Below are 72089 nucleotides of genomic sequence, written 5' to 3'. Positions count from 1 at the left end.
ATAATATATACGAATCGTAAAGATTACGATGCAAAAGAGCCTCAAGAAGATACAGCGTCAGAAGAAAACTAAGTAAGCGGATGCTTTAACCCCGCCCCCCCAGATACCCAATGGCCTTGTTCTACTACAATAAAAGAAAAAGCAGCCAGTTCTTCATTTCAGCATACACACCATGGATCTCCAGACCATCTACGAGGAAGCCACTACGTCATGGGGCCCGACACTAAAGACTCTATGCCACGAAGCCCTACACTCTACGCACCCCTGGCAAGACCCGTGACACCCCGACATTTACCCAGCCTGAGGATGTGTTTGATGGGGTGGCCAGTACTATTTTTGTGGATACAATCAAGGCCTCTGTAGCTACACTTTTAAACGTGGTGATTGGCGAAATATATACGAGAAAAATGCATCGGCTGTGAGATCAATCATCCCAGCCAGCGTCGTCATCCTTGCCTCTACGACCCTCCTAGATACTACTTTTTCAATCATTTTGAGGAGCTGGTGAAAAGACTGTGGTCCTTGCCGTTTTATTATACCAGCGCTGGTCATCGCCCTGGAGTCTATTGGGTATTGCGCCGTCTATCCCTAGAGTTACGGGGTAACCGAGCCTTCCTACATGAACTGAAGGAGGCCATCTTCATCCATTGAGAAACTCAAAGAAATCCGACCACACCCTGGTGGACGACAACAAATACAGGGAAGCTGTGGTGGCTGATGTATGGCTTTTCTGGCTCAATAAATCCAAGAGACCGAGTGACATTTTGTTTATTTAGAGCTATGGGTAACTATGTGTCTACGATGTGTTTGAGCGAATAAATACATTTTTTCTTTTGAGAGACCTCTACAAATGTTATGCATCAGATTATTGAAATAAAGTGAACAATGTAAAGTTCTACACAACCCACAATACAGGTGGTTATTGTAGAGCGTGTGTTAAAAATGGAGCAAATCATGAAACACTGTCCGACATACGGGCGAGAGTTTACAATGGTCACATATGTATCAAGGCTTGTTGAGGATCTGAAGAACTAGAAATAACTTTGGCTAAGATTTTACATTATTTGTTTGAACCACCCTTTAATGTGAATGTGTATCATATTTGTTGTTTATATACTTATATATCAGACGTGTGTGTTTTAAAATTCAGCGAAACCAAACCTGTAAATCTAAACAATATATACAGGGTGTTGCATGCTGTGATTGTTGAGAAAACGGGGACTTGTATCTTGCAAACAAATCCTGAATTGTCTGTATACGTAATAATTGTTGCATTCTTAAATAAAAATTCACAACTGAAATGTTGTCGTTATATGAAAGTGGCTCATTACAGTTATTGTACCTCAGAGAGGCAAGAAGGATGGCTAGGCAGCTGTTGAAAAACATATATTATAATCCCTCTAACCCCGGGTCTTATGGGGGTAAAGAGCGTTTACAGAGAGCTATAGTCGAAGAAACAGGTAGTCTGTTAAGCGATGCTAAAGTGAATGAATGGTTATCAGAGCAAGATGCCTACACTCTACATAAACCGTAAGAAACATTTTCCAAGAAATAGAGTTTTTTTCTACGCCATCCATTATCCCCATTTTCAGGCGGATCTATGTGAACATGCAGTCTCTTGCCGATTAAAATGATGGAAATCGCTACATGCTACCGGTTATAGATATTTCTCTAAATTAGCCTATGTAAGGGTGTTAAAAAATAAGAGCGGGGCAGAGGTGACCAGGCCTTTGAATCGATCTTGAAGGCAGGAGGCGCACCCAAGAAAGTGCAGGACGGATGCTCGAAAAGAATTTTTAATAAAACATTTCAGAAGCTAATGAATAAGTATAATATAGTACATTTTGCTACAGGCTCTGATTTGAAAGCTTCGGTTGTGGAACGCTTTTAATAGGACCTTTGAAAGAGCGGATGTGGCGCTATTTACAGCTCACAACACCAACCGATATACAGACATAGTTCAGGATTTAGTAAACGGGTACAACCACAGCTACCATAAGACTATACGTATGAAGCCCTCGGAGGTCTCTGCGGAAAACTCTTTTCAAGTCTTAAAAATATGTATGGTTTGTTTCCCACTTCGCCGTAAGAAAAAATGACTTTTAAATTCCTAGTGGGTGACTTGGTGCGTATATCAAAGTTGAGGGGTGTTTTCGACAAAAAATACGAACAAGGCTTAGCTCGGAGTTGTTTACCGTTACCGAATGTCTGCCACGCATTCCGCCGGTCTACAAATTAAAAGATTATGACGGGGATCTTATAGAGGGATCTTTTATGAGAAGGATTTACAGAAGGTCCAGTTGGGTAAAGACAAAGTCTTTCACGTGGAGGAGATTCTAGATCAGAAGAGAGAAAAGGGTTAAAAAATGGTTACTGGTCCGCTGGAAAAAACTGGCCTCAAAAGTTCAACAGTTGGGTATTGGAGCAGGATGTGGTGGAGGCAACGGGGCTTAATTTAAACCCCTAGTCATGATAACTAGCGCATCATTCGCGTGTACACAGTTGGGCATCATGGAACACAGCGGCTTCTACCTGACTCTCCCCAGTAATGCGTCGGCACAGATATATCGTAATAATCAGAGTTCGAAGTATACAACCAATTTTCCAAAGCCTATAGAGTTATCAGAGGCTTGGGAAGTAGGTCTCAGCGAGATTACATACCCCCATAGTTGGTATAATATCAAAGCTAAGGACCGTGATTTTTATTGCAAAAGGTTCTCGGAACCTGCGATACTTATTAAGCTTAAAAAAGGTTTCTATAGAACCGTCGACAGGATCGTCTCAGAGTTGAATGAACACCTAACCCTGAACAAGATGGAAATATTCCTATTCTACAATCCAATCCATAAAAGGATACAAATCTCAGGGCCTGCTAACGGAGGTATAAAGACCAGCGGTAATTTATCCTACATGTTGGGGATGGGTCCCAATAAATGGACGTATGTGAACGATAAATTATTCCCATTCCCTGCGGATATACATGCAGGCTTTTACAACATATTTGTCTATACCGACATCATAACCTATCAAAGGGTCGGAGACAGCTGTGTGCCCCTCCTGCGAACAGTTCATATAGACGGCAAGGATGGGGACATCGTCACTGTCAATTATGACAAGCCGCACTACGTACATGTCAGCAAGAACTATATTGAAAACATTCTGGTTGAGCTTAAAACGGATCAGAACGAAAACATTGAATTTACTTATGGTAAAACGATTGTAAAACTCCACTTTAGACCCACCAAAACCTCTCTACATATATAATAGCTGTATTATATTTATAAACATAATACAAATAAAAGTGTTATGGAGCACCATCAGCTCGACCCTAACCGTTATGTTTCATACTATGTGGATCAAGTGGGTAATGGACTACCAGGATATCATGGAGCGCCGACAATGTATGGTTCGGGGATAGGAGGTATATTCCGTAACCTCTTCAGGATGGTTTTACCGTTTATGAAGAGAGGCTTCAGCATAGCCAAACCACATTTAAAATCAGCGGCTAAAAATATAGTAAGTGAGGTTGTAGCCAATGCTATGACCCGAAGGGCGTCACCAGAGGTGGAGCATCAAGAAGGCTCGGGGCTTATGATATTGTCTCGAAGGCCAAAAAAGAGACCCCCTGGTTTAAGGCGTAGGCCGGCACCTAAAAAGCGGCGGTTAACTGTTAAAAGAACCTCAGTAAGTCAAAGACGGGGTAAAGTGAGGAGGTCTGTACCAAAACAGGCTAAAAGAATACTAGGAAGTATTTTCTAAAAGAATAAGTGACATGGCTCTTTTACATCGAATGTCCTCTGAAGCTATAAAGACAGAACTTGATCTTTTCACGGCACCGTTAACGCAGCATTCAATAGATAGATCCAGTTATGTGGAGATAGCCCCTCTCTCTGCTATTACCGATAACGGGCCTATCGAATTTTTCATACCAGGCCATGGTGACAACTATCTGGACCTCAACAACACCTTGGTGCATTTACGTCTAAAAGTGACCAAAAGAGATGGGTCTAATATTGCAGACGATGCCAAAGTGAGTCTCATTAATTACCCCTTGGCCACCATTTTCTCCCAAGTTGATGTGACTTTGGGTGAACGCCTAATCAGTCAAAGCAGCGCTACATACCCTTATAGAGCCATCATGGAGTGTTTACTAAACTACTCCGAAGACACTCTCAAAACCCAATTTAGCGCCGGGCTGTTTAGCAAGGATACTGCAGGAGCCTCTATGGAATCGACAGACCCTTCCACCGGTGCAAACAAAGGACTAGCGGCACGAGCTCGCTACTGCGCCGAATCTCGAGAGTTTCATTTGCTAGGCCCTATACACTCTGACATTTTCTTTCAAGAACGGTTACTCTTAAATTCGGTTGATTTAAGATTAAAATTAACCAGGGCCAAGGATGATTTTTGCCTGATGTCTCCCCAAGACGGGGATTTTAGTTTGAAAGTGTTGGGGGCAACCCTTTTTATTAAAAAAGTATCTGTATCTCCGGCCGTGCGCCTGGGTCACTCACATGCTTTGATGAAAGGAAATGCCCTTTACCCTCTCCAAAGAATTACCATGAAAACCTTTAGCATACCTGTGGGCAGTAGAATCTGCAGTCAAGAAAACCTATTTCTAGGCCCTTTACCTAGATATGTGGTTATAGGTCTGGTTGATCACGCCTCTAATACGGGCAGTTTAGATAAAAACCCCTTTAATTTTCAGCACTTCAATGCAGAGTATGTAGCGCTCTGTCAGGACGGACGTCAGGTTCCGGCGAAGGCTTTCCAACCACAATTTAATAACAACATATCTGTGCGAGAATTTTACAATCTATTCCTGGCTACAGGGCGACATCTAAAAGATCTCTCTTTACCTATTGACAGAAATGATTTTGCAGAGGGTTACACATTGTATGCTTTCAATTTATCACCTGATGATGACACCTCAGGAAATCTGTCTGTGGTGTCCCAAGGTAACCTCAGGCTGGAAATGCGTTTCCGTACACCTTTAGCCTGTACAGTTAGCATGATTGTTTACGCATGCTCTGATTCAATCTTGGAAGTGAATGCCCGAAGACAGGTCTTAGTGGATTATTATTAAGGACCTTTGAACAAAGACATGAATACCCAAGAGTTGGACGGGCTCATGAGCCGCTTGATTGGAAAACAATTTTGTGGAGTGTTGGCTTGTGATGAATTACCTATTGAGATATGGCCTGAGAGGCCTGCAATGTTTATTGTCAATACCCATCCTAAACACATGCCTGGTGAACATTGGCTAGCTATGACATTAGAACAGGAAGGTGGACGAAAAATCTCAACTTTTTTTGATTCCTATGGCTTTCCCCCCGGTTTTTCACATTTCCCTAAATCTATTAAAGATTTTTTGACCCTAAACGGTACAAAGATCTACTACAACATCAAACAAGTGCAAGATAACCTTTCCACTACATGCGGTCACCACTGTGTATTTTACCTGTGCCAAAGAGCCCGGGGAGTTTCTTTTGAAGATGTTATGTCTCTTTATAAGGATGATTTAAGAAGTAATGATAACCTTGTATCTTGTTTTGTTAGAAAATATCAAAAGTGTTCAAATGTGTGTCCTTTAAGAACGCGTAATCAAGGCGTATGCTCACGTCATATGTTTCAAGAATGCCACAAATGTTAACTTGCTTATTTTTCAAATAAAAAATTTATTGAATTTAATCATAGTCATTCAAAAGTCATTTTCAAAAGTCTAACCACGCCGAGAGATCGGGTTTAGGAAAAGGTCCTGAGACGTTCATGGGAGTAAATGAGTTAGCATCATCGCTTTCATAGGGGGACGGTGTCGTTGGGGCATCTTTAGGGGTGCTGTATCTCGTTGAAGGCTTTTGTTTTAAAGCTTGAATCTGTTGACGAAGCTTATGGTTGGGTACACCGGAGAGGGGGATGTTGAGGATTGCCAGGGCCTTAAGAAACTGACGCCAGCCGGGAGGCCTTCGGTCATCAGCAACCTTGTGGGCAGCCGTGGTACTTTTAAGCAAGTCCTGCATATGGGACCCCCTAACCACAGAGCCCTGAAGGATAAACTCTCCAGAGTCGTTCCAAGCAGCTATCCCCTTTGAGTCTTTTATCTTGTTCATAATGTATTTAACATTCTTCCTGTTACGTAAAGGCACATGTGTCAGTAGGTCATGCATAACTTTATCTTCAAATGGCATTTGAGCTTCACCCGACATATTATCTCCACTAGGTAAGATCGACGGTACAGGCCTTACAGGGGCATGGCTATCGTTAGGTTCGACATCTGTTAAAGGGTCCGGTAGGGAAAGGGTTAAATGGTTAGTCTCTCTCTCCCCTTGCTTTACCCGAGTCAAATACCTTTGCATTAGGTTTGTGTATTTTTGAATCTTATCATAGGGGTTCAATCCTTTTCGGTTCAAAACATCCTTCATGGCCGTATCCAAATCATTTTCCGCTGTTTGTCTGATATCTTCAGGACCCTGCATTTGTTTTTTAAGTCTATCCAACTCTTGTTGAGGCACCAAGTACATTTTAGTGGCCATCACACCACGTGTTCAACCCCCACGTCTGGCCCCAATAAGGCTGGTGATGAAGGGCACGGCTATACTGAGTAAAGGTAGAAGAAAACCCCCAGACTGTTGTATACTATGTCTTTTCTTTTGAAGACTGGCCCTTTTATTGGCAAAGAGTTTGATCGCTGTCTTTTGTCTCCTTAATTTTTTCAATTGGTTCAGGGTGAGTGGAATGCGTCCTTTGAGAAGATTCAAAGCAATCTCACATAGGGCTAATATGAGATCTGAAGAACAGCGACCCAAGATGGCCTTCCGTTCTTTAGCTGTAGAACCTACTAGCCTTCTCAAGAGGGGGAGGTTTCTTTTTAAACGCAGAGACATAGCGTTTACTTTTTAGGAAGGTATGCAGCAGGCCTCTCCCCCGGAAACAGCCCTGTACGTAGCCTAAGGTGTTCTGGAGTATTTGCTTTTAAATCCACGATTAAATAAGAAAATGGCTCTTTGGTAGCGTCCTCATAGCTCTCCATAAAGTATGATTTCCGTCCAGGGTACATCTGCTGAGCTAGAGTGCTAATTTGCAGTTTGTCTCTAGGATTTTTAAACAATACCATGTAGTTGGCATTCAAGCTAATGGCCCGACTATTTTTACCTTGGTGAAACACATTCTGGACCAAGTAAAGCACGGACAGGTTTCTATGATGAGTATATTGGGTAAAAGCTCGTGCAATTTCAGGGTGTTCGCTACCAGCAAATAGCATATCGTCCAAAACCAGCAGATTATTTACATGTGGGGGGGAGAAGTTCATAATCAGACAGAGAATCGGGTATTCCTTCAACAAACTTGATTTTTATTGTCTTCAATAATTCATCATACAGAGGTTGGTAACATGAATAACACCATACAATATTGTCAGGCTTTTGAGATAACACATGTTCAGAATTCTCTAAAATACTTTTTACAAAAAAAGTTTTACCACTGTTTGAAGGGCCTGCAATTAATGCTGAAAAAGGCAATTGTAGACGGGGGTCAAAACCCTCGACAGCAGTCATAATATCTTAAGCTTTAAGACACACTGGGGCTTGTAGCATAAGTCAGTAGCCAAAGGGCAATGTGGTACCGTCAGGCAATAGCTGTCTCTTGTCATAGACTACCCTGAATCTTTTAGTGAGTGGTGCGTTTCTTAGATGGAACCCCTTTTTATCCCTCACTATTTTGTTGTAGGAGCTCAAAATCTCCAAGTCACTATTCTTGTCCTTTACGAACCCCTCGACCAAGCGCGTGATTGATTCCAAGTTTACACGCGGTGCATTTTCATAGTTTTGAGTCACGCCTTTGGCTTTCAACACCACGTGATTGGCTTTAGTCCTAAAAGCATAGCTTTTTGGACCACATGAGGACCATTCTGTAATATGGTCACCCTCTTCGAGTTCACTCGTTAAACCCCCAAGATAGTTGCTAAGTGGGGGGGTCCAATCCCCCGGTTTGCTTACATAGACCACAGAGTCTGTGTCGTGGTAAAGAACCCGCCTCTGAAGCTGTTCCATGAGGGTGTACAGTTCAAGGCGGCCATAGGCTGTGGTAAATGCTGCAAGAAACACATTTACATTACCCGGGGGTAGAACCCACTTTTGGTGGCGCCTCCATTGCACCAAGGCAATGTCTTGACTCAAGAAGGAAAAATGTGAAATTTCGTATTGGTCCGAAAAAACAAATTCCAAAAATTCTTCGGGGTCTTTAATGATCGAAGTTGTTAGCATATTGCATCTCTGCGCTAATTTCCCCCAAAGGGAGTTCAAGTACAATTTCGACACATTTCTTTTGGTTTTGTTGACCTCTATTCTGTCAGGGTCAAGAAGTATGCCTTCTCTGTCATGGTAGTCTTGAATGTACTGGTCTTTACTTTCTTGATCTGTGACCGATGCAGGATAGCCTGAAGCCATCTGCTTGCATCTCAAGAAGGTTTTGATGTACTCTTTAAAAAGTGTGTCTGATTTCCTGGAAAAGTTCCACACTTCAAAGATTTTGGCCACACGATACCCCTTCTCTAAAGCCTTAGAGAATTCTACAGTGACCCATACACCGGTCAGGGCTCTTTCTTGATCTGTGTGATCACAGGGGTTTTCCTGGTTGTGGTTTTCACAGCATGTGCGACAAAGGGGAAAGAAAAGTTTTCCTTTAGGACCCTTGTAAGGCAACACAGGTATAAACAGCCCCCTAGGAGGGTAGACAGTCGCTTTGATTAAACCAAAATAATTTTGGGGTTCGTCAAAGTCGCTGTGAATAATTTCAGGATGCCCTATAGGATAGAATGAGGAACTCATTACATGAGGATATAGGGATGTAAAATCTACATAGCCTATTGTCTCGTCGGGTTGAGCTACATAACGCAATGTCAAAGCATTGGTCCGGCCTCCAAACAAGGCCTGTCGCGGTTCCAGGGGCTCTGGAGGGTCATAATGGGTAAGGAAGGCCTTAACACTAGGATCTGCCTTTTTGAGGGCTGTCCATTCGTGCTCCCACAAAACCACAACTTTTAACCCGTAAGTAGCCTTTAAAGAATTCAGTTTGTCTTGAAACTCTTGGTACATTTCCCCAAAAGTCTTTTGGGTTAGGACACACAAGGTCTGGGGGACAAAGCATAATTTACAACCGTGGAAGAAACAACCGTTGTACTCATACACTGTCTCAACCCCGTCAATCTGTGTGTATCCATCTACATGGTAAGGCCCAAAAGCCTTCTCCCCCCGATTCAAAGCATGTTGGATAAAAATATCTTTATCCTGGGCCAAGTACTCCAACCATTGAATGGAACCACTAGAGTAGGCCTTGAATTGGCGTCGGTAGTTGTCTGGCGATGGGATAGCTATAGATTCAGGAGTTAGATAGTGTGTACGATAGGTTTTCATGCACGCTGATGCAATAGTTGTACAGCTCCAGGGGTCAATGCCCGCATCTTTGATTACCTCTTCTCTGAATCTGAGGCATCCTTCACGAAGTATAACAACGTCATTGTCACAGTATGATTCCATCTCTTTATGGAAATCAAAAGTGCCATGTCTTACGGTCTCGTACCATGTCATGAATCTCTCACGCTCTTTGGGAGACATTTGATCACACCCGTACATTTCGGGGGCTGGATAAGATCCTATATAATGTAGATTCTCCTCAGATGTGAAGAAATGAGGGAAATAGCCTTTGACAGAGTTTTCAAAACCCAAGGCCTCTGGCATTTGAGCCAATCTCATGGGTAAGAAGCTTAAGCTGTCAATGTATCTCTGTTTGAAGGCGGGGTCAACAAAGCATAATATTTTACTCCCTTGAGCTATGACACTGGGGGCCACGCCTTGCTGTATCAAAGGGTTCAGAAGCAGATAGGCGTCATAGGCCCTAGCATTGTGAGCTATAAACGTGAAGTTTCTGTACTGGGCTTTTCTAAAATGTTTTAGAAAGAGCCGGGCACAATTGGGTCCCTCGGCCGACCATTTTTCACCCTTGAAAGTCATGGTTGACACAAAAATAGGCAAATGAACCCCTGATTGCTGATTTGTCTCAAAATCATAAAACACATATTTCTCTGTATGTTCATCTTCAGCCAAGGGCTGAATGTAACACTCATGTGTTACTTCTTGAACCGCTTCCGCGTCTCTGCTTTTCAAAGGACCTTTACAGATTGGGCAGTGTATAATTCCACAAACATGAGGTTTAGGGCTATCTATTTTAAGGTTGTAATTGCAATGACATTTTGGACATTTCTTGTTAATGTCACAACTGCTTACAGATTTACATGCCTTGGGATGCCATGTTTCAGTTTTGTGTTTTTCGTAACAGTAGGCCAAACGACATGTGCGGTGACAATCCGCACAGGGGGTCAAGTTTAGCGGCTGCATAGGGCAATGTTTATCCAGACATACTGAACAGTTGTAACGGCACGAGTGCCCCCCCATGCGTGTGTAGCCGGTATGACAGGCTGGACAGACATATGGAGCGCCTAAAAAGGCTGTGATGTTAGTTACGGCATAGTAATGCTCATTTTGCACATAAAAGTACATAGTCTTAGGATGTGGTTCGGGTATATTTTGGAACTTGAGGAGAGCGTCATTAGCCCTACTGTGGTACAAAACCACAATCTTGATGTTCAGAAAGTTTTCAAATTTGACTATGTCTGAGAAAGCCACAGCATCCTGTATACCGAGACCCACCGCAGTTTGTAGCTCTCGAGCTTTTTGTAACGCGGCTTGATCAGTACATCCTGGGCTGAGTAAGTGGGCCAAACCTATGGCAAAACATAGCTTATTACCTGGATTGTGAACGTTTATGAGATAGGCCCTTTTATTGCTTATGATTTCGGACTGCATTAAACTCTCGAGCTTTCGTCTCTGACCCCCGCCCCCTTGTGGTTGTCGTACTAATTGTACTACAAGTTCGAGGGTCCTATCTGCTAGCACGTTTAAATTTGACTGAACAAGGCGTTCTAGCAGTTTAACAAATTGTTCAAGCTCTGCTTCACCATTCTGTAAAATAAGCGATACCTTGCTCTGTAGACTGTCTCCACAAATTTCCAACTGTAAGAGATCCCTAGGTTCGCTATAATCTCTAATCCTCGCTAACAGTTCATTCAAAGTGTCCATAAGCATTACGTAAAACACAGCATATTCCCGAATCTGACCCCCCCATGCGAAATTGAAAAACTGGCGAACCTCAATATTGCTGAATTTATTTCGACGCAAAACATGTACACTTCGATCAAGACCTCCCCCCTCCAGATTTGCTAGGCAATTGTCCAACTGTTCAAAAACATCGTATTGGGTTTCAGACTCTTCGGACATTGGTGTTAAAGGCTGATTTATAGGTGTCTGGGGTGCCGAATTAAACCTAGCGCTCTCGTTCTGTACACTGATCTCAAGACCGCCCCCCTCCAGATTTGCTAGACATTTGTCCAACTGTTCAAAAACATCATATTGACTTTCAGACTCTTCGGACAATGTTGTTAAAGGCTGTCTTAGAGGTGTCTGTGGGGCCGAATTAAACCTAGGGCTCGCGTTAAGCTGGGTAATTAGAGATATGATGGTTTCGGGAATCTGTGTTAACATGTTTTCCTCGGAAGGCCCTGACTCATTCATACGTGTAATAATGTCTATGAGTTCGGAGGGAATCTGTGATAATAGATTTTCATCTATTGTCATTATGTCAATTACCCCCGAATCATTCATATGGTTAACTATATCTTGGAGCTCTGTAGGGATCATGGCTAAGAGGGTTTCAATTGTCTCACTTTGGTCTATAGGGGGCGCCATCTGTCTAATTAAGGATGTGTGTGTGTGTGTGTTTACATGTGTGTTTTTTAACGGCGGTATTTGCTTGTTTTAGCCCTAATGTTTTTTAACATACGGGGTAGCTCGCTACGCCAGAATGACACATCCTGATTGTATTGATGCTCGAGTAGAATACACATGCGCCTCTGGAGTAGAGCCTTTCGTGATTTTAAACCCAGGGTAAACGCTTTGAAAAAACGTTCTTGGTCTATTTCAGAATCTGCTGTTTCCCCCACAGAATTGGCCGATTCAAGAAGGTTGGCAGCTTCACAGAACATCAAATCGTCTACCTCAGAAATGTCATTTAAATCTTTGAAATCATCAGGTTTCGCTGTTTTCTTGACTAGTGTCTTTGGAGCCTCCTCGGGGATGCTTGTCTGGGCATCCTCCGATGTTTGTGCGTTGTCTTTATAAGCCGGTGAGGAGTCTGAAATAAAAATAATACATACAAAAATAGGTTATTAACCCTAAAATATGTTAAAAATGCCAAATACATTTCAGATATAAGCCTATATATTAACAATACATTAATTAAATACCTCGGCTTTTTTGACGAGGGCTGTTCTGAAGAAGCTCTGAAACCAGGGGCTGATGTCTTTGTTCAACCTGTATTACAGCATCTGCAGGTTCGGTAGATGGTGAGCCTGAAAAAACCAAAAAAAAAAAAAAAAAAAACAGCATTAGGCCTTGTTTTAACATATTCCGGCATAAAAAAAATATATAAATATTAAAATAATAATATATATAAATAATAATATATAATTGATTCATACCTTGTCCTTGGAACGACGTCTCGTGAATATCGGCCAAGTAGAATTGTTCGGGTGAAGCGGAACTGTGGATCTGAGCACTAATTATCCTTTGGTGTTTAGAAATATGGGGGACAACGTTGTCCTGGCCAAGGGGAGTTGACCTGCCGTTTAAAGTCTCTGTTCGCTGCTTTTGTGTAAATACATCCTGGGAGTAGGGCAGAATTGTCTCGTAGTCATATGCTTCGCAGAAACCGTTCAGGCTCCATAGGGCCTCGTTTAACCTTCTAGGCTTTAGGTCCTCTGTAAACATATAAAATAACTTTTAATATAAGATGCCCACACTTTTTGTTTTTAAGGTATAAATATTTTTATGTATGGAATTCTTGGAGCTTACTTACGTTTACAATTCAGGGTAGGCGTTTGTTTGTCTGCACTTTGTTCCGGAGCCCCATTGGATGGTTCGAGCTCAGTTATACCTCGGAGTATCTGCGTGAATGCTTCAGAATCTATAAAACATTCGACAATATTAAAGCTATAATCACTTTAGCTAATATTGCCTTGTTATACGGTAAGCATACTGATCCTAATGATTGTTTAATATTTCTATAACATCCCACGCTTTTCAAACAATTCCCCACAACAACCAAATCTAATAAAGATTTATTTCAAGAACTCACCTTGCGATAGATCCATTAGACTGTTTTCCCCGATTATCTTTTTTAACGCTTCAGTCCGATAACGATTCTTGGAGTTTCTGGAGGTGCTGTTTGCATCGGAACTAAAACGCTGCTAACATTGCCCATGGTTTCTAGCGCTTTTGTACCCTACGACCTAGAGAAAAACCCCTGAATGATTTTTACATAGCATTTGGGGTTTGTCGTTTTTTTCGGGCTATACCCCCGCCCATGGTATATTTGACACATTTCAAACACATGGTATTGGGTGTGTCTAAACATTAGGATCCTTTTGGATCTTCTAAAATCTCCGGGGTGCTAGCACCTAGATGCATGGGGGGTGGGTTGGTCTCGACATCGCTGGGATGAATGACTTTTTAGCCCACCTAAAAAAATAGTTTTATGAAAGGCCTTTAAGATTAGGAGTCGTAAGACACAATATTATTGTTGGGGGGTAGGCATCTGTTTTGCAGGCTAGTGTAAACCTTGGTTTCAAACGACTGCAAGGGTATTTTTTTAACAAACAACCCGCCCCCCTTTTTCTGTTTTTGAAACACACACACACACACACACACACACACACACACACACAGCCACTACAGAAAACTCCCTCACGCACATACGCGCGCACATGGCTTTTTCCGCAAGTTTTTTCTCAGGGACAGACTGCGCTAAGAGTGAACAAACGCGAGAGTTCATAACGTGGTGAGATTCTGATTTTAAAACCATTTATTTCATTCAAAATATTTAGTACATACATTTTATATCCTTACATTCTTAAGGTATTTTACGATGCCTTTCTTACAGATCCTGGGAGCTTATGCAACCAACCGCCATTGTCCGTGTCGAGTTCGCCCTCAAAAGGCAAGGCTCTCTTGCTAGGTCCATCAACACTTGGTAAGTTTTCACTCCAGGGGTAGATCCTCCGTCGGGCCTTTTGGTCTTGACTCTGTCTCAAGGAAAGCCTCGCCCAGCGCTTTAACTGTTCCCCATTTTGGAAGAGAATGTCCAGCTTATTCATAAGTGTTATGAAAATTGGATAATCCACCCATTTAAAACTAAACACAGGAATAAAAAAGTTTACATGTTTGCGTGCTCTGGAAGCTACAGGAGAATTGACAGACTTTGTAGCATTATACTTATCATAAAGGTCACAGGCTAAAATTGTCACTTTGTTGTCAGGGCTATAGTCCATTGAAGCAATTCTTAGAGCCTTTTGATCACTGCGGCCGCAGACCTGTTCTTCCAACGCATATCCTGGCACATTTGTACCACTCAGGACCTGTTCAATTTTACAAAGAGCCAGCCTGATGTTTAGCCATTCTCTCATCCCCAGAGCCGGGGGAAAACTCCCAGGTTTTGCAGGATAAAGGGGTTTGGGTCCACGGTCTGTGAATATCTTTACCGTAGAATCCTCCGGGTGGAATATGTAAGACATGTGGCCCTCACTCGTACCCAAAAATCCTTTAAAACATTCTGGAGCTTCACACAGAACTTCTTCAAGGCTTTGGTCACTGGGTTCATGACAAGCCGAGCATAACATCCCTAAAATTGGCATAGGTGTCATTTTTGTTTAATATTCAGGGGGGTTATCATGTACAGTCTTAAACAGGTATTGTTCAGGCGCTTTATAAGGGGCATTAACCACCCCAAACCGTGAGAAACAGTAACAGGTTGACCTGACACATGGTCACTTACTCAACCCCAACAACACCCCTGGGCATGCACCCTTCTACATGACATAGGGTCATAAATCATTACATAGGGTCATAAATCAGGCTTGGGTCATCAATCATTAACGGCCTGTCAAATGGACCCTTACTCAACCCATAGCCCCCACCTAACCAGGCTTGCCTGACCAGAAGACATGCACACGTCATCACTACATAGGGTTCACATAGAGTTCACATAGGTTCACATAGGGTCATCAATCAAAATTTTGACACGTGACATCTACTTTAATCTCTCTTGTGAGAATGTGCCTGAGGTTGGCTGGCATGGAACAGAGGGCACAGTCCGGTGTATATTGTATAGTGTATATTGTATAGCTCAATTTCAAGTTAGAGATGTTATTTTATTTGAAGAAATTGGAAATATATCTTGTCTTTTAGGTATAACATGGACACAATTATATTCATTACGCTCAGACATTGCTAACTGTTGTAACTGACATAAAAGCTGATAGCCACCCACTAGGCAGAAACTGGTTGAATCAATGCTATTTCCAGATAATTTCAACAAAAAATATTTTATGACATTGAATCAACATGGAAAACATATAGGATTTGCAAAAAATCCTCAACGCAATGGAATTATGTCTTCTTTCACCTATCTTTCAACCGAAATCAACATTTTTAGTTGATTTTACTTTGAATTTCCGTTAATTGACAACTCAAGCAAATGTAAATCAAAAATAGATGTTGAACTGATGTCAGTGTTCACGGCAGTTCTTACCATAACCTAGTTTTCTGATGTTGTCTTTTATCTTCTGATGCCTTCCTGTACAAGGGATATACCTGAATTCAGTGAAAATCAATGGAGATGTATTTGAAGTCTATTCATAATTTTCATAAATGAAAAGAAGCACATTTTCGATCTTCTTTTACCAGTCCAGAGAAGTGATGCAAGATTTTACAGATGTGTCACACCTGCAGTGCAGAGGCTCAAAAGGTGTGTGCAGTGAGGTGTTCTGGTTAAATAAATGTATTAAAAAAATTAGGTGAGGGCATCAACTTACCTCCTATTGTAGTGACTTATATAGGGGACTGACAACTTGGTTTGAACCTGCTGTTTCAGGGCATGAGGACAAGTGCACTACCTTATGAACCTCTACAAAAACAAAGCTGAATAAACAAAGAACCCACTGGGCACACACATCGTTTCAACTTCATTTTTCATCCTATTATGACGTGGAATCTACATGGAAAACACATTTGGATTTGCAAAAAGTTATCAATCAATACTGTTTTCATCTAAATTCAACCAGTGTTGTAAATATTCCAATTAGGGTGAAACTTCAATGAGTTAGCTAGCTAGGACGCTTTAGGATTGGAACAAGACGAGCAGTGCACCAGGCCCATGTCGTTAAACCATCAAGCAATCCATCTGTTAACTGATAATCACTGAGCGCATGCCCTCTAAATGAAATGACCAACAGTAGCCAATAGGATTACACACAAATGCATGCACACACACACACACACACACACACACACACACACACACACACACACACACACACACACACACACACACACACACACACACACTGAGCACAGAGGTGCAATGATTGTACAATCGCTACCCCTCTTTGCTGTGTGGAGTCCCTTCGGGACCATAAGAGTAGAAAGTAGTCCTATGCTAAACATAACATCATAGTAACAAAAGCCATGTCATGACCTATACTGTGCTAGAGCAATAAACTCAACAAAAAAACATGTTTTAACTGTCACTATCCATACGGGTAACTTGGAAGGTATTTAGTTCTCTGAACACACCGACGATGAGGACTTTTTAATTTGATGTTACACTAGAGGTCGACCGATTAATCGGAATGGCTGATTAATTAGGTCCGATTTCAAGTTTTCATTACAATTGGAAATTTAAAAAATGGACACCGATTTGGCAGATTTTTTAAATATTTTTTTAATATATATTTTTTTACACCTTTATTAAATCTTTAGTTAACTAGGCAAGTCAGTTAAGAACACATTCTTAAGGCCTAGGAACGGTGGGTTAACTGCCTCGTTCAGGGGCAGAATGACAGATTTGTACCTTGTCAGCTCGGGGGATTCAATCTTGCAACCTTACAGTTAACTAGTCCAACGCTCTAACCACCTGATTACATTGCACTCCACGAGGAGCCTGCCTGTTACGCGAATGCAGTAGAAGCCAAGGTAAGTTGCTAGCTAGCATTACATTTATCAATCATAATCACTAGTTAACTACACATGGTTGATGATATTACTAGTTTTATCTAGCGTGTCCTGGGTTGCATATAATCGATGCGGTGCGTATCGTTGCTCCAATGTGTACCTAACCATAAACATCAATGCCTTTCTTAAAATCAATACACAGAAGTATATATTTTTAATCCTGCATATTTAGCTAAATGAAATCCAGGTTAGCAGGCAATATTAACCGGATGAAATTGTGTCATTTCTCTTGCGTTCATTGCACGCAGAGTCAGGGTATATGCAACAGTTTGGGTCGCCTAATTTTACGTAATTATGACATAACATTGAAGGTTGTGCAATGTAACAGGAATATTTAGACTTATGGATGCCACCCGTTAGATAAAATATGGAACGGTTCTGTATTTCACTGAAAGAATAAACGTCTTTTTTTCGAGATGATAGTTTCCAGATTCGACCATATTAATGACCTAAGGCTCGTATTTCTGTGTGTTATTATGTTATAACTAAGTCTATGATTTGATAGAGCAGTCTGACTGAGCGATGGTAGGCAGCAGCAGGCTCGTAAGCATTCATTCAAACAGCACTTTCGTGCGTTTTGCCAGCAGCTCTTCGCAAGCACAGCACTGTTTATGACTTCAAGCCTATCAACTCCCGAGATTAGGCTGGTGTAACCGATGTGAAATGGCTAGCTAGTTAGCGGGGTGCACGCTAATAGCGTTTCAAACGTCACTCGCTCTGAGACTTGGAGTAGTTATTCCCCTTGCTCTGCATGGGTAACGCTGCTTCGAGGGTGGCTGTTGTCATCGTGTTCCTGGTTCGAGCCCAGGTAGGAGCGAGGAGACGGACGGAAGCTATACTGTTACACTGGCAATACTAAAGTGCCTATAAGAACATCCAATAGTCAAAGGTTAATGAAATACAAATGGTATAGAGAGAAATAGTCCTATAATTCCTATAATAACTACAACTTAAAACTTTTTACCTGGGAATATTGAAGACTTATGTTAAAAGGAACCACCAGCTTTCATATGTTCTCATGTTCTGAGCAAGGAACTTAAACGTTAGCTTTCTTACATGGCACATATTGCACTTTTACTTTCTTCTCCAACACTTTGTTTTTGAATTATTTAAACCAAATTGAACATGTTTCATTATTTATTTGAGGCTAAATTGATTTATTTATGTATTATATTAAGTTCAAATAAGTGTTCATTCAGTATTGTTGTAATTGTCATTATTACAAATATATACAGTGGGGAGAACAAGTATTTGATACACTGCCGATTTTGCAGGTTTTCCTACTTACAAAGCATGTAGAGGTCTGTAATTTTTTATCATAGGTACACTTCAACTGTGAGAGACGGAATCTAAAACAAAAATCCAGAAAATCACATTGTATGATTTTTAAGTCATTAATTTGCATTTTATTGCATGACATAAGTATTTGATACATCAGAAAAGCAGAACTTAATATTTGTTACAGAAACCTTTGTTTGCAATTACAGAGATCATACGTTTCCTGTAGTTCTTGACCAGGTCTGCACACACTGCAGGGTGTTTTGGCCCACTCCTCCATACAGACCTTCTCCAGATCCTTCAGGTTTCGGTGCTGTCGCTGGGCAATACGGACTTTCAGTTCCCTCCAAGTTCTCCCACTTAAAAAGATGGGAGAGGCCTGTAATTTTCATCATAGGTACACTTCAACTATGACAGACAAAATGAGAAAAAAAATCCAGAAAATCACATTGTAGGATTTTTAATGAGTTTATTTGCAAATTATGGTGGAAAATAAGTATTTGGTCACCAACAAACAAGATTTCTGGCTCTCACAGACCTGTAACTTCTTCTTTAAGAGCCTCCTCTGTCCTCCACTCGTTACCTGTATTAATGGCACCTGTTTGAACTTGTTATCAGTATAAAAGACACCTGTCCACAACCTCAAACAGTCACACTCCAAACTCCACTATGGCCAAGACCAAAGAGCTGTCAAAGGACACCAGAAACAAAATTGCAGACCTGCACCAGGCTGGGAAGACTGAATCTGCAATAGGTAAGCAGCTTGGTTTGAAGAAATTAACTGTGGGAGCAATTATTAGGAAATGGAAGACATACAAGACCACTGATAATCTCCCTTGATCTGGGGCTCCACACAAGATCTCACCCCGTGGGGTCAAAATGATCACAAGAATGGTGAGCAAAAATCCCAGAACCACACGGGGGGACCTAGTGAATGACCTGCAGAGAGCTGGGACCAAAGTAACAAAGCCTACCATCAGTAACACACTACGCCGCCAGGGACTCAAATCCTGCAGTGCCAAACGTGTCCCCCTGCTTAAGCCAGTACATGTCCAGGCCCGTCTGAAGTTTGCTAGAGAGTATTTGGATGATCTAGAAGAAGATTGGGAGAATGTCATATGGTCAGATGAAACCAAAATATAACTTTTTGGTAAAAACTCAATTGTCATGTTTGGAGGACAAAGAATGCTGAGTTGCATCCAAAGAACACCATACCTACTGTGAAGTATGGGGGTGGAAACATCATGCTTTGGGGCTGTTTTTCTGCAAAGGGATCAGGACGACTGATCCGTGTAAAGGAAAGAATGAATGGGGCCATGTATCGTGACATTTTGAGTGAAAACCTCCTTCCATTGAAGATGAAACGTGGCTGGGTCTTTCAGCATGACAATGATCCCAAACACACCGCCCGGGCAACGAAGGAGTGGCATTGTAAGAAGCATTTCATGGTCCTGGAGTGGCCTAGCCAGTCTCCAGATCTCAACCAAAGATTTTCTATGAGGAGGGAGTTGAAAGTCTGTGTTTCCCAGCAACGCCCCAAAACATCACTGCTCTAGAGGAGATCTGCATGGAGGAATGGGCCAAAATACCAGCAACAGTGTGTGAAAACCTTGTGAAGACTTACAGAAAACGTTTGACCTCTGTCATTGCCAACAACGGGTATATAACAAAGTATTGAGATAAACTTTTGTTATTGACCAAATACTTATTTTCCACCATAATTTGCAAATAAATACATTAAATCCTACAATGTGATTTTCTGGATTTTTTTCTTCTCATTTTGTCTGTCATAGTTGAAGTGTACCTATGATGAAGATTACAGGCCTCATCTTTTTAAGTGGGAGAACTTGCACAATTGGTGGCTGACGAAATACCTTTTTGCCCCACTGTATATTACTGAGTACCATTCTTCAAATTTGAAAGCATGGTGGCGGCTGCATCATGTTATGCTTGCCATCGGCAAGGGAGTTTTTTTATGATAAAAAACGGAATACAGCTATGAGCACAGGCAAAATCCTATAGGAAACCTGGTTCATTCTGCTTTCCAACAGACACTGGGAGACAAATTCTCCTTTCAGCAGGACAATAACCTAAAACACCAAAGGCCAAATCTACACTGGAGTTGCTTACCATTATGAATTCAGGTTGTAACACATCAACATGTGGAATAGTCAAGGGGTATGAATACTTTCTGAAGGCACTGTAATTGCCCCCTTACACTCAATAACTGGTTGTGCCACCTTTAGCTGTAATGACTGCAACCAAACGCTTCCTAGAGTTGTTGATCAGTCTCTCACATCGCTGTGGAGAAACTTCCATGCAGAACTGCTTTAACGCAGGGACATTTGTGGGTTTTCGTGCATGAACTGCTCATCTCAGGTTCTGCCACAACATCTCGATCATGTTAAGGTCTGGACTTTGACTTTGAAATTATACCCCCAAAAATGTAGGAACTCACCTTACTGTTGTGAATTAGATTAGTAGAATGTACAAGGTGCAGTGGTGTGGAGTCAAGGGAAGCCAGGTTCCCCCCCCAAAAAAAATGTACCATAAAAAATAAAACAACAAAAAACATACCAAATAATGTATCTTTCATCTCTCTGTGTTTCATAATTTTCCTTCAATTCACAAGAGGCTGAATGTATCTTACCAGAGAAAGCATCTGAGTGAGTGAAACAGCACCCCCCCAGTCTCTGTACATGTAAGCCATCTTTCTTTTTTTTCTTACCTTTATTTAACTAGGCAAGTCAGTTAAGAAAAAATTCTTACTGACAATGATGGCCTACCAGAAGGCAAAAGGCCTCCTGCAGGGATGGGGGCTGGGATTAAAAATATAAAATAAAAATATAGGACAAAACAAATATCAGGACAAGAGAGACACCACAACACTACACGAAGAGAGACCTAAGACAACAACATAGCATGGCAGCAACACATGAAAATGCAGCATGGTACTGTAGCAACATGACAACAACATGGTAGCAACACAACAGCAGCACAACATGGTAGCAGCACAAAACATGGATGATTTCTGATGCTGTCTGGTCAAAAAGAGTATAATATTGTTGCCACCCGTACTATTGAATGCAAGGGAAGGCAGCGAGCATTTGGCCTCCCTTGGTAAAAGAAAACTACAATAAAATCCAATCAGCCTTGAGCTAAACTGTGTGAGCTCAACTGTGAATGTTGTTGTATCACGTTGTATTGTTGTCCTCAGGTGGGTAGCTAGCTAAAGTTGTCCCTTTCATAAATTATCCATAGATGGAGATAGGGGTGTGGACTTCTGGTTTTACTTAATTCCATCATAGTGGCCCACTCATTAGACTGGATTAGGTGGCCGCCTATGGCAGCAGATTGACGAGGGAGGCATTTTCTGAGCTAAACTGCCCAAGTCACACATCCAACAACACATAAAACCTCACCTAATTCAATGAAAATTTCTCTCATCCATATGGGCTTTTTAGGTGAGGATGCCGCCCTTTGATGAGCAGTGCCCACTTTGTCAAAGGCAGGGGTGCAAAATATTTAGCTTGTCCATTCCCAGCACACCTCTCCAGGGCGCTGTTGGAGAGACTCATCTCTGTAGCGTTCCAGCAATGTTCTGTCAAACAAATAATGTAACATAAATCATGAAGCAGATATAGGATATGGTAGAAAGAGTATGTGTCCTTTTCTGTAGCTTACAAGCTGGAGATAAAATGTATAACAATGTAATATGAGACATTTTTTACATCATGCAGGTTTCTCCCATCAAATAGCCTAACCTGAATGGTGCTCAATCAAATAAAAAGTGAGCTGTCATGTTAACAGACAACATATCCTAAAAAGAGGACAGGTCAAAGTAAAATGGACAATCACAACTGTTGTCCAGGATTTTCTCCCAATGTCATAATCAGTGGTTCAAATCAAATCACATTTTATTTGTCACATGCGCCGAAGCTTGGCCCCAGTGACCTACTGGGCTGTACACAGTATCCTCTGTAGCGCCTTATGGTTGGATGCCAAGCAGTTCCCATTCCAGGTGGTGATGCAACCGGGCAGGATGCTCTCGATGGTGCAGAACGTTTTGAGGATCTGGGGATCAATGCCAACATTTTACAGGGGAAAAGGTGTTGTCGTAACCAACATGTAGTAACCAACAAAAAGTGTTAAACAAATCAAAATATATTTTAGACTCTTAAAAGTAGCCACCCTTTGCCTTGATGACAGCTCTGCACACTCTTGACATTCTCTCAACCAGCTTCACCTGGAATGCTTTTCCAACCGTCTTGAAGGAGTTCCCACATGCTGAGCACTTGTTGGCTGGTTTTCCTTCACTCTGCAGTCCAACTAATCCCAAACCACCTCAATTGTTGAGTCCAGGTCATCGATTGCAGCACTCCATCACTCTCCTTCTTGGTAAAATAGCCATTACACAGCCTGGAGGTGTGTTGGGTCATTGTCCTGATGAAAAACAAATGATAGTCCCACTAAGCGCAAACCAGATGGGATGGTGTATCGCTGCAGAATGCTGTGGTAGCCATGCTGGTTAAGTGTGCCTTCACTTCAAAATAAATCACTGACAGTGTCACCAGCAAAGCACCCCCCACCACCTCCTCCATGGTAGGAATCACACAAGCGGGGATCATCCGTTCACCTACTCTGCATCTCACAAAGACACAGTGGTTGGAACCATATCATTTCAAATTTGGACACATTTGGACTATATTTCAAAAGGACAGATTTCCTCTGGTCTAATGTCCATTGCTCATGTTTTTTGGTCTCTTCTTCTTATTGGTGTCCTTTAGTAGTGGTTTCTTTGTGGTCAGTGGTCTCCTCTGAACAGTTGAGATGTGTCTGTTACTTGAACTCTGTGAAGCATTTATTTGGACTGCAATTTCTGAGGTTGGTAACTCTAATTAACTTATTCTCTCCATCAGAAGTAACTCTGGATCTTCCTTTCCTATGAGGGGATGCAGATCGGAGATCCTTCTGAGATGCCAGAGGCGAGCGAGTAAGCTCCTAATGCATTCCATTCTCCTTGCTAATCATTAGAAAATAAAATGTATGACCTATTATTAATATTATCCTACCAACGGGACATTATGTTTCACCGAGACGTGGCTGAACTAAGAAATGGACAATATAGAGCTGGCGGGATTTTCCATGCACCGGCAGAACAGAGACGCTACAGTTGAAGTCGGATGTTTACATACACCTTAGCCAAATACATTTAAACTCAGTTTCACAATTCCTGACATATAATCCCAGTAAAAATTCCCTGTTTTATGTCAATTAGGATCACCACTTTCTTAAGAATGTGAAATGTCAGAATGATTTATTTCAGATTTTATTTCTTTCATCACATTCCTAGTGGGTCAGAAGTTTACATACACTCAATTAGTATTTGGTAGCAATGCCTTTAAATTGTTTAACTTGGGTCAAACGTTTTGAGTAGCCTCCCACAAGCTTCCCACAATAAGTTGGGTGAATTTTGGCCCATTCCTCCTGACAGAGCTGGTGTAACTGAGTCAGGCTTGTAGGCCTCCTTGCTCGCACACGCTTTTTCAGTTCTCCCCACAAATGTTCTATAGGTTTGAGGTCAGAGCTTTGTGATGGCCACTCCAATACCTTGACTTTTGCGACCAAGCTTTAACTTCCTGACTGATGTCTTGAGATTTTGCTTCAATATATCCATATACTAAAGGCTAGAGCTGCCGCTTTCAAAGGGCAGGAGACTACTCCGGACGCTTGTAAGAAATCCCGCTATGCCCTCAGACGAACCATGAAACAAGCAAAGCTCAATACAGGATTAGGATTGAATCCTACTACACCGGCTCTGACGCTCGTCGGATGTGGCAGGGCTTGAAAACTATTACGGACTACAAAGGGAAACCCAGACGCGAGCTGCCCAGTGACGTGAGCCTATCAAATGAGCTAAATGTATTTTATGCTCGCATTGAGGCAAGCAACACTGCAGAATGCACGAGAGCACCAGCTGTTCTGGATGACTTTGTGATAACGCTCTCGGTAGCCGATGTGAACAAAACCTTTAAACAGGTCAACATTCAGCCGGGGGCCAGACGGATCACCAGGACGTGTACTCAAAGCATGAGCGGACCAAATGTCAAGTGCCTTCACTGACATTTTCAGCCTCTCCCTGACCGAGTCTGTAATAGCTACATGTTTCAGCAGACCAGCATAGTCCCTGTGCCCAAGGAAGCGAAGGTAATATGCCTAAATGACTACGGCCCCGTGGCACTCATGTCGGTAGCAATGAAGTGCTTTGAAAGGCTGGTCATGGCTCACATCAACAGCATCCTCCCGGACACTCTAAACCCACTCCAATTCGCATACCGCCCTAACAGATCCACAGATGACGCAATCTCAATCGCACCTGGACAAAAGGAACACCTATGTGAGAATGCTGTTCATCAACTACAGCTCAGCATTCAACACCATAGTGCCCATGAAGCTCATCACTAAGCTAAGGACTCTGGGACTAAACTTCTCCCTCTGCAACTGGATCCTGGACTTCCTGACAGGACGCCCCCAGGTGGTAAGAGTATGAAACAAAACATCTGCCACCCTGATCCTTAACACTGGGGCCCCTCAGTGGTATATCCCCTCCTGTATTCCCTGTTTACCCACGACTGTGTGGCCAAACACGACTTCAACGCCATCATTACGTTTTCTGACGCCACAACAGTAGTGGGCCTGATCACTGACAACAATGAGACGGCCTATAGGGAGGAGGTCAGAGAACTGGCAGTGTAGTGCCAGGACAACAACCTCTCCCTCAATGTGAGTAAGACAAAGGAGCTGATCGTGGACTACAGGAAAAGGCAGGCCGAACCGGCCCCCATTAACATCAACGGGGCTGTAGTGGATCGGGTCGAGAGTTTCAAGTTCCTTGGTGTCCACATCACCAACAAACTATCATGGTCCAAACATACCAACACAGTCGTGAAGAGAGCACGACAAAACCTTTTCCCAGATCCTCAAAAGCTTCTACAGCTGCGCCATCGAGAGCATCCTGGTTGCATCACCACCTGGTATGGCAACTGCTTGGCATCTGACTGTAAGGCGCTACAGAGTTTAGTGCGAACAGCCCAGTTCATCACTGGGGCTAAGCTTCCTGCCATCCAGGACCTATATAATAGGCGGTGTCAGAGGAAAGTCCCTAACATTGTCAGAGACTCCAGTCACCCAAGTTATAGACTGTTTTCTCTGCTAACGCACGGCAAGCGGTACCGGAGCGCCATGTCTAGGACCAAAAGGCTCCTCAACAGCTTCCACACCCCAAGCCATTAGACTGCTGAACAATTCATAAAAATCGCCACTGGATAATTTACATTGACGATGTAGTGCCTTAAACAGCTACGCCACTCGGGAGACCGAATATATATTTTTGAAGTACTCACCTCGGGCGAATTGATGTATTCAGAGCTCGATTCCACAAATCTGGGTATTGTCTCTACTCCGTTGGTGAAGTTCAGAAAGTTTAGTCCATTAAACTTTCTTGTGCCATTAACCTCCAGTAGCCTAGCACATTTTCCAAATAAGCTAACACTGAAAAGTCTCTCTCATTGAAGACAAGGAGCGGAGTAGGCTACCCACCCAGTTTTTAGCTTGCTATGCTAGCATCACAGAGCACTTGCTAAATTAGCTTGCTAGCTAACAACGATTCGTCCCTGAACAATGACTCCTACTGGTATGAGGGGTAATGCACTTCAGGGAGAACAAGTTTACCATCCAGATGCATGTCTGGGTACCCTGCTTAACTTTGAAAATAAGCTGTGTTGGTTTCAGCTGAGCTATAATGTAAACACCTTTAGACATTGATCAGCTTCCAAACTCATTTTCGTAGACTACCTAAATAACATTGAATAATTGATGGCATGATATTGAAACAGTGACGTTGATTCAAACATACCATTTTCCTATCAACATTGAAACAATGTCAAATAAATGTCTAATCAAATGTGAAATACAACATAATTTCAGCCATCCAATATACAGTATATTGAATATAGGATGAAAAAATATGCTATTTAATGCAATTTCAACATATACATAGTTCTAATGATTATTTAAAATGAGATTTATGTAAAAACCTTAGTTGGATTTTCATTTACTTTAAATTGACATTTTACCCTAATGTCAATGTTTACAACGCTGGTTGAAATGAGATATTTTTTTAAACAAACGTGCTCAATGGAAAGTCTGTCTTCTGCACTATTATATTCACAATCCAATTGAAATGTGTTGAATAGTTTTAATCTATCCAGTCCCTGTCCCAGCTGTGTTTTCAATACCCCCATACACTAGCCTACTCTGTCTGTCTTTGCCTCCCTCCATCCAGCTGAAAAGGGTAACGCTGCAACTGCTCATTATATGAGGGAATTATTCAATGTATGGGGGTCGATGTAATACATCATACAGAAGTAGTCTAAAACTAATTGTGTGCATGGGTTTGTGTGTGTGGTGTCATTGGTCATTTATGTGGTCTGGGAGCAGAGTGAGCTTTGTGATCCGCCTGGAATGTGTCAGCAGTTGGGCTCTAATGAGTTTATCAGTGGCATTGTGCTGCTACTTTACAAATGGCTGCCTTAATGAACCTTCCTAAACAGACAACTAGCTCGAGGTCTACACTTCCAACATTGTCAAGATGAGGTTTCAAATGGTTCTATTGACTTTATCCATCTGCTTTGGTGCCATTTCGTCGTCTCCTACCATGTCCAACCCTCCGCCCTCGGACTTGAAGAGAAAGACAGGCTGTTTAAAAATGAGTAACTGTAGATGCATCATGAAGGACGGCTCAGGGGTGATAAACCTGGTAGCCATGGCTGATTCAGACGGATTCTTGGGACACCAAAAGCCTGTGCCCTCGGAGAACGCACCGCCAAATGCAGAAATCCTCCTCTCCTTCAGCCCCTGTCAACCGTTCTCTGAGCCAGAGGACCTCGCAGGGACAGACTGCACAGATGTGGCTGCCTGTTTGACAGTCAGGTATGTACTTTTTTTGTTAAAATCTTAATAGCTAAAAAAAATATTTAAAAAATAGTAGTGGCAGTCTTTTGTGTTGGTCAATATTACATTCTGTGAAGCATCAATATAGGCCTAAGTATTTACAAAGGTTCCCGAAGATTAATCAAATGATTCATTTACTGAGCAGGTTTTACAGAAATAACAGATACATCAGTCATTACATAAACTATGGGAGACATGAAGGCAACGAATTCCATTACAACAACAGCTTGCAGACACTGTCTGTTTCATATTCTGGTAAGCAGAAGTATAAATCAGAAGTGTCATTATTATTCTGGTCCGAAGTGTCATTATTATTCTGGTCCGTGCGCTCAACATTGATATCACCTTTCTCAAGTCCTAGAGTACACCCAGCCCCTGACAGTAGTACACTACCGCTGTAGTCCCAACATATCCACTTCCTTCGCCCTACACTTTAATGGAGACATTCCCCTGCAAATCTGGGTGGAGAGTCCCTGTGCCTGTCCAAACGCCTGTGCCCTGGGGGACGTGGGTCCTGGCACCATCTTCCTCATCATCCTCTCCCTCAGCGCCACTGCCTACTTTATCCTGGGTAAATAGTGTATCCACATATAGATACAGACTGGTGACAGCAGGTGCCTTACTATATTACCGTGTGCCCTCTTGAGCCCCTTCCAACCTCTCCTCTGTGCTCCTTCCAACCTCTCCTCTGTGCTCCTTCCAACCTCTCCTCTGTGCTCCTTCCAACCTCTCCTCTGTGCTCCTTCCAACCTCTCCTCTGTGCTCCTTCCAACCTCTCCTCTGTGCTCCTTCCAACCTCTCCTCTGTGCTCCTTCCAACCTCTCCTCTGTGCTCCTTCCAACCTCTCCTCTGTGCTCCTTCCAACCTCTCCTCTGTGCTCCTTCCAACCTCTCCTCTGTGCTCCTTCCCTCTCCTCTGTGCTCCTTCCCTCTCCTCTGTGCTCCTTCCCTCTCCTCTGTGCTCCTTCCCTCTCCTCTGTGCTCCTTCCCTCTCCTCTGTGCTCCTTCCCTCTCCTCTGTGCTCCTTTCTACAGGGTCCTGTGCTCTGCGGCCATTCAGGGCAGGCAGTGGAGTGCAGATCGCTCCAGAGGAAAGTCTGTGGTGCATGCTCTGTTACATGTTTACTGAACGCAGAGGGGGTAGGAGGAGGAGATACATCTCCCTGCGAGAGGAAACCCTGTGAAGCATGGGATATCGGATAAATGGGGAATGAGAAAGTGGAAGATGACAAAGCTACTGCATATGAAATGACACTGAGGGAAACTTGGGCTTGAGATCGATTATATTTCCAGTGATGTGACTGATATACATGCAGGAGACATGATTTTCTATATGTTTATGAGTGGGGTTAATAGTAGTGGGATAGCATTGAACAGCATAACTAACAACCAGACTAACATTTTAAAACAAACTTATTGCTCCATTTAGTTTAATAAAGATTGAAAACAGGAGAAAAAAAAAATCTAATTAATTTTTATTGTTCATTAAACATTTAGGGAGGATCACAAAAATAGACTGAGATTACTGTTAATTTAAAAATCTAGTATACATGTGCATGTTAAAATTACAATCTAAGATTAATAAAAATGTAACAAGATTAGACAAAATGCTAATTTATGTGTAGGACACTGGGGTTGTGTGTATAGCTTAAACCCCTCTTCAAACACAGGAAAGAAGAATGGGGGGAAAAAAAACATCTAAAGTGCTGTCGCAATGAACGTCACACATCACCTGAGACCATTCAATGTAAACCCAGCTGTGGTCAATATTAGCCCATGTGATAATTGATATTTTGTACATAATGCACAGCAATAAATACAGAATCTCATTTAAGACATTCATAGGCAGACAACTGACAGATAATATTTATCAGCACATTGCAAAATGTTAACTCTGAACAAGTGTATCAAACCTCCGAGAATTCAGTCCATAACAACAGCTCTATTAGTCACATATGATAGAAAAAGTATATCCCAGTTTACATTCAGATATGTAGGAAAACAATTTGTTCTGTATTTTTCAACATCATTGAGAATGCAATTCTATAAAAACAATACACAGGGAACCTTCCAAACCTCTGTAGTGCATGATAAATTCCATTTTTTTTAAATCCAACAAACTGGTTGGAAAAACAAACAAATGATGAATGATCCTTCATAAGATAATGTTTGAAGACATCTGCCAGTGTAAACGACTCCTGAATATGTATTGTCAAGTCTGACCCCTAGTTTCTTAACCCTTTGGTGTTTGCAGATCGGAGAGAATCAGACAGCACCAAATAGCCATCTAATGGGTTTAGAACTTATAGCATATAAAACTTCCCCCATATTACTACACCTACCCAGTTCCTTGAGATTTGTAAACCCTAAAAATGACAGGCTAGGACCTGCCAGTTGTTTGGGGACATGATTGAAAATCAGAGACTGATCCCTCAACAGGCCATTTCTTCACAAGGGGGCGCCAGAGTACTACAATCTAAACGGGATTGAAACCAGTCAGACCAGTGCTGAGAACTTTCCCTCTTCTCCATCACCAGCTCTCCTCCATCACCAACTCTCCTCCAATAGTGACTAGCACTGTCATCACAGAGATGATCTGGTGCTTTGGGTCATGTATGAGAAAAATACATTCTAAAGTAGCGCATACAATGTGTATTGGATATTTTCTTTACAGTATTACATTTGTCCGATCGTTATTTTTCAATATTTGTGGAAAGGCTGAGGATCGAGAAATGCATGATGTCACTTCCTGATCAACAGGACAAGAAATTTACCATAGAAACAAAGATACTGAAACAACATACAGCTGAAATGAGTTCAGACTTAAGCCACATCTTCTGGGGGTACAACACATTAGAAATAAAGTGCAAAATGACCAGACAAAAACAGTTTACAATCAATCAGACCCCATAGGGTAAACAGATCCACAACTAAACATGAAAACTGTGCGGTACAGTCCTCCTCTCATGGCAACCAGCTCAGCTGGTGCTCCAGGATGACTACCATAGGTTTCTAGAGTTAGTCCACAAGCTTGACCACAGAGGCCTCAACTTAAACTCACATCTTCACCAGTCCTAATGGCTCTCAATCACAACTGGCTCATAGACACCGGCGGACACCCTGAAAGAATGAAAAGTAGGAGAGTAAGAAGTGTGTGTGTGTGTGTGTGTGTGTGTGTGTGTGTGTGTGTGTGTGTGTGTGTGTGTCTGTGTTCTCACCTGTTTCCAAGCTGTAGCTCATTCAGGGAAGTGGTCCCGTCTCTACTGACAAACAGTCGCAGGTTACTGTCTGAAGAGGAAACAATCACACCAAGAGCCAAATTAAACACAGTACAATAGAGGCAGTTATGTACAAAAGAGATTGCAAAAATGTGCTGTACAAGTGAAAGGGCAGCCTTCATACCTTCAGTGTTACTTATGTCACCAAAGTTCTGGCTCTGGACGATCTTTTCAACTATATCGTCAGCATCGATGCGGGTGTCATTCACCCAGGAGGGATGGCTCTCCACAGAATCCTGCTTCCTCCTGTCACAGGGTGGAGGGGAAAGGCCCAGTCATTCAACAGCAAGGTGACAAACAGCAGGTACAAAGAACAATATCAGTAGTGTTTCACTGAAGGATTGGAGTGTTTCATAGATTGTGAAAACAGACACATTGGGCTAAACACATCTGGTGGGTGGGAGATAGGTCTTGCCTGGGGGGTCTGTTGGATGGCAGGATGGGCCGTGGGGGGCGAGGGGGTCTCTCTGGTTGGCAGATGTCGCTCTCTGTCTCTGGGGGGGTGTCTACGGTCACACTCAGGCCCCCAGAGGTGCTGCTTCCTGTGGAGGTGTTCCTCCGGTGTGTGAGATCAGACATACTGGAGGAGCAGGAGTGCTCGGTGCTGTAGCCTGGGGAACAAGAGTTTACATTACTGCCATTGGTGCAATTACAGTAACAAAGAAATATGACCTATGGAGAGGGAAGATGGGGAACATGAACACACACCTGAGATCTTGCTCAGCTGGCTGGCGTAGCTGGAGTTGCGAGAGTGGCCCGACTGGAACACTTCTCCTGGGCTGGCCACCTGGGTCTGGTCTGGCTCCTCTGGAAGTCCTGACATCAACCAGAACCACACCTCAATTAGTCAGTCCCTCACCATGTCTCCCAGACCTGTGTTAACTGTTTAGTGTTGATGAGATAATCATAAAACACCCACAGTTGCCAGCTTTAAATCGGATCCTTCTTGCACGTCATACCTGAGCTGATGACAGAGGGCCTGGGCTTCATGGACCGGCCCAAAGAAGGGGGACGGTTTGGGGTTCCAGTGCCTTCACCCTTGCAGTCTAGCTGCAGGGTATGGTCTTGGCCTGAGATCGAGATGGACTTGGCTGTGCTGGGGGCGCTGCAAAAAACATGACTGGTCAGTCCACATGTTATACTGTGGGAAAAGTGGCGACAGCATCAGGTTTACTAAATGTATCATGACGAATGACAGATCAGAGATTTGAGCATCTATCAGGTCACTCACGTTTTAAAGCACGGATCTCCAGAGAGGAGGGTCATCCCGATAGTCACCTTCAGAGAAGATCCAGACAAAGACAACTTTTATTACAATATAAAAAGTAAAAAGACAGTGAGTCATGTTTGCAGTAGCTATATATAAAAGTTCCGCTGAGGTGCTGGGCATCAAAAGCTCTGGGTGATCAGTTGTTATGTGTCACAAGTGGTCCAGAGCCCCACCAATATCCAGGACATTTGTATGCAATTCTGGTATTTCATGTCACAACAAAACATCATATCAGTTAACAAACATTGTTTATATATATTTTTTTAATAGCTTTATCTAATAAAGCATACGTGGTTGCTTTCCGATTGCATTGTTGCTTTGGTCAATTTTGATTGAATAAGACTGCTCAAAAATGCAGCAGTTTCAGCGTTGCTCTGTGCTTTGTGTGGTGGAGAGGCAGACAGAGAAAGTACAGAGCATAGGTATCGTTGGCACAGGGTGCTGTCACTCATGGGGTCACTACATCACCGCAGCACCTACTGGGAGAGCTAGCCAGCAAAAGCCCCTCTTCGGTGCCCAGGGGCCAGGGTTCTGGTCTACAAGCACAGTTCCAACTACTCCTGCAGTTTTGCTTCGATACTGAAGACAATTTCCATAGATGGAAGTCAGATATGAAAATTCTGAAGACACTATAGTCATCACCTCTTTGCACAAAACATTCATTGAATTATTCAAATAATTGTCGCCTTGGACGTTTATTAGAATTGTTTTAATCACACACAATTACAATTTTATATTCATCCAATGTCTGCCATGTTTTTGGATAACGTGAAATCGTCGTCGCTGCTTGTGCTCGCCCAAGAAAGCTCTTTGTCATTAGCAACAGATAAATCAACATCTTATGCCTGCCAACTTTGATTGGACTGATGTGTCAACTTCATAGCTAGCTAGTTCCTTACCACGCACTGTTAAACACGTCTTCAAGCTAGCTAGCTTAACTAGTTTAAACATGGAACTGTAACTGTGCAATATAAGCAGCGAGGGAATAGCGTCATAAACGTTGCATATTGTTAACCAGACCCCTTTATGATAGGCGGGCAGATGCACGCAATGTCGCAATATTGCAGACCGATTACTAGCTAGTTTACTCTACAAAAGAATGCTCGACTACCGTTGTCTTCCGGGTAATAAGAGCTAAAGATATGGGAAGTTGCCATAACCCAAATTTATAACATTTGTGTGTGGCTCAAAACATTTCTGGGATTGGTTATTAGTTAATTCAATGTGTAGCCAGTGGAGTGGACTGTTTTCAATGCATATCAGCTTTGTTGATTGAGTTTTCCCCACCACCATTTTCATGTTAAAACCACCACTGTGGGTGATCAGAAGGATGATTTCCTTTACCACTCAATATAAAAGTCACTCAGTATAAACAATTTACCGAACAAAAATATAAATGCAACATGAGCTGAAATAAAAATTCACATAAATGTTCTATATGCACAAAAAGCTCTCAAATGTTGTAAACCAATTTGTATACATCCATGTCAAATAGCACTTTGCCAAGATAATCCATCCACCTGACAGATGTGGCATATCAGGAAGCTGATTAAACAGCATGATCGTGACACAGGTGCACCTTATGCTGGAGACAAAAGGCCACTAAAATGTGCAGTTTTGTCACACAACACAATCCCACAGATGTCTCAAGTTGAGGGAGCGTGGAATTGGCATGCTGGCTGCAGGAATGTCCACCAAAGCTGTTGCCAGAGAATTTAATGTTAATTTCTCTACCATAAACCACATCCAATGTCATTTTAGAGAATTTTGCACCCGCAGACCACATGTAACCACGCCAGCCCAGGACCTCCATATCCGGCTTCTTCACCTGCAGGATGGTCTGAGACCAACCACGCAGACAGCTGATGAAACTGAGGAGTATTTCTGTCTGTAATAAATCCCTTTTGTGGGGAAAAACTCCTTCTGATTGGTTGGGCCTGGCTCCCCATTGGGTGGGCCTATGCCTTTGTTGCTTGTTGACTTTATATTTTTGTTCAGTATATATTAGTTGTTCTGTTCAACCAAACCCAACCCAGAAAAAGTCCCGAGGTCAACAGTCAACTCCTGTCCACTCAAGCTTACCTTCAGTATGGAGTTGTCCTGTCTGGTGTTCTTGGTGTCGTATCCCTCCAGTAGACAACAGCGGACCGCAGAGCCTGAGCCAGCGAACTCTGCCATGTTTAGGTCAGTAAAACCCAGCTGAGGGAGTGCAACAGTCACATTAAATGTACACTCAGCGATATGACGTAGATAAAGAAAGTAAACAGCATTGTGCGTCAAACTAAGAGCGTTGAAGAGTGAGGGTCCAAGCAATCCCGTGAACATGAGCCGATACTGTGTGAGAGCAAGGTCTAGCATCTCGCTCATCTCAATATCTGCGGTGCTGCTTGTGGCAACGTCATTTCACTGAGTCTACCTTTAAGTACAGTAGTTTTAAACCTTCATATACTGTGACAGACATGTAGTCATCTGGATGTAGAGACAGACTGTATATGCTCCAGACACTTAGCCCTACTGTTTCTCATTTTAGTCTCAGGTTATCCAAGAGATGACTCTCATTTCCCCTTCTCCAGGTTTTATTTCCTCGAAGCTACTGTTTACAGATGTGTGTATTTAAGGAAGCCTACTTCCAAAGAGGAAATGGGTTATATTTAGCTTAAGGAAATCCAGAAGCAGAACGTGAGAAAACACAGGAAGGGTCCCTGGCAACCTGAGTGTGCATTCTCTGTAAACTTTCCCCATCTAACATGGTATAGTTTACATATGCTTATACAGGAGTGCCACAGTTGTTGCTTGTGTTTGTAGAAGTGGGGTGACTAATGTTCCTGTTTAAATGGAGTAACGGGAGTGTTTGTGTGTGTTGACATCAGGCTACAGTAAATTGTTTAAATGTGTTTATGGATATAGGATGGAGTGCTCAGGAGGAGTGGGCTCTTACCTTTGAATACGTTTTTCCTCCTTTGAGTTCCTGTAGAGAAAACAGGAAGAGGGTGATGACTCCTGAGGACTTTGACAGTCAGGCATGCAGTGGAGAGTGTGTGTTTAGCACTGCTCTACAATCAGATTATAGAGGCTACAGTTAAGGGGGTGTTAATTGTACATGGAAAGATGCATAATCCATTATTACATGCAGGAAACTGTAGCCCTGGATGTTCACAGAGATAACAGCATAGAGCTGTGTGTTGGTAAGAGAGAGGTCTCCAATCAGTCAACACAGACCTTCCGCACAGAAACCCGACAGATCGAGGGATCCAGCACTCCAGTTGTGGGGTTGGCACTCATTTTACACAAAAAGGTGAACCTCTTCTTCCATCGAACACAGTTCTCCTGAACCTCCACTCTGTGTGACAAGAGGACAGGGATCAACAAGGGGGTGGCACTACAGCACAGATGCATCAATCAACAACAACAAAAAATTAAGGAATTGGTTAACACGTCTGTTATTAGTGTCAAGAGAAATCTAAAGTGGAGAGTGAATGACAGCCATTACTGTTTGAGTGATCTCAAAAAAATTATTCAAATTCAGTCACTAATTCAACCTAGCATATGACATCACTTGTGCATTTGGCCTCTCTTCAATGTCTTGCTCCAATTTTAGAGAAAGTAAACTTGTTGTCGAGGACAACGGTGAAAAGTAATCTACAGGCTTCTGTAAAAAGAAAGTTGATGTAATTAGGCCAGTGCCTGACATCACCCTGTCCACCCATACAGTGAGGAAAATGGATGAGAATACAGAGTGGTTGGCATAAAACATTCCTGGTGATAATCTACTTCCCATGTTAACATGCTTTAAACCCTCCTTCTCCCAACTGGACAGATGGACTGAGTGCAAGCTTTGACAGTACTACAGTCATGCCTCGGCATGGACCCAGTATCCAGCCACTCAGAATGCACAGAAGAAACTCTAGTGAACTCAGTGCTTAATGTGGACTATGGAAATAATAAATAACTTGCAGAGCAAGAGGAGCTAAATGTATAGGGTTAGATATGCATGACCCATCATCTTCAATGCAAACATACAGCCATGGTGGACAGATCGGCCTGATTACTGTAGTGTGTACCACCTTCTGGGAGTGCTCAAACAATCAGGTATTACCAGACTGCAGTCAACTACACCAGAGGATACCCAGTGAAACATAACTATCCTTTAAAATCAGGCAAAACCCAAACACCCTCTACAAGTGAGAAGGCAGTAAATGCAGCAGGCTTCCTGAGTGGTTGATCCAACAGAGAAGTAAAGTGCCTTCAGGAAGTATTCCCTTTACTTTTCCACGTTTTGTTGTGTTACAGCCTGAATTTAAAATAGTTAAATTGAGATTTTGTGTCACTGATTTACACACAATACCCCACAACGTCATAGAGGAATTTGTAAGGATTGACGCTGGAGATGAGAAGCAGGTACAGGGGAGTGAACATTTCATAAACAATGGACATGAAACAGAACAGGAACAGCATCTGGACAAAGGGCCAGCTGAAGCATGACGTGGGATGGGCGCCTGCAGAGCCCACCGAGGCAAGAAGACCTTTTGAGCCAGGTAAGGTGTGGAAGCCAGACGTGCTAGCTGAGGCACCCGGTTCCATCGGCGACTGCACCCGGACCAGACATCACCAGCCAAAAACAAAAACTCCCAGATGCCTCCATTAGTGGTGTCAGCATTCTGTAAGGATCAACGCTGGAGACGAGAAGCAGGTACAGGGAGTGAACATTTAATAAACAACGGACAGGATACAGAACAGGAACAGCGCCTGGACAGGGGAAAAATAACATCAACGACAATAATGCTGACACGGGGAACCAACTGAGGAACAGACAGATATAGACGAGGCAATGAACAAAGTAAAAGGAGTCCAGGTGAGACCAATATTGTGCAGCTGTGCGTAATGAAGGGCAGCCTGGCACCCTCAAGTTCTGGAGTAAGAATTGATGTAGACAGGTGTAGACCTTTCTGTGAAATGCTTACTTACAAGCCCTAAACCAACAATGCAGTTAAAGAAAAATATGTACGAAAATTATTTACTAAATAAAACAATGGGAAAAAAAGAGCTACATACAGGGTTACCGGTATAGAGTACCACTGTTTATATTTTCAAGCATGGTGGTGGCTGCATCATGTTATGGGTATGCTTGTCATCGGAAAGGGAGGTTTTTGAGGATAAAAAGAAACGGAATACAGCTATTAAGCGCAGGCAAAATCCTAGAGGAAACCCTGGTTCAGTTGGTTCAGACACTGGGAGATGAATTCACCTTTCAGCAGGACAATAACCTAAAACACACGGGCCAAATCTACACCGGAATTGCTTACCAAGACGACATTGAAATGTTCCTGAGTGGCCTAGTTACAGTTTTGACTTAAACTCGTCTTGAAAAATCTATGGCAAGGCTGTCTAGCAATGAGCAACAATCAACGACAGAGCTTGAAGATTTTTTTAAAGAATAAATGGGCAAATATTGTACAATCCAGATGTGCAAAGCTCTTAAAGATTTACAGCTGTAATCGCCACCAAAGGTGCTTCTACAAAGTATTGACTCAGGGGTATTTCTTCATTTAATTTTTTATAAAATTTGCTAAAATTTCTACAAAAGTTTTTACTTATGGGGTGTTGCGTGGAGATCCGTGAGAAGAAACCTTTTTTTTTAATACATTTTGAATTAAGACTAACAAAATGTGGATTAAGTCAGGGGGTATGAATAGTTTCCGAAGGCACTGTACCTAAGAGTGACCATCACTGTTCTGAAATAAGCACAGGGGAGTACTACAGTCCCTTTGGTCAAGCAACAGAAAATAAACTCACTGCCATTCAGGTTGGGTGTTGTGCAAAGAGGAAGAATTTGCCCTGTGTACTGCGGTCAGATAGCACATGGTCTCTAACCAGCTGACACTTTGATTAACTATAGAGCTGCAGAGGGGCTTCAGTATAGTGGTGGGTAGTCGTTGGCTCCTTGCAGGGCACAGGGCCAAGGCACGTGTTCCTACTCCATGCCATGCAAGGGAGTGGCGTCATAGGATCATCTGCCCAAAGAAAAGTTCCAGGTGAGCCACATGTAATCCCTACAGTACCTCTACATCAGGGACAGCATGTCCCCAACTGCACACATGGCTTTTACGATGCAGACCCCGAGTATCAATTCCACACTTTAGGCATACTATCTGAAGTCACATGACTGACATTGACAATTTATACACTGCTTGACTAGTACATGGCTTTTTTTCAACAATTGTTTACAGACAGATTATTTCAAATATAACTCACTGTATCACAATTCCAGTTGGTCAGAAGTTTCCATACACTAAGTTGACTGTGCATTGAAACAGCTTGGAATATTCTAGAAAATGTCATGGCTTTAGAAGCTTCTGATAGGCTCATTTACATAATTTGACATAATTTGAGTGAAATGGAGATGTACCTGTGTATGTATTTCAAGGCCTACCTTCAAACTCAGTGCCTCTTTGCTTGACATCATGGGAAAAATCTAAAGAAAAATCAGCCAAGACATCAGAAAAAAATTGTGGACCTCCACAAGTCTGGTTCATTCTTGGGAGCAATTTCCAAAAGCCTGAAGGTACCACGTTCATCTGTACAAACAATAGTACGCAAGTATAAACACCATGGGACCACGCAGCCATCATACCACTCAGGAAGGAGATGCGTTCGGTCTCCTAGAGATGAAAGTACTTTGGTGTGAAAAGTGCAAATCAATCCCAGAACAACAAAGGACCTTGTGAAGATGCTGGAGGAAACGGGTACAAAAGTATCTATATCCACAGTAAAACGAGTCCTATATCGACATAACCTGAAAGGACGCTCAGCAAGGAAGAAGCCACTGCTCCAAAACCCCATAAAAAAAGCCAGACTACGGTTTGCAACTGCACATGGGGACAAAGATCTGACTTTTTGGAGAAATGTCCTCTGGTCTGATAAAACTGCTTGGCCATAATGACCTTTGTTAAGTTGAGGGAAAAGGGGGAGGCTTGCAAGCCGTTGAACACCATCCCAACTGTGAAGCACAGGTGGCAGCATCATGTTGTGGTGGTGCTTTGTTGCAGGAGGGACTGGTGCACTTCACAAAATAGATGGCATCATGTGGAAGGAAAAGTATGTGGATATATTGAAGCAACATTAGGACATCAGTCAGTTAAAGCTTGGTTGCAAATGAGTCTTCCAAATGGACAATGACCCCAAGCATACTTGCAAAGTTGTGCCAAAATGGCTTAAGGACAACAAAGTGAAGGTATTGGAGTGGCCATCACAAAGCCCTGACGTCAAACCTATAGAAAATGTGTGGGCAGAAATGAAAAAGTGTGTGCGTGCAAGGGGACCCTACAAACCTGACTCAGTTACACCAGCTCTGTCAGGAGGAATGGGCCAAAATTCACCCAACTTATTGTGGGAAGCTTGTGGAAGGCTACCCGAAACATTTGACCCAAATGAAACAATTTAAAGGCAATGCTACCAAATACTAATTGAATGCATGTAAACTTCTGACCCACTGGGAATGTGATGAAAGAAATAAAGGCTAAAATAAATAATCGTCTACTATTATTCTGACATTTCACATTATTGAAATAAAGTGGTGATCCTAACTGACCTAAGACAGGGAATGTCTACTAGGATGAAATGTCAGGAATTGTGAAAAACTGAGTTTAAATGTATTTGGGTAAGGTGTATGTAAACTTCCAACTTCAACTGTAAATCATCTGCGATATTGCGACGGGAGTGACCAATAGAAGCTCTACTGGATTGGCTGACAATGGAGAGGCTAGCGTTGCTAGGCGAGTGCCACTTGTATAGCGTTAACGGCCAGTTATGGATCAGCGCAAACTGGTGGCAGCTGCTGCTAACACTCCCCTCCCCTTCACCCATTATATTTTTGCAACTCTCACCAACACTGCACATCCAGTGACACTTCTTCCTCCCTTCTCAGTCTCTCTTTTTATGCATCTCTCACTTTAGGTCAGGAATGACTGAAACCCAGCTATGGTGTGTTAAGCCAATTGGCCAAATAAAATAGTTGTTTACTAGAGAAACTTAAAAAACAAGTCATAACTCCACTACTGCTGCTTTGTATTACAAAAACAGATTCCAGCTATTTGATTGGCTACAAACCTTCAGTAATAGTACGCCTACACAAACTCCAACAAAATTGCATGACTATAAACATTCGGTCATACTTAAATGTCTAACATACATGAGTTCCCCATTTCCTCTCTCTGACTCACCTTGTACATTCTAGAAATGTTTTAAAACACTTTTTATGCAAGTATTTTTGTTCACTACCATTTTAGATTTTTCAACTCTAATAGGTTCTTTATATAGTCGTCCCTTCATGTTTTGCCTTCGTCCTTAATGCTGTGCCACACACACACAACTTGTTTAGCTCTTATCAGGAGCGCCACACTAATCACTGCCCCCCTTTGGTCTGTCTCTGAAAACGTTCTCAGCCACATTCCACATACCAGATGGCTTTATTCAACCACCATGGCAACCACACGCCTCAAATCCCCGACTACAGCGTTCATTCAAAATGAGAGTGAAAGAGCTAGAGCACTGAGGAGAGAGACATGGGGGGAGGGGGTCTGGAGACAACACTTAACAACCAAACTCATTGTAACAGCGGTATCTGAGACATTCTCAGAGTCAGTTCACAGATACAGAAGGCCACAATGTCACAGGGAGTAATCAACAGGGATCTCACCAAGGAAACGCAACGCAACACACAACGCACTGAGAAAACAAGGGGAGATATACAATATCTGAACAATGTTGAAAGACAATCCTCATTGGAGGCCAGCCCAGTTCTCAACACCAGCATGACCGGTTACATCCAGACCCAGAGAGAGTTAAAGTGATCACAAAACAACACAAACATCAGTTAACAAAACTCAAAAAGGAAAATGCAAGAGTTATGTCAATAAAACTACACAGGAAAAGGGAAAAAAGGGTGAGAACTATGACTATTGACTGAAACGGATTGGCAGATGTTGTTGTCAAAAAAGGAAATAAGTCAGTGGAACAAAAAGTTGTTCACCACATTGAAATCACAGTCATATCCACTAGTAGCTATATCAAAAGGAATTTGTTTATTTGAGAGCTACAGTACACCGTCACCCCCTACTGTACCCCAGCTTAGGATGACTCACTCAGTCAGGCATGCTTTACTATGGGATTCTTATCTCCCATCCTGTCCCAGAGGCTGTGTGCTGTCCTCAGGCACTCTACAGCAGCAACACAAAATAGCAGCAGGCCTGTGTCAGTCACTGGCCCCTGACAGAACTCAGATAAACAGCCTAGCCCTGGAAGAGAGCAGTTTGGAGAGCGGAGGAAGCTGCAGTGAATGAGGACTTCAGGCCATGGTAGAAACAGTACACTGAGCCTACACTTGACTTTAAAAAATCTCTTTTGGTTATTGAACTACAGTAAGTGAAGTGGATTTACACCCGGTAACAGAATTGCATCATGGGTCCCTGATTGGTATTACACAGAAATGTGTTATTATGGATATGAATGTCATTCTCTTTATGGTGATGTATTCTAAATATGTACACAAAATTTGAAATATGCAATATCCTCCATTGCATATAGGGTATCATTCTACACACTGGCTATCATTTAAATGAAATCCGCCCCACAAAAAAAAAATTATTGGTTGGTCCGAACCAAGTACGATATTCATACTGAACAAAAATAAAACATGCAACAATTTTACTGAATTACAATTCATATAAGGAAATCAGTCAATTGAATTAAATGCATTAGGCCCTAATCTATGGATTTCCTGACTGAGCAAGGGTGCAGCCCTGGGAGGACATAGGCCAGCCACTGGGGCCCAGCCAATCAGAATTTTTTTTTCCCACAAAAGGGCTTTATTACAGATAGAAACACTCCTCAGTTTCTGGGTGGCTGGTCTGCCTCGGGTGAAGAAGCCAGATGTGGAGGTCCTGGGCTGGCGTGGTTACATGTGGTCTGCGGTTGGAGGCTGGTTGGACGAACTGCCAAATTCTCAAATTAATTTTGGAGGAAGCTTATGGTAGAGAAATTAACATTAAATTCTCTGACAACAGCTCTGGTGGACATTCCTGCAGGTAGCATGCCAATTGCATGCTACCTCAAAGGTTGAAGCATCTGTGATAGTGTGACAAAACTGCACATTTAAAAAAAGTGGACTCTTATTGTCCCCAACACAAACTACACCTGTGTAATGATCATGGTGTTTAATCAGCTTCTTGATATGCCACCCTTGGTCAGGTGGATGGATTATCTTTGCAAAGGAGAAATGCTCACTAACAGGGATGTAAACACATTTGTGCACAAACAGAGATAAGGGTTGTGCGTATGGAACATCTCTGGGATTTGTTGTATTTCAACTCATGAAACATGGGACTAACACTACACATGTTGCGTTTATATTTTTGTTCAGTAATTAACACAGGTTTGGACATCAAACTAGAGTACAGTTCAGCAGAGTAGAGTTCAGTACAATTCAATAAGTTAGTGTACTCTACTTACATTTTAAAAACTTGTAAATTTACAAGCACACTAATAGTTTGATATTATTAAATGGACTATGGCAGGAGGCAGATTATGCAATACTCTGTTTATCGTCATAAGGTCAAAAACAAAAGCATAAACCGATTAAAACACCTGGTTTTCTGAGCAATCTTTCAAATGATTATGAGATGTAAACACCTTAAAAATCGGTGTTCCAGCGGTGTATTAGATCTAGCTGTGTGCTTGCGGCATCTGATCGAGCCTCCCTCTTTAGCGCGAGTGAAGCGTGTTCGGAACAAATTAATGTATGCGTAGTAAAAAAAAAAATCACATACAAACTTAACATGCATGAACTCAGAATCAAATATGCTCCCCAAAAATAACATGTGGTAGAACGTTATCTTGATTGGCAATTTTCTGCATTTATAAGTGCTATCAGGTAGCCTGATTTCAGATGTACCATGTAAACAGGGTTATTAGGGGAATGGTTCTTGCAAAGCATGTAAACATTTTAAATCAAACTATTATATTAATCTATCCACAATAAATGACATTGTGTGAATGTAACCGTACTCATTGACGTCTATGTTTGGGCCAAATCAAGGCCAGTCCGGACCAAAAAATACATCTGTGGATGTTGAAAACAAGGCAGGGAGGACTGACCAAATATCAACTGCTTTTCAACATCCATGGACTTCCGGTATTGGTTGGTGCACAGTGGTTAAGGATGCTGGTTACAGTAAATGCAAAGAGGGGGATCATGGGTAGGTGTCAGTAAGAGCTGGGAGAGATGACATTAACTGGAGAGAGAAGCAGAAAGGTGGAGGGAGGGGTTGTCCAGACTGTTTTAACACTTGCTTTGCAGGTGACCCAACTGTGGTTTGTGACTAATATGATTACCCATTGAAGCAAATTCAAATGCAGTAAATCTGTTACTGATTTTTCTGAAATTCTGTTACCAATTCTTAAGCAAGGCAAATAATTTATCCAAAATTAAGTATAAGTGTTGATATTAGTTGGCAGTTACTTATTAGTTACTTCAACAGGATTGTGTTTTGATGTATTTATAAACACCCTTTAAAACGGGTTCTGGTAGATGTTTTCCAATACCCCTTTTCCATCTGTGTGTGACGACAAATCAAATCCTTTGCTTATTCTTAATATTTTGGATAGAAAATGTTTGAAAAATGTATAAACCTTGTGTAAAAAAAATGTATTAAAAAATATATATAAATACAATCCGAGCTGATAATTGACATGCTCCTTTGAACTTTACATGTTGGTGCTTATGGGTCCTTTTACATGGAAATGCCCTTGCCTCATACGCCTTGATTAGACTCCAGTCCAGGTCATTAATGCAGTTATCAAATGTAGGCAATGTCGCATTTCAATACAAAATACAGTCAGTAGCCTGCACTAATACTAAATTAGCATGTACACTGTAAATTCATTGAAAGTGAAGGCCATTTTAAAACAGGATGCTCCTCTTGATTACCTGGTCAAAGACCAGAAGAGGCGTGGCAGACCCTCGTCTCTGTTCTATGGATGGGGCAAAAGAGGTGATGGGAAAACAGGAAACAGCTGGACAGCAGCCTGTCCCAGTGAGTAAACCTCCACGTCCGCTAATTTTACTCTTCTTTCAATTCCCCCACTCATTCTTCCATTAACAACGGTCATCAAAATTGCAATAAAAACAATTATAAAACAATTGTGATAAATGCAACAGTTGGACAATGTATGAAGATACTCCAAACCTGTCAATCCATCAGCTACTGACTGAATTATAGCACATAAAACATTTTACTGGCTCAGACAACTAAATAATGGAGTTCAGGGATTTGTGGGAATTTAGGTATTAAATTTATTATAAAAATAAATTTTAAAAAACTCTTAGAATGCTCTAATATATATATATTTTTTGAATGGAATCAGGTATTTAAAATTGTGTGTGTGTGGGGGGGGGGGGGGGTGTAGATGTGCCTCATTTGCATAAATGGACTGGTTATATTTGCATGTATGAATTAATTCACAAAGGGGGGGGACAAGGCTGCAACCATCCAAAACTTACTGTCTACCCTACCTGCATACACCTGCCCTGTCTACCCTACCTGCATTCACCTGCCCTGTCTAGACTGCCTCGTGAATTACTGTTGTTCTAACATTGTTGCATTATTCAACAAGTGTGTCAATTGCAGGAAACACTCTGATTAAAAATCAACACATTTGGCTCTAGATTACACCTACTGTATGCATAATTTACATTGTTTGTGAGATCTAATATCACTATAAGTGTCCATTTTCAGGTGTTGCTTTCATTACAGAGCATCTAATTTGCAAATAATTCAACTGTAATAAATCATTACCTTTTCAAAAGACACAAAAAATGAACACCCATCAAAATAAAAAGTGATCTTTCTTGTGATGATGCGTTAAATCCCAGACGAAGCATTCGCGTTCTTATAGACGCAACAGAAAGACAATGTATTCCATTGAACTCATTTCAGCTATTACTGGGGGGTGTTTGACATGTCATTACAAACATTTCCGTTGTCGTAACGTTGACGGGGAAAAACGATAGGTACAAGCAAGAGTATGAAAGAGTCGCAGGAGTAAAATGAAAGTAATCAATCCAGCATGATTTAAGTGACAAGTGTATTTTGCACTTTTCAAACACAGGAAATGGAGATTTGAAAAAGACAGTCAGTTAAGAACCAATTCTTATTTACAATGACGGCCTACCCCGGCCAAACCCTAACCCAGACGACGCTGGGCCGATTGGGAGTCCCATAGGGCGGGGCACAATTACGGCCGGTTGTGATACAGCCTGGAATTGATCAGGGTCTGTAGTGACGCCTCTAACACAGATGCAGTGCCTTAGACTGCTAAGCCACTTGTGTGGGCGGGGCATGAGTGTTGCTACTTCCATCCAGTTGTCCATGATCAGATGTGTCCTCTGTTAATCAGGAAGGAGAGCAGTCTGTGTGCAGCACGCAGCAGGCATCCAGGCAGGGAAGAGGGAACCTGAACATTCCCCACCATGTCTGTACCATGCAGCCCAGGCAAAATCTTATCCAGTTCAGGAAATGGATCTAATCAGGCCCCACTGCCACATCAAACAACACACTCTGCTCACTGCTGGCTCTTAAAGCTAGACAAACAAAACATATGGGTGCTAAAACACAAACCCATACATGGGAGTACAAATGGCTCTTCCTCTGCCAAAACCCTACAGGGGAATGTATGGCTCGCTGGCAGCCACTGGGCTGTTTTCCCTTTTACATTTGGCATGAATAACAGTGGTAATTCAGCACAAAAAGCAATATACAATATGTAGTGTAGCTCTTAGCAAGACCTACATCAGAAGACCCAAAAATGAGCTTCCAGCGTCACAAAACAGCATGTGATCCCCCTTGCTTACGGCTTGTGTTACAACCATTAGGACTGAAGCATTTCCACACTATGGAGCATGGCCCATTGGTCAAACTCCATGGATTTCAGAACTATTTCAGACACAACAACAGAACAAAGGGAGTTGTGTGTACTGCACTCCCCAGGCCCTGTGACATAACACGACATCTCTAGCAGAGACAGTGGGATCCCCCCCCCAAATTAGTCTCTTTTTCTAAGAAGCCCTTGTTTTCTGCACTTGGGTAACAGAGATAATCAGAGAAAGTTGATAGATAACTCGAGCAGATTGGATGGAGACAACCTGTTACATAATGCTCAAAAACAGGCTTCATGGGTGCACAGCACACCAGGGTCTTGTATCATCGCATGGTAAAGGAGGTAGAGGGCAACATAGTTAAAAAATAAGTGTTAATCAATGATGACAGGCATAGGAGAGAAACAAAAGCCATACACAGACCTGGGACACAGGGTGGCCACAGTTCAGAAGTTCAGTTAGGACATACTGCATCATAAGGTTCTCCATAGTGGGGAGAAAGATGAGCTCTTATCTGAAAGCCCAGAAAAATGGTTTCCTCACAGGTCAACCAGACGGGACATGCTCCAGCTATTCTGAGGTGGAAGAACCTGACTGGTAATATGGAATCAATGACAAATTCAAAGTGTGAGAGGAAACTCAGCTGTATATTAATAAAATATACATATTGGAAATGTCCTGGAAGACTGTGTGCAGTCCTGCTGGCAGTGTAAACTGAGGCTGACATGAACAGTTAATGTTCTCTATATATACACACACAAACGTATGGGGACACCCCTTCAAATTAGTGTATTCAGCTATTTCAGCCACAACCGTTGCTGACATATATTTAAAATTGAGCACACAGCCATGCAATCTTCATAGACAAACATTGGCAGTAGAATGGCCTTACTGATGCAACCTTCAAACTTCTGTCCTGCTAGAGCTGCCCTGGTAAACTCTAAGTGCTGTTATTGTGAAGTGGAAACATCTAGGAGCAACAACGGCTCAGCTGAGAAGTTGTAGGCCGCACAAGCTTACAGAACGGGCCCACCAAGTGCTTAAGCACGCAGAGTGAAAAAAAGAACCTCTCCTCAGTTGCAACACTCACTACCGAGGTCCAAACTGCCTCTAGAAGCAACGTCAGCACAATAACTGTTTGTTGGGAGCTTCATGAAATGAGTTTCCATGGCCGAGCAGCCGTACACAAGCCTAAGATCACCATGTGCAATGCCAAGCATCGGCTTGAGTGGTGTAAAGCTTGCCGCCATTGGACTCTGGAGCAGTGGAAACATGTTCTCTGGAGTGATGAATCCCGCTTCACCATCTGGCAGTCCGACGGATAAATCTGGGTTTGGCGGATGCCAAGAGAACGCTACCTGCCGAATGCATAGTGCCAACTGTAAAGTTTTGTGGAGGAGGAATAATGGTCTGTGGCTGTTTTTCATGGTTCTGGCTAGGCCCCTTAGTTCCAGTGAAGGGAAATCTTAACGCTACAGCATGCATTGGCATTCTAGATGAGTCTGTGCTTCCAACTTTCTGGAAACAGTTCCTGTTTCAGCATGACAATGCCCCCGTCCACAAAGCTAGGTCCATACAGAAATGGTTTGTCAAGATCAGTGTGGAAGAACACGTGACTGGCCTGCACAGAGCCCTGATTTTAACTCCATCAAATACCTTTGGGGTGAATTGGAACGCCGACTGCGAGCCAGGCCTAAATCGCCCAACATCAGTGCCCAAACTCACTAAATGCTCGTGGCTGAATGGAAGCAATCCCTGCAGCATTGTTTCAACATCTAGTGGAAAACCTTCCCAGAAGAGTGACAGCTATTGTAGCAGCAAAGAGGGACCAACCTTCTATTAATTCCCATGATTTTGCAATGAGAGGTTTGACAAGCAGGTATCCACATGACCAAAAGTAAAAATGTGACTTGACAAATGCTTATGAACTCAGATCTAAACAGTTCTCTTTGAGACAAGACTCAGGATCCCTTAATCATGTTTCTGCACAGCTACCCTTCATCCGATGTTACACAACCCTCTACCTAACATTGTGAAAGCCCCAGAGAAGCATCACTTCCCTCTCCAGCCTACTTTTAAACAAACACTCCCAGATCAAATACCAGGCTCCTTTTGTGTTCCCATTTATATTACTAAAGTAAACAATGCCCCCTCACATAAACATGTGTTTTATTTCACCAGGTGTTAGTATGCCAGTGTTTGGGTGTGTAGCTGAAGGAGAGGAAGAGCAACAACATTCTACAATCTCTACATCCTTTTTCCTAAAAGGTCTCCTATCTCTGTACAATTAATGTTGTGTGCTTTAGGGAAGGAGTCTGTAGGTGTCTGTTTTCACAATCAGATCCAGACCATTACAAGTCACCTTGTCTGCCCAAAGTGAGCTAATTCCTCCTGGTAAATGTCCTCTAACTCCAACCACTACACTCTGTCTGGGGCAACATGGAAAAGACACAAAAGCTGTTGATGTGTTGAGGTTAGGGAGGGGAAGGATTGTATGTGACTTGAATGGAAATGTACAACTTGGAGGACAGAGGGCTTAGACAAATGTCTGCAGAGGGCTTTTCTCCAACTCAATTCTTTCTTATGACCCAGTTACCAGTCTGACCCACTTGGGCTCCATTTTTATGGAACGATCTGACTACCCATGTCAGAGACGCAAACTCGGTCTCAACCTTTAAGTCTTTACTGAAGACTCATCTCTTCAGTGGGTCATATGATTGAGTGTAGTCTGGCCCAGGAGTGGGAAGGTGAACGGAAAGGCTCTGGAGCAACGAACCGCCCTTGCTGTCTCTGCCTGGCCGGTTCCCCTCTTTCCACTGGGATTCTCTGCCTCTAACCCTATTACAGGGGCTGAGTCACTGGCTTGCTGGGGCTCTCTCATGCCGTCCCTGGAGGGGGTGCGTCACCTGAGTGGGTTGATTCACTGTTGTGGTCATCCTGTCTGGGTTGGTGCCCCCCCCTTGGGTTGTGCCGTAGCGGAGATCTTTGTGGGCTATACTCAGCCTTGTCTCAGGATGGTAAGTTGGTGGTTGAAGATATCCCTCTAGTGGTGTTGGGGCTGTGCTTTGGCAAAGTGGGTGGGGTTATATCCTTCCTGTTTGGCCCTGTCCGGGGGTGTCCTCGGATGGGGCCACAGTGTCTCCTGACCCCTCCTGTCTCAGCCTCCAGTATTTATGCTGCAGTAGTTTATGTGTCGGGGGGCTGGGGTCAGTTTGTTATATCTGGAGTACTTCTCCTGTCCTATTCGGTGTCCTGTGTGAATCTAAGTGTGCGTTCTCTAATTCTCTCCTTCTTTCTCTCTCTCGGAGGACCTGAGCCCTAGGACCATGCCCCAGGACTACCTGACATGATGACTCCTTGCTGTCCCCAGTCCACCTGGCCATGCTGCTGTTCCAGTTTCAACTGACCTGAGCCCTAGGACCATGCCCCAGGACTACCTGACATGATGACTCCTTGCTGTCCCCAGTCTACCTGGCCATGCTGCTGCTCCAGTTTCAACTTCCACCTGACTGTGCTGCTGCTCTAGTTTCAACTGTTCTGCCTTATTATTATTCGACCATGCTGGTCATTTATGAACATTGAACATCTTGACCATGTTCTGTTATAATCTCCACCCGGCACAGCCAGAAGAGGACTGGCCACCCCACATAGCCTGGTTCCTCTCTAGGTTTCTTCCTAGGTATTGGCCTTTCTAGGGAGTTTTTCCTAGCCACCGTGCTTCTCCACCTGCATTGCTTGCTGTTTGGGGTTTTAGGCTGGGTTTCTGTACAGCACTTTGAGATATCAGCTGATGTACGAAGGGCTATATAAATACATTTGATTTGATTTGATTTGGTTCTAAACCAGAGCTTGGAAGTTAATGCTGTATCAGTGGCCTGCCATATACCAGCCACAAACCCTTCATCTTAAGGATCTGCCCCCTGCTACGTTAGCTCACTCGTCCCGCAGGGGACCCACCTATCCTGTAGAGGTTCATTCGTTTTTTTGCCATTTGGTTTGCTGAGTGATACCTCGAAATCCCCAAAAGAAACCAATAAATATATTTACTCAATAAAAATTGTATCTTTCAAATGATCTTTCTCAAAAACGTATGTATATTGTTCAATGACCTGTACTCTTAATTTGTAGTCGCCACTCCCCCCCAAAAAAGAAATTGTTTGGTTTACATTTTAGCAACCCCACTGCAGTTCTGGTCACGACCCGACTTTGAATACCAATTGTTTAAATTGATTCAAAATGGATGGCCCTCTGCTGGTGATTTGTAGGATGTGCAATGATATAGTTAAAAGGAGGGCTGTGATTGGTTACATTGCCTACTATGCCATTTGCTCTGTATAAAATGGACCATAACTTTAAAACTAGCAGAGATCACACTCTGGAACGTTGATATGCCAGTACAGTGTATTATGTTCAACAATATATAGAACAAGTTGGTATATTTTCTAAATGCATGTTTATATTCTTCCATATATTAATGTAAAAATGATTTTTATTGAAATAATAATACTACTCATATTACAGAGCAAGTGATAAAGCCAACTTCTGCATTTTTGGCATCTACAGATGAAACATTATGGAGTCTTAAAGGAGGCCTGGGTAAGGCCAAAATGTAATACATATGCCAACATGTATTAATTATTTTTTATTTATGCTTTTAGATACAAAATGTAATGTGAGGCATTTCACAAGTTATAACATTATGACAGCAGTTTGGTTATTATGTAGACCACTGTATTGCCCATGCGACATGCGCACAATTCATGCCCACAGCGAGCACAAAATAACATTTTACCTTGATGAAGTTGCAACAAAGTCTCCACCGTCCAACAATCGAAGCTTGCAGAACAATACTCCGTTGACAAAAGGCACAGCGGTCAGCTCCTCCAATGTCAAATGTGTCTGAAACTTGAATTTCTTCTTTTTCACAAAAAAAGCCATTGATGAAGGATATTTTTATGAACCTATAAACAATGATTTAAAAAAACACATGATTAAGGGGCTGATAAGCCTCGTTCATAGATAAAAACGCGACAGCCTACATAAAATATTCATTCATATTACATTCTAAACCGATGTGAATATAAACACATTGAAACAAACTTGCAAACTGATAAAATGATCATCCCAAAACATTGATTACATACCTTGAGACCGAACCACAGTTTAGATTGTCACCTCACAACTTTTTCTTGTGCGCTTGATGCAATGCGGGCTCAAATGCTGTTGGGCTAACGACCCGCCAGCTTGGAGAACAAACCATAGTAGAACAAGCAACACATTTGTCTGAAACTTTTCTGTTCAAACCAGCCTCTGATGCTATATGAAATACAAATCCTGACATGTAGCTCTTTTTCACATATCGCCAGCAAAAGATAGGAAAGAGACAATTCACATGGCATTGGTGACCCACACTCTTAAAGAAAGACAACCCTAATGGACAGTATTATTACCCCGAAACAATACCGTTGATGGAGTTCGAATACCTGAGCCACGGTGTACCGGTCTATGGCCGGTGACGTGACGGGAAAAACGGTGAGGGAGGAGCACCCTCTCAAAACAAACAATAATCTGCGCCAATGTTGTCAAGAAGTTAATATGGTGCATCATACAGAAATCTACATTTATTTTCCAGAAAATATATATTTTTGAATTTTCTAACAAGTTTTCATTGGCAAGACGTTTTTATCAAAAGCAATCACTTTTGCAAGTGAAAACACACAATCCTACTCATTTCTCCAGGTGCCTAGGCTACATAACTTTTGTTTTGAGAAGATTTAGCCGTGGGCTTTGAACTGGGAATCTGGCTGCCCGGTTCCAAAACGAATGCAATCACTTTTTACCCGAAGCAAACTCCTCTCACTGGGATAACCCGGCCCAATAATCGAATCCCTTTATTGTTTAATTAGCTCCGCCCCTGTATGGTCAGGCGTCATTGACAGTGTTGGCTCGTGCTCCCATCGAACGACCTGAATACGACCCCTTGTGGCTATGCATAAGAGGTTGGACTGGTGTCATAGACTAGCTTTAACATAGTAAATGTAAATCCGAGACATGCAAATTAGTATAATATGTTACGTTTGGTATGGTTACATCACAGGAGGTTGGTGGCACACTAATTTGGGAGGACAGGCTCGTGGTAATGGCTTGAGTGGAATTAGTGGAATGGTATCAAATACATCAAACACATGGTTTCCAGGTTAATATTATGAGCCTTCCTCACCTCAGCACCCTCCACTGGGTTACATACGATCACAAGCATTTTGCTACACCCGCAATAACATCTGCTAAATATGTGTATGTGACCAATACATTTTGATTTGATAGAAGGCTACTTAATAAGAGGGTGGATGGGTGGGAGTATAAAGCAAACATCAGCAACCAAAAGGTTACATGGTGGGTGTATAACCCAAACGTCTAGCAACCCAAATGTTGCATGTTTGAATCTCATCACGGACAATTTTAGCTATTAGCAACTTTGCAACAACTTACTACTTTTTAGCTACTTTGCAACAACTTAGCATGTTATCTAAACCTTCCCCTAACCTTAACACTTTTAGCTAATCCTTTGCCTAACCCTAACCTTAACCCTTTAACCTAAAACCTAAAACTCTAACCACTAGTGATAGCTGAAATTAGCGTTAGCTACCTAGCCACCTAGCTAGTGTTAGCCATATCAAATTGGAATTCGAAACATATCACATGTTTTGCAAATTTGTAGCATATTGTACATTATGCAAATTGTAACATATTGTAGAAATGAAATGAATGATAGACATAAACAAATTAATACATACCATATGAAAATGAACATATCATACTAAATGAAATGTCTCAGATTTACATACAAAATCATATGAAATGCTCTGAGACCACGTTGCAGAGGTGGGTATGTTCCTCATATATACAGTCATTGGTAGGTACACTGCCTATCATAAGTATTCACCCCCTTGGATATCTTCATATTTTATTATGTTACAAAGTGGGATTAAAATGCATATAATAAAAAAAATGGTCAATGATCTACACAAAATACTCTGTAAAGTCAAAGTGTAAGAAACATTCTAACAATTCTTTAAGATTAATGAAAAATAAATCACTAATATACACTACATGACCAAAAGTATGTGGACATCTGCTCATCGAACATTTCATTCCAAAAGCATGGGCATTAATATGGACTTGGTCCCCCCTTTGCTGCTATAACAGCCTCCAAACTTCTGGGAAGGCTTTCCACTAGATGTTGGAACATTGCTGCAGAGATTTGCTTCCATTCAGCAACAAGAACATTAGTGAGGTAGGGCACTGATTTTGAGCTATTAGGCCTGGACCTCAGTAGTGAGTGTTGCAACCAAAGACAGACCATTTTTACTCGCTATGCGCTTCAGCACTCGGCAGTCCCATTCTGTGAGCTTGTGCGGCCTACCACTTCACAGTTGAGCCTCTGTTGCTCCTAGACTTTCCAGTTCACAATAACAGCACTTACAGTTGACCGGGCAGCCCTAGCAGAGCAGGAAATTGATGAACTGAGTTGCTGGAAGGGTGGCATCCTATGAAGGTGCCACGTTGAAAGTCACTAAGCTCTTCAGTAAGGCCAGTCTACTGCCAATGTGTATCTATAGAGATTTCATTGCTGTGTGCTCGATTTTATACACCTGTCAGCAACAGGTGTGGCTGAAGTAGACAAATCGACTAATTTGAAGTGGTGTCCACATACTTCTGTACACTACCGGTCAAAAGTTTTAGAACACCTACTAAGGTTTTTTTTTTCTTTTTTTTCTACATTGTAGAATTATAGTGAAGACATCAAAACTATGAAATTACACATATGGAATCATGTAGTAACCAAAAACGTTTTAAACAAATCAAAATATGTTTTATATTTGAGATTCTTCAAATAGACACCCTTTTCCTTGATGACAGCTTTGCACACTCTTGGCATTCTCTCAATGTTTGTTTTGATCACAAGGACTGGATATATGTTCAGAGTAGCTTCAGAAAAAAACATTGACACATATACCGTACCCACCATGACTATTAAAACCTACCCCTGTAACAATTGTTATAAGGAGTGGACCAAGGCGCAGCTTGATATGCGTTCATCATAAATTTAATTGAATGTGAACCAGCAACAAAAACGAAGTGAAACAAACAAATGAACGTATAGCCTTGTGGGGCGCAAAGCAACAATACAAAAACAAGATCCCACAAACAACAGTTGGGAAAGGCTACCTAAATATGATCCCCAATCAGAGACAACGATAGACAGCTGCCTCTGATTGGGAACCATACCAGGCCAACATATAAATACAAAACCTAGACAAACACATATAAGTAAAATAATAAACTTACCTACTGACCTACTCCACCATAGAAAATAAAGGCTTTCTATGGCCAGGAAGTGATCCCCCCCCAAAGTTGAGGACTCCGGCCGCAAAACCTGAAACATAAAGGGAGGGTTAGGGGGGGGGGGTGTCTAGTGTTGGCTCTGGTGCGGGACGAAGAACCCTATCATCCCGCGGAGCCTCCAGCATCGGAGGCGGCTCAGGTGCAGGACGAAGAACCCGCTCATCCAGTGAATCCAGCCATGGACCCGGGCTGGACACTGTGCCTGGACTGGGCACCAACACAGAAGAAGCCTCTGACCTTGGAGCTGGACTGGACGCCGTGCTTAGACTGGGCATCGGCGCAGGGTAAGGCTCTGGCCATGGAGCTGGAGGTTCCGGACCGTGGACGATTGGATGTTCCGGACTGGAAACTGTCACCGGAGGCTCCGGACTGGAAACCGTCGCCGGAGGCTCCGGACTGGAAACCGTCGCCGGAGGCTCCAGACTGGAAACCGTCACCGGAGGTTCCGGACTGGAAACCGTCGCCGGAGGTTCCGGCCTGGGAACCGTCTCCGGAAGCTCCGGACTGGGAACCATCGCCGGAAGCTCTGGACTGGGAACTTTGGCCGGAAGCTCTGGACTGGGAACTTTGGCCGGAAGCTCTGGACTAGGAACTGTTGCCGGAAGCTCTGGACTGTGGAGGCGCACTGGAGGCCTAATGAGTGCGACCGGTACATGTGGCACCGGGCTGATGACACGCACCTCAGGGCGAGTGCGGGGAGGAGGCACAGGACGTACTGGACTGTGGATGCGCAGAGCTGGATGCTCACTTTAGCTCGGCAAGTGTGGGGCGCTGGCACAGGACGCACTGGGCTGTGAAGGCACACTGGCGACAGTGCGTAGAACCAGCGCAGGATATCCTGGACCGAGGAGGTGCACTGGAGACCAGGAGCGCTGAGCCGGCACAACCCATCCTGGCTAGATGCTCATTTTCGCACGGCAAATGCGGAGAGCTGCCACCGAAGGCACTGGGCTGTGAATGCGCACTGGAGACACAGTGCGTATCACCGCATAACATGGTACCTGAACGGTCACACGCTCCTCAAAGCGAGTGCGGGGAGTTGGCTCTGGTCTGGAACCTGGCTCCGCCAACCATCCCCCCCTCATCCCCCCCCCCCCCCGTCGTTGATCCTCCTTCAGTGCCTCCGTCTGCTTCCCCGGCAGGCTTTCATACCTCTCCAATACTTCCTCCCAAGTCCAGGCTATTCTCTCCTCAACCTCCTCTATAGACCAAGATGCCATCTCCTCCCGAGCACGTGATTGGGGAAAGGCTACCTAAATATGATCCCCAATCAGAGACAATGATAGACAGCTGCCTCTGATTGGGAACCATACCAGGCCAACATAGAAATACAAAAACTAGACTAACACATAGAAATAATAAACTAGAACACCCCCCAGTCACGCCCTGACCTACTCCACCATAGAAAATAAAGGCTTTCTATGGTCAGGACATGACAACCCCAACCAGAAACCGTGGATAGATGGGAGCATTCGCGCAAAATTGAAAGCGCGAACCACCGCATTTCGCGAGGGCAAAAAGACTGGGAATATGGAAGAATACAAACAGTGTAGTTATTCCTTCTGCAAAGCAATCAAGCAGGTTAAACGTTGGTATAGGGACAAAGTTGAGTCCCAGTTCAACGGCTCAGACACGAGACTTATGTGGCAGGGTCGACAGACAATCACAGATTATAAAAGGAAAACCAGCCAAGTCACGGACACCGACGTCTTGCTTCCGGACAGGCTGAATACCTTCTTCGCTCACTTTTAGGATAATACAGTGCCACCGATGTGGCCCGCTATCAAGGACTCTGGGCTCTCCTTCTCTGTGGCCGACATGAGTATGACATTTAAGCGTGTTAACCCTCGCAAGGCTGCCGGCCCAGATGGTATCCCTAGCCGCGTCCTCAGAGCATGCACAGACATGCTGGCTGGTGTGTTCACAGATATATTCAATCTCTCCCTATCCCAGTCTGTTGTCCCCACATGCTTCAAGATGACCACCATTGTCCCTGTACCTAAGAAAGCAAAGGTAAATATTCTGCATAATTGTATTCTTCTTTTCACTCTGTCATTTAGTTCATTATTGCGGAGTCACTACAATGTTGATCCATCCTCAGTTTTATCCCATCACAACAATTGTAGCTGTCTTAAAATCACCAATGGCCTAAACAGTTTCCTTCCTGTCCTGCAGCTCAGTCCAGAAGGACGACTGTATTTTTGATGTGTCTGGGTGGCACGTTTTGTTAGTTTGTTCAGTGTTCATTCTTTTAATAAATTCTAATGTACGCATACAACGCTTCACCTTGGTCTCCTTCATACGAACGTGACAGTATGGGAACAGAGGAAGGGGTAGTCATTAAAAAAATAATGTCAACCCCTATTATTTCACACAGTGAGTACATGTAATACTATGTGATTGGTTAAGTCAAATTTGACTCCCAAACTAATTTAGGCTTACCTGAACAAAGGGGGTGAATACTTATGCAACAGTTATTTAATGTAAAGGAGTGTGTAACTGGCTGCAGGGAAGTCAGGCGCAGGAGAGCAGATATGGGTAGCAAACAGAGCCCTTTACTGAGGCGAACAAAACACGGCACTCAGAAAACTAAACACACACTGGTTACAATAACCCGCCGCAAACCAGCCTGGAGTACACATACATTTACACATAACAATTTCACACACAGACATGGGGGGAAACAGAGGGTTATATGCAAGATGAGTAATGAGGGAATGCAAACCAGGTGTGCGGGAAAACAAGACAAAACAAACAGAAAATGAAAGGTGGATTAGCGATGGCTAGAAGACCAGTGAAGTCGACCTTGGCGGAAGTCGTGACAATTTTATATTTATTAATGTCACGAATATTACCAAAGGTGGCTCCCCTTCTTGTTCAGGTGGCGCTCGGCGGTCGTCGTCGCCGGTCTACTAGCTGCCACCGATCCTTTGTTCTGTGTTCGTTTGGTTTTGTCTAATTGGTTTCACCTGTTCCTTGTTTGGTTGTTAGGGTGGGGTTATTTAAGTTTGTTTAGCCCGCTTCTGTTTGTGCGGGCTTGTTCATCTGTATGTGTTAGAGTGGGTAGTGTTTTGTTGGGTTTCTCGCTGTCCTAGTATTTCACGATAGGGTACAATTTGTTTTGTAGTTATACCTGTGTTGGGTATACTATTTTGTTCCTGTGATTTATTTGGGACATTAAAGCGTGTTTTTTCCGCATCCTTTGCTCTCTGCACCTGACTCCACACCCATTCACTCATTGAGCGTTACAATTTCTTTCAAATTAATTGTAGAATTCTCTTTTCACTTTGACATTATGGAGTATTTTGTATAGATCAATAACAAGAAATCACAATTAAATCTATTTCAATCCATCTTTGTAATGCAACAAATGGTGAAAAACTCAGAGAGAGTGTCACGATCGTTGAATGAGGACCAAAGCGCAGCGTTGTGAGCGTACATATTCCTTTATTTCGGATGATGCTGACAAAAACAATAACCATAAAAAACAACCGTAAAGCCTAAGGGCTATAATGCTACAAACAAAGACAACTTCCCACACCCACAGGCGGGGAAAAAGGGTGCCTAAGTATGGTTCCCAATCAGAGACAATGATAGACAGCTGTCCCTGATTGAGAAACATACCCGACCAAACACAAAGAAATATAAAACATAGACCACAAAACATAGAAGGCCCACCCCAACTCACGCCCTGACCAAACCAAAATAGAGACATAAAAAGGATCTCTAAGGTCAGGGCGTGACAGAGGGGGGAATCATGTAAGACTCAGGACCACCCGCTCAGTATCCTACTCTATGCTATCTGTAACTAAGTTCCTGAAAAGTGATGACCTTTTCACCCAAAATTAGATTTGACCAAAATCCTTTCAGGTTTCCATAACACCGTGTACAGAATCAAAACTAATGTCACAACTTGGGGTGGCCATACTAGCACAATAGAGGTATGACTTCAGTGCTGCTTTGCATTTGTTACTAAAAACACATATTTTCCTCATTATGCTCAGGTTCTAGATATATAACTTCCTTCCTCCACACGGCATAACAATATCAAGCCACAGGAGAGGGATAGAATCCCAATGTATCAAAATAGATAAATAGGCCTTCGACATGGCCTGCTTGGATTAAAATCCTTGCTCTCTTTTCATATCTTAACCCCCGAATCACAAGACCCTAACTGGGGCTGTCCCATTGATATGGTTCACATGTTTCTGTATTCTAAATCTGTGCTATGGTTGCAATCAGTGGCAACCAGTCTTTCAGGGAAGGTGGGGCAGAGCCTAACTTTTTTGAACCCCACCTGTTTTGAGCATGATTTGTGCCGCGCTCAAAACAATTGTTAACTCGGAACTGCAAAATCTGACTTTAGTGAGTTCAAGACAACTTGAACTCGCTCATTAATGTCTTAATGTCTTATGCCATAGTTTGTATATCTCAAATGTCAGTAGAAACCTTTTTTTTAGCAAGTTTTTTTTAAGGCAGTAAATGAGACTGAATTAACTGTTTTGCTGCTAGAAAAGACTCCTCTAATAGTCAGGTGTTGCAGTGGTATTGTGCTATGAATGTATTGTTTAGTGTTGTGTTGTGTCGCGCCTTTGCTGGCATGCATCCCACATTTTTATTGCCCCACCAAGATTTACATGCTAAAATTGACAAAGTATAAATATAATCAGAATTTTGTATTACAATATAGTCTTTGCAGAGATAACCACTTTTTAAACCATGATGCTACAAATAAAACTGAATTATTTTAAGTCAATATAACTATTTGTTCAGCACTTTTGAAATGTACAGTGACAGATTTCAATACATCGGCTGTTCTTACAGTGTTCTTCAGGTACACCAAGTAAATAAAGGGGGCATATAAGCAAACAATAAGCAAACAATGAAAGCTATTACAATATTCAATGATAATCAAAGGGCTACAGTCCTTTGTTTGTGTTTCCTCCAGCCCCCATCGACATGTTTCAAAGTTAGAAACTGAGTGGTTACATTTCAAAGATTTTCTGCTACAGTTCTGGTGGGGCAGCAAAATGTTGAGATAAAAAAAAGATCTTTGGCACAGAGTCTATCAGAGAGTGTCGTCATAGTTTAAGTGCCCTGTACACAGAATGGTTGCAGTAATATTTGAATCACTTGACATACATTTCTCTATCCTCAAAGTGGTATAACTAGCATAATGAGATACATTATTCTTATGAAGAGTCCAATCCCATCAACATCTCCAGAGACATCAACCTCAACATCAGGAACTAGAGTAAGTCACCTTCTAAAATCTAACTAAAATCAACTAAATCTAAGTTGATTTTATAAGCATGGTCCGTATCTTGTTGTTGTAGTTGGTGTGTTTACAAGTAAGCTATAAGCAGGTATTAGTAAGGAGAGGATGGTGTGGGTGACTGACTGGTATCTGTTGGGGGTGGGTATTGTGTGAGGAGGTTAGGATTCATGGTCTATTGACATGAGGGTATAGAACCTTGTTTGAGTGTGTATTGATGGAGACAAAGTAGTAAAATGTTGGCTAATCACTGACTACTGTGTGTCCTACAGACAAAACCTGCTGATGATGACGGTGATCTTGACACCAGCTTTAGTAGTGCAGAGCCTGTAGACCCATTGGATGAAAGCTTTTAGCCTGTAGCTCAAGCTCAACATCATCTTACTTTGAAACAAGCCAGGACAGCCAAAGGTATTTATGAAAGCACAATACCCTCTTGAGAAAACAAAATCACCAATACACTAAACTTTCTCCTCACATTTTTCACGCCCTTGCATCAGTTCTTTGGCATGGGGGAGAGGGGCTGTTTCTATACTCTTCTAGCCTTTTCACTCTTTTGTTAGCAGTGCTTTTCATACACATCTAGACTGTCTAGAAGTCAAGACCCCGTCAAACGGTTCACATCTTTGCTAACAGCCCATCTCAATGACCAATTATTGACTCTGAGTCTAACAAAACACATACCAGTCTACTGTACCCTTTTTGTTTACAGATGAACATGGTTTATTGTATGGTTAGACATCCTCATGATCAGTTTTCATGTCTTTCAATGAGAGTTGCAGTACAGACAAATCTTCTGCAAGAGGTCGAAGCAGTGGGTAGCAAAGAAAGTATATGAGAGGCTTGTCCATTTTGCTATGGGGGGCAGAAAGGACCAGACGGTTGTCTACAAGGAGCCTGAATCACAGCTCCCCAAACCCAACATCCTTGCCAACATTGCCATAGCACCAAAGGCTGCAAAACCAGCTGCCCAACACAAGAAGAGGTTCACCAGCTGAAGAGCATACTGGAACCTGCCTGGAATATTACACTAACACAACATCAAATCAAATCAAATGTATTTATATAGCCCTTCTTACATTATCTCAAAGTGCCGTACAGTAACCCAGCCTAAAACCCCAAACAGCAAGCAATGCAGGTGTAGAAGCACGGTGGCTAGGAAAAACTCCCTAGAAAGGCCAAAATCTAGAAAGAAACCTAGAGAGGAACCAGGCTATGAGGGGTGGCCAGTCATCTTCTGGCTGTGCCGGTTGGAGATTATAACAGAACATGGCCAATATGTTCAAATGACCAGCATAGTCAAATAATAATAATCACAGTAGTTATCGAGGGTGCAGCAAGTCAGCACCTCAGGAGTAAATGTCAGTTGGCTTTTCATAGCTGATCATTAAGAGTATCTCTACCGCTCCTGCTGTCTCTAGAGAGTTGAAAACAGCAGGGCTAAGACAGGTAGCACGTCGGGTGAACAGGTCAGGGTTCCATAGCCGCAGGCAGAACAGTTGAAACTGGAGCAGCAGCACGGCCAGGTGGACTGGGGACAGCAAGGAGTCATCATGCCAGGTAGTCCTGAGGCATGGTCCTAGGGCTCAGGTCCTCCGAGAGAGAGAAAGAAAGAGAGAAAGAGTGAATTAGAGAGAGCATACTTATATTTACACAGGACACCGGATAAGACAGGAGAAGTACTCCAGATATAACAAACTGACCCTAGCCCCCCGACACATAAACTACTGCAGCATAAATACTGGCGGCTGAGACAGGAGGGGTCAGGAGACACTGTGACCCATCCGATGATACCCCCGGACAGGGCCAAACAGGAAGGATATAACCCCACCCACTTTGCCAAAGCACAGCCCCCACACCACTAGAGGGATATCTTCAACCACCAACTTACCATCCTGAGACAAGGCCGATAATAGTCCACAAAATTCTCCGCCACGGCACAACCCAAGGAGGGGCGCCAACCCAGACAGGAAGATCACGTCAGTGACTCAACCCACTCAAGTGATGCACCCCTCCTAGGGACAGAATGGAAGAGCACCAGTAAGCCAGTGACTCAGCCCCTGTAATAGGGTTAGAGGCAGAAAATCCCAGTGGAGAGAGGGGAACCGGCCAGGCAGAGACGGCAAGGGCGGTTCGTTGCTCCAGAGCCTTTCCATTCACCTTCACACTCCTGGGCCAGACTACACTCAATCATATGACCCAATGAAGAGATGAGTCTTCAGTAAAGACTTAAAGGTTGAGACTGAGTTTGCGTCTCTCACATGGGTAGGGAGGCCATTCCATAAAAATGGAGCTCTATAGGAGAAAGCCCTGCCTCCAGCTGTTTGCTTAGAAATTCTTGGGACAATTAGGAGGTCTGCGTCTTGTGACCATAGCGTACGTGTAGGTCTGTACAGCAGGACCAAATCCATGTTCAGTTAGATGATTTTGTATAATATATAATACCTAGTATGCTCACAACTACATGGTGGTATAGATATTGATAGCTGTTGTACATATACATATAGTGTTTTATATAATTTTGTTTTTTACAAGTGTACTGATAAGTGACTAAATGATTCCAGCTGCATCAGAAACTAATATAGTGTTGACTTCAACTCCTGGATCAATTCATTGTGATTTTCATGAAATACATTTGGATAAACTAGCTTCAGTCTAACTGCTCAAACAAATGACACAAGGAGTTGGTGTATCATTTAAACTTGATTTGTTGGCAAGGAAACATGTTTCAATAACAAAGTAGATTAGTCCGTCAATATAGCTAATATGTAGACTTGTCTTCAAGACTGTAACGGTTCTCTTGTGGTGAAGGAGAGTCGGACCAAAATGCAGTGTGTAGATTGCGATCCATGTTTATTCAACAAACGTAACACGAATCTAAATACAAACACTACAAAACAATAACGTAACGAAAACAGCCTAATACTGGTGCACATACACACAGAACAAGGACATCAAGACACTAAGGACAATCACCCACAAAACCCCACACAAAACAGGCTACCTAAATATGGTTCCCAATCAGAGACAATGACTAACACCTGCCTCTGATTGAGAACCATATCAGGCCAAACATAGAAATAGACAAACCAGACACACAACATAGAATGCCCACCCAGCTCATGTCCTGACCAACACTAAAACAAGGAAAACACATACGAACGATGGTCAGACCGTGACAAAGACAAAGTTTATTCGCTCTGTAAGTTTATACAGCAGTATACAGGAATAGTTATGGTAATGTATGACATATACAGGGTCTTCGGATGGTATTCAGTACAAGGTCCAACAGTTGACAGTGCATGTCAGAGCAAAAACCAAGCCATGTTGAAGGAATTGTCCGTAGGGCTCAGAGACAAGATTGTGTCGAGGCGCAGATCTGGGGAAGGGGACCAAAAAAATGTCTGCATCATTGAATGTCCCCAAGAACACAGTGGCCTCCATCATTCTAAAATTGAAGAAGTTTGGAACCACCAAGACTCTTCCTAGAGCTGGTCACCTGGTCAAACAGAGCAATCGGGGGAGAAGGGCCTTGGTCAGGTGGGTGACCAGCTTGAACCCAATCAGACCTTTATGGTGAAGTGGCCAGACCGAAGCCACTCCTCAGTAAAAGACACATGACAGCCCGCTTGGAGTTTGCTAAAAGGCACCTAAAGACTCTCCGACCATGAAAAGCATCATTCTCTGGGCTGATGAAACCAAGATTGAACTCGTTGGCCTGAATGTCAAGCGTCACGTCTAGAGGAAATCTGGCACCATCCCTACCTTGAAGCATGGTGGTGGCAGCATCATGCTGTGGGGATGTTTTTCAGCGGTAAGGACTGGGAGACTAGTTAGGATCGAGGCAAAGATGAACAGAACAAAGTACAGAGAGATCCTTGATGAAAACCTGCTCCAAGAGCGCTCAGGACCTCAGACTGGGATGAAGGTTCACCTTCCCCCCGGACAACAACCTTAAGCACACAGCCAAGACAACACATGAGTGGCTTCGGGACAAGTATCTGAATGTCCTTGAGTGGCCCAGCCAGATCCCGGACTTGAACCCGATCGAACATCTCTGGAGAGAGCTGAAAATAGCTGTGCAGCGACGCTCAAGGCAAAGGGTGGCTACTTTGAAGAATATATAAAATATATTTTGATTTGTTTAACACTTTATTTGGTTACTACATGATTCCATATGTGTTATTTCATAGTTGTTATGTCTTCACTATTATTCTTCAATTGAGAAAATAGTAAAACATTAAGAGAAACCCTTGAATGAGTTGGTGTGTCCAAAGTTTTGACTAGTACTTTATATATTCTAGTGTATGCATGCATGTAACTGTCTGTAGGACCTTTTTTGGTTCTATTGTTCTTATTTTAAATTTGTGTAGTTCATTCCTTGAGGTGTTCTTGTCTATTGATGTTCTGTATTATGTCATATTTGATGTTTTGTGTGGACCTCAGGATGCATTCTGCTTCAGCAACAGCTAATGGGGATCCTAATAAAATACGATAAAAAAAATATAAAAACTCAACACTAGCTAAAAGCATTATTTGGTCAAACAGTAAATTATATTATCCTCATGATTCCTGTAATGAATGTGTCTGCCCCTGTGCCGGTGCCCTTGCTGGGGCCTGCTCAAGAGAAAAATGTGTTCTGATTATATAACATTTCAAAATGCAGTTACGTGAAACACACAGCTTCATCCCCTTGTCACTGTCAAAGAGAGACGAGCGTATCAGCTTTCTGTAGCTATTTTTTTATTCAATATACAGCTCAGTAGCAAGTCTTTTACAACCAAGATATTTGATATGGCTTTGAGATATGGAGTGGCGCACAAAATGTCTCATGGGTAGTAGCCTACAACTGCAATGTTTATTTTTAGGACATTACATTTGCTGTTGGATGAAAAATGACTACTAGCAGTGGGTATTATAGTTAATGTGTTTTGAGTTTCCACTTCCTCGTGTGTTGAACCCCAAATTAATTAGCCTATGATATTAGTTAGTGCACATAAAGATGTATGTAATTCATCTCTATTGAACCAAAAACAATTCTGGACATTCTGATTCCTATTTTTACAGTAAAATATAGCAACTATAGTCTAATTGTCACTCCAAAAGTGAGTTGGGGGAGTGAGCAGTGATGTGGGCTGGTGTGGAGAAAATGCCAGGGCCAAATTATTGCCCAAGACCGCCCCTGGACTCAGCTGTCTGTCCGCCACGTGGTTGAACCCAAAACCTTGACGTTGTTCCAGCACATCCATCACTTGGCGCTTGTCACCTGGCATTTAAGTCTAGGCATGTCGTCATCATTTTATTACATACAACCCCATGGTGTTCCATAGTACCTGGTGGTCTGGTGGGACAAATGCAGACCTCGCAGGACATACAAACCCATGTAAAGATTTTTTTTTAACTAAAGGTTTTAATCTGTTGATTACGTTTTATTCTCTGGAGAAAGCCAACCACCCAAACTATTAAGCCTTTTATAATACTGTATCGATATTAAAGGCCCCAGTGCAGTCAAAAATGTACCTATGTTTTATATATACTGTATTTCCACACCACAATGGAGCTTTGGCCTGCCTGATGACATCACCAGATGGTAAATTAGTTAATAGACCGATAAGAAGTAGATTTCTGAACCTTTCTGCCGATAACAGATAGTTTTCAATTTGCCTCTCCCCACTCAGACCACTCCCAGACTGTCCTAGCAAAACTCTTGCTTGAGAAATTTATCTTTGCTAAAAAGTGTATATATATATATATATATTACATATATATTTTTTAACAATCACAGTAAATTACTTAATTGTTACTCAGAAATGATTTTATATTGAGAAAAAAAACAGCTGCATTGGACCTTTATATATCTATATTTTACTTAACACTTGTTTTTCTTCAAACTGCATTGTTGGTTAAGGGCTTGTAAGTAAGCGTTTCACTGTAAGGTCTTCACCTGTTGTATTCGGTGCATGTGACAAATACAATTTCATTTGATTTGATAAAAGGCACAGTTTGTTATCTCATAATTCCTGCAGTTGATAACATTGTAACTACCAGGCAAAATAATAATCTAAGGAACAATCTAAGGATCTGCTTGTTCTGTCTTAGCCAGACATTTTCAGAAAGTTGCTATTATGATGTGTTGGCTGAACTCAGACCATCTTGCTGGTAGAATCAATCAGCTTTAAATGACAATATAGAATGACAAACATTGATGAAAATAAAGAATTTAATGAATTTCAATCTAATAACCTCATGTATATGATATATTGTAGAGGTAGACTGCAAAGCAGCATATAGGCCTTCACCTTGTAAAACTCTGCTTATAAAACCTGTAGTACTAACATATCACAAATTTCATATAAGGCATGATGAATCTCCAAACGGGAAACGTTTGTTATTTTCCCAAAATAGGGGTAGGCTAACAAACCGTAGCTTGGGGTAAGAGAGGGTTAATTCTGCGTTTAACTACTAGTCAGAACTAGGAAACGCAGTACGCGTGCAACCAGTTAGCAAGTCTGACATTTCCGAGTTTCCTTGTTCCTGAATAGGACATGAACGTGGCACAATAGTCTGAGGGAGGGGTTGGGGGTCATTGAGCAGCTTTCACGCAAGATCAATGCTTGTCAATTGAATGATGCAGTGATTGGTCGATAGCAAATGACGTTGCCGAGAGAGGGGGGCAAAAAGATCATCATAGGAGCCAATAAAATGGCTCTATTTTCAGAAGGGTGTGGTTTCATAGATTTCTATAACACGAGGCACTTCTTTACCGGCGTTTTAGTAGTAACACGCCTAGGGAAGTTATCAGTCTTTGGTGTACGTTTTATTTATTTATTTATTTTGGAGTGGCTTTATCTTAAATTTAAACATGCTTGGCCTGTGCCTTTATGTGCCTGTTCCGAATTCGGATCCTATTGAATTCGAGTATTATGAGTCCAATGGACTACCATCGGAGCTGAAATCGCTCTTCAAATTGAGTGTGTTTCTACCGTCCCAAGAATGTTCAATTTATCGGAAATGGCGAAAGGTAAGACTTGCACTCTATTCTTTTACATATGTGTATATATATGCTTCTGCAAACTTCACAGCAAGTTTTACATTTTGAGTGATTGAATTTGTCTTTTTCCTAAACTATACATTTTTTTTTAACAATGCTGTCGTACTTTCCTGTAAATGCAACCCCCCCCCCCCCCTTCCTGTAGTCTGTTTGTCAAAATCTCACCTACTGCATAGTGTTGCATGTAATCCACCACATCAGACCATAATGTTTAAAGGTTTCAGCAGGAATTGAATGCAACAATGATTCAGACCCATGGAATTCAAGATAGAACGCATAATTTCATTTAACATTATGTAGACAGGCTCAAGGAGTTCCCCCGAGGGATGAATGTGGCCCCAGATATTCATTAATATATTTGAGAAATTAATTTGCATTTGCTTCATCAATGTTAGAATTCTTTGACTTTGTTTTATAATTCATAAACTGTAATCTGACACTGAAGGCATAGACAATTTTATTATTGTTCTCTACATTGATTGTGCATTGGGCTTTGGCCGGCAACCGCTTCTAGTTTAAGTTTAAATGTGCCTCTTATTAGTCTAATTGCATATCAGTGACCCTAAGCACTAAACCAGCAGATTCAGGGTTGTCAATTAGGCACATTAAGAAATCACTGAAACATGATGGAATTGTTAAATTAGTTTTTATTTTATTTAACCTTTAACTAGGCAAGTCGGTTAAGAACAAATTCTTCTTTTCAATGACGGCCTAGGAACAGTGGGTTAACTGCTTTGTTCAGCGCTCTAACCACTCGACTACCTGCCGCCCCATGCATGCAAGACTAGTTAATTGACCCTCAAGACTGCGTGACCCACCGAGGCAAGACATGATGTTCTTGGCCGAGGTTGGCATCGTGATTCGAGCCCTCGTGTCTTCAGGCATAGGTATTAGTGTCGTGGACATGTATCTATATCCTTAATGACAAGTTGACCTGCCAACTTGTGCTAAGCCCGTCGACCTACCTGGTCTAAAATAGACTGAGGCATCAGCAGTTAAGTTGCTGGCCTGGTGTGATTTGCACTACTGTCTTGAACTACAGGTATCTACCAAAATAAAGGAAACCCCAACATAGTATCTTAACAGGGCTTTGGGCCACCACAAGCCGCTAGAACAGCTTCAATGCGCCTTGGCATAGATTCTACAAGTGTCTGTTACTCTATTGGAGAGTTGTTGATGGCGGTGGAAAACGATGTCTCAGGCACCTCTCCAGAATCTCCCATAAATGTTCAATTGGGTTGAGATCTGGTGACTGACACACACATCCTTTAACCCCCCTTACGCTCCTTTGAGACTGCTCTTTCAAAGTCACTGAGATCTTAGCCATGGTGGCCAAAATAATGGGCAACTGAGTATTGTTATACACAACATCCCATCATGATTTGGGTCAACTGATTCATTAACTCAGGGACCACACCTGTGTAGAAGCTCCTACTTTCAATATGCTTTGTGTCCCTCATTTACTTAAATGTTCCCTTTATTTTGGCAGTTACGTGTGAAAACGCTCTTGAAAGCATTCTTTCTGTCCATGTTACAGGCCTAATGTCACATTTTGAAAGTGAATACACGTTGTTCTCTCTCGAATAGGATGGCATTTAAACATGGGACAAAATAGTTTTAAATGAAGGACGGGTTAGCCTAGGTTTGAGTCAATGGCTTTCAACATAGGGCCTTGGTGTTCTTTGCCTCGATCAGAGACATTGTTAAAGTGCTTTGTCTTGGCTGGATATTGAGTTGATGAGAAATGCACTGTTTGACATTATTCACACAACAGTCACCTTACCCTCCTGTCAGGTGCTTACATGCATTCAATTAGTATTGTCCCCCTCCAGATAAGCTCCAGTCTTGGGTTTACTTTTGTTGTTTGATTTTCTATTGTCCTTCATGGTGTCTGTTATAAGAAAGCAATTTTGTTGATCATTTAGTTTTCTTTGCCCCTGCAGAAAGCGGTGAAAAGTGCAGACAATGACCTGGATGGGCAGATGGTCTTTGAGGAGTTTGTTCACTATTTGCAAGATCAGGAGAAAGATCTGAAACTCGTCTTCAAGAACCTGGACAGAAGGAGAGCTGGTATGCTATTATGCACAAATCCAAACTTAGTTTCAGAACATGCATAAGCTACCATAAAATACACATTTTGTTTGGATACAGGTGGAATTGTGATGAGTTTTCTTCCATTGTGATTCAGATAAAATTGATTCTAAGGAGATCATGCAGTCTCTCCAGGACCTTGGTGTTCACATATCCCAGCAGCATGCAGAGAAGGTCCTACAGAGGTAAGGTATTAGGATGAAACGGTGTTTCCTTGTGATTTTGGTCAATGTTGTCAGTATAGTTATTATTACCAGTTTGATTCTTATTCTCAAGAGTTTATGGTTTTGTTTTAATCTTTTTTTTTTTTTTTAAATAGCATGGATAAGAATGGAACAATGACCATCGACTGGAATGAGTGGAGCAACTACCTTCTGCTACAGCCCAAAGAGAACAACATCCCTGAGATCACCCTATACTGGAAACACTCCACGGTGAGGAGGGAGGATGTAAAATAGCTATCCACAAAGCAGAGAATTGAATTATATTTAACATGAATTTGAATACACTCTGTATCCACTGACAATAGCCTTTAAAGTTCAATATTGTGAATGGGGATGTTAATCCTCTTGTATAGCTCAACACCGAATGGATGTGTCACCAATTAATATTATTTGTTACTAATTGGTGGACAGGAAAGCTCTGAATACAAGATTATGCAAAAAAAAAAATACGGGTTGAATGAATTACCCCCTTATATAAAATGTTGATACAGGTTTAATTATCCCTTATGTAAGATCATCATGTTTGTAAAGAGGTAGGAGGAGAATAAAATGATCCCCTGTCTTCTTAGAACCACCTTCATGGGACAGTGTGATCTTGGGCAGCGTGTGGGTGGGGTATTGAAATACTGTACGCCTTAATGAGCGAGGCGGCTTCTAAATCTTAGCCTGCTTACCTCTCCAATGTGCCAAAAGCTACAGAACAGCCTTTATAGGTTGAGCTGGGGCTAAAAATATTCAGACATACTCCCTTGGAGATGAGATGACCACCGAACACAAAAGCCAGGCAAAATGTCAAGCAGCATTTACTCTTGAGTCACTTTGGCCAGACTAACATGTGGCAGTAGTATTAATTACTTGCATAACAGGTGCTGCCAATTTTCTAAGTTCTTGCCTATCATTAAATAGCTTTCAGTTAGTGATTTGGTGCTGGCATGGTAAAGAGGGATAAAGCCTGTACTCTGGTATGGATTTTGCAAAGGCACCTCTCTTGGGACTCCCTGGCTGACCTAGATGGTCATTGTGCAACAAACAGTGTTACAAGGAGGGAACATTCCCCTCAGTCTTCACCCTCATAATATCAGGAGTGCACGTCAAGTCTGAACCACGGCATTAAAGCAGAAGCACCCTTATGTGTTATCTGGTTTAATGTCTGATTATACAGCAGTGTCCCAAAAATAACAGAACAGGAAACGTGTAGAATCCAACTTGCTTCCTAACTCGGAACATTAAGTCAACTGACCTAAAGCCTCATAACCTGTGACCTTTGCTCTAAAGGGATGAGGGCAGAGTCTTCTCTGACGCACATTTAGCTGTCAATACTGCTTGTCCCTAGTCACCTCTAGGTGAATGGTTTGTGTAAACATGAGGCCTTAGAAATCCCACACACTGAAAATGTCAGCTCACCCCTTATAGCTTGACTAAACTTCTTGTTGCAGCTGCTCTTGGATAACTAATGTATTTTGGGACAAAATAAATGGGCTAGTAGTGGATAATTATACTAATGTTCAATCTGTCTGCTCTCTAGCTGTTTGACGTAGGTGACAATCTGATGGTGCCTGATGACTTCACGACAGAGGAGAAACTGACAGGCATGTGGTGGAGGCATCTGGTAGCAGGCGGAGGTGCAGGAGCAGTGTCCCGAACATTCACCGCTCCCTTAGACCGACTCAAAGTACTCATGCAGGTAAGAAGCCCTTGATCTACTGTCCTAGTTACCACCACAGCCCTGTATTCCCAACAACACTTGAAGTCCTAGGAATGGTACACCTTGTCCTTAATTACCTGTTCATTGAGTGAAAGTGGGCATCTTGCATAACTTGTAGGCAAATAACAGAACTGTTGCAAGAGCGATTACCTAAGAGTCATACATGGGTTAATGAGTATGTAAATGTGCCAAAACATGGGGACAAGGGTCCTAGTGTTTGTTCCCCCCTGGCTCATCCAGCCGACCAATTACTGTGGCTGAGAGCCAGCACACCTTCTCTGTTGAGATGTGATTGGCTGCAGCGGCAGATAAGTCAGGAGTGAGTAGATAGGATTTTACGTGATAGCAAAGTGTGGACTCCCGATTGACGTCAGTGGGTCTGTTTGAACAAGTCATCTGTGGGTTGGTGCAACTGACCCCAGTACACTTTGACTTGTTCCACATTGTACTCACATTCTCAGAGAGAATGCCTCATTACTTGAATAACTGAATACATGTTTTGAGGAGGAAGGGCCCGATTCCGAGTTATAATAAGCTTGCACAACGTAAACGTCTGTCTAAATCATTAATTGACGTCAATTGGAGACTTGGCTGAACATTGAGCACACAGATCATGTCGGAATACGGCCCCAATTATGTAATTGGTCATTTGACTTCTGTATGATAAACATCTTATATTCTTGATTTGTCAGGTCCATGGTTCCCGTAGCAACAACATGTGCATCATGAGTGGGCTCACCCAGATGATCAAAGAAGGTGGGATGAGGTCGCTGTGGAGAGGGAATGGAATCAACATTATCAAAATCGCCCCTGAATCCGCCATCAAGTTCATGGCCTATGAGCAGGTACTACATGCAATGCAACACTTACTCCTGTATCATTTGACTTAATTTAGGGAAAGTCTGGACTCGTATACCGTTTATTATAACTCCACCTAAATTCTGTATGTGACGACCAAGTTTATGTTCTAACGGTGTCGATCTTATCTCATCCCCTCACTTTTCTTTCAAACGGACACTGGTGTAGATCAAGCGTTTGATTGGCAGTGATAAGGAGACACTTGGCATCCTGGAGCGTTTTGTAGCTGGCTCGATGGCTGGAGTCATCGCTCAGAGCACCATCTACCCCATGGAGGTGAGCAGCCGTCAGTCATCGCCCTCTGTCATTACAGATAGGGACAATTACACCTGTGATTGTTATCAGGATGAGGACAAACACTTGTGATTTGAAAGTTTGTAATGCCAATGTTTTCGTTCCGATTACATGCCACCTGCTAGGTTTTCAGTTTTTTTCCCCTGCTCACCAGGTTCTGAAAACACGGCTTGCCCTGCGAAAGACTGGTCAGTACTCTGGCATCTCTGACTGTGCAAAGAGCATCTTCAGGAGAGAGGGAC

At 42.4% G+C, this 72089-nt stretch overlaps 3 protein-coding genes across 3 annotated transcripts in view; 2 read left to right on the top strand and 1 right to left on the bottom strand.

Moving 5' to 3' along the window:
- The first annotated feature begins 26862 nt into the window (after positions 1–26862).
- LOC116374746 (uncharacterized) lies at positions 26863–28649 on the top strand. The gene is made up of 4 exons (XM_031829431.1): positions 26863–27446; positions 27613–27722; positions 27823–28038; positions 28501–28649. Exons 1-4 carry the CDS (start codon positions 27106–27108, stop codon positions 28647–28649), a joined length of 816 nt encoding a protein of 271 aa, XP_031685291.1. The 5' UTR covers positions 26863–27105.
- A 275-nt stretch (positions 28650–28924) lies between these two features.
- Positions 28925–51438, bottom strand: eeig1a (estrogen-induced osteoclastogenesis regulator 1a). Its single transcript, XM_020489738.2, has 12 exons — positions 51088–51438; positions 50736–50904; positions 35233–35353; positions 34952–34981; positions 34096–34212; positions 31975–32021; positions 31703–31848; positions 31452–31559; positions 31159–31354; positions 30868–30989; positions 30684–30753; positions 28925–30585 (listed from the first exon to the last, which is right to left on the bottom strand). The coding sequence occupies exons 2-12, from the start codon at positions 50879–50881 to the stop codon at positions 30540–30542; spliced, it is 1149 nt and encodes a 382-aa protein (XP_020345327.1). The 5' UTR covers positions 50882–50904; positions 51088–51438; the 3' UTR covers positions 28925–30539.
- Positions 51439–66328: 14890 nt separating this feature from the next.
- Positions 66329–72089, top strand: part of slc25a25a (solute carrier family 25 member 25a) — a 7665-nt gene continuing 1904 nt past the window's right edge. Inside the window, exons 1-8 of the mRNA XM_020489739.2 lie at positions 66329–66645; positions 68619–68745; positions 68864–68951; positions 69086–69200; positions 70516–70674; positions 71388–71540; positions 71722–71829; positions 72002–72089. The exon at positions 72002–72089 is cut by the window's right edge and continues 80 nt beyond it. Coding sequence (XP_020345328.1) covers positions 66487–66645; positions 68619–68745; positions 68864–68951; positions 69086–69200; positions 70516–70674; positions 71388–71540; positions 71722–71829; positions 72002–72089 — 997 coding nt within the window. The 5' untranslated portion in view covers positions 66329–66486. The remainder of the gene's footprint in view (positions 66646–68618; positions 68746–68863; positions 68952–69085; positions 69201–70515; positions 70675–71387; positions 71541–71721; positions 71830–72001) is intronic.

The sequence above is a fragment of the Oncorhynchus kisutch genome, linkage group LG8 (genome assembly GCF_002021735.2).
Source record: "Oncorhynchus kisutch isolate 150728-3 linkage group LG8, Okis_V2, whole genome shotgun sequence".
Classification (NCBI taxonomy): Eukaryota; Metazoa; Chordata; class Actinopteri; order Salmoniformes; family Salmonidae; genus Oncorhynchus; species Oncorhynchus kisutch.
The sequence above is the reverse complement of the archived record's forward strand: the minus strand, read 5'-3'. Positions and strand labels throughout refer to the sequence as shown.

Excerpts from the sequence above, each read along its gene's own strand:
- LOC116374746 (XM_031829431.1), top strand. The coding sequence starts at position 27,106 with ATGAGGTTTCAAATGGTTCTATTGACTTTATCCATCTGCTTTGGTGCC. Across the intron at positions 27,447-27,612 it reads GCTGCCTGTTTGACAGTCAG|GTTTTACAGAAATAACAGAT; the intron begins GTATGTACTTTT and ends TTTACTGAGCAG. Across the intron at positions 27,723-27,822 it reads ACTGTCTGTTTCATATTCTG|TCCTAGAGTACACCCAGCCC; the intron begins GTAAGCAGAAGT and ends ACCTTTCTCAAG.
- eeig1a (XM_020489738.2), bottom strand. The coding sequence starts at position 50,881 with ATGGCTTTTTTTGTGAAAAAGAAGAAATTCAAGTTTCAGACACATTTG. Across the intron at positions 35,354-50,735 it reads TTTGTTGCAACTTCATCAAG|AGTGGAGGTTCAGGAGAACT; the intron begins GTAAAATGTTAT and ends CTTGTCACACAG. Across the intron at positions 30,586-30,683 it reads GAGCTACAGCTTGGAAACAG|GGTGTCCGCCGGTGTCTATG; the intron begins GTGAGAACACAG and ends TCATTCTTTCAG.